This window comes from Megascapheus bottae, chromosome 23 (assembly GCF_031878675.1).
Source record: "Megascapheus bottae isolate mThoBot1 chromosome 23, mThoBot2.hap1, whole genome shotgun sequence".
NCBI lineage: Eukaryota > Metazoa > Chordata > Mammalia > Rodentia > Geomyidae > Megascapheus > Megascapheus bottae.
In genome coordinates, this window is record NC_143531.1 from 1,835,896 (window position 1) to 1,907,984 (window position 72,089).

Genomic DNA, 72,089 nt, shown 5'->3' on the forward strand with positions numbered 1-72,089 from the left:
AGAATTTCATTAAAGAATGTAGAGTGGGCATAATACAGTTGTAAAAGTTCACCTTGATGGATGACATTTAGCATTAGTTTCAAATTAGTATAATTATATGGGATTATTGCTTTATTACATATGATCATACAGCACAGGAGTCAGGAATGTAACATTATTGAGTCAGTTCCAGCTGTTCTCAGGTATTTAAAATGTGGTACAGAGATCTCTCAGGACTGACATTCATCAAGAGAGAGCTGGTAAAAGGCTGAGAAGGATTTTGAGGCTAATCATAGGTCTTTTGAACTTTAGAAAACTACAGAAGAAAAGGGAAGTACCAACTGCTGGCAGCTAAGGCCTGTAATCCCAGATGCTTCAGAAAACTGAGATTTGATTATTGAGGTTCAAAGCCAGTCTGGCCAAGAAAGTCTACAGGATTTTTAACCACCAAAATGTCAGCAGTAGAGCTGTGGCTCAAGACTTAAGCAACAAGTTAAGAGACAGCACCCAGGCCCTAAGCTCAATCCCTGGGACCAGTCATGTGCACATATATGGCATGTGTATGTATACACACCCACACACAACACACACACACACACACACACACACCCCCTAGGGGGTAGGGAGGGAGGGACTCAGAAAAAGCAGTTAGAAGAAGCCAATGTAATGAATGAGGCTACTAATATACTTTTTGTGTTTGCTGGACCTGGTGCTTGAACTCTGGGCCTGGGTGCTGGCCCTGAGCTTCTTTTGCTCAAACCTAGCATATTACCACTTTCTTGAGTTACACGGCTCCACTGTAGGTTTTTGCTGAGATAAAAATCTTGTAGATTTTCCAGCAAGGGCTGGCATGGAACTGTCATCTTCAGATCTTAGCCTCCTGAGTAGCTAGGATTACAGGTGTGAACACTATGTAGACTGGGTGACAGTCTACTAATGCAAAAAGTAGTAGGAATATTTTGGCACAATCAAGAGTTCTTGTAATTTCTTGCATGATTTCGAGTTCCAGTGGCCATTCCCTGAAGCTTGACTTCATTTTTGTTTTATGCTGCATGGAGTTTGGAACTCGGGGCCCTGTACTTCAAGAGCTCCCCCTTCAGATCCCGGAGACCCAATTTACTGCAAAGACTTGGATGGCTCCTCTAAAACACCCTAAAATCAAAGCTCTCCAATTTGCAGCTTATAGGCATTGCAATGATTGAAAACAGAGCTTAAATTAGAAATGAAACCTCATCCCTGCCAAATAAGGAAAGGAATGTTGTTTTAAAATGTAATCATTACAAAAGACCTAATTTTGAAATTTATATTTGCACTTTTAAATATCGTAGTGAGGAGAATCTTTTGATGGGGCTGTTGTTTCTAATTGGGTTAAAGTGTATTTTATACTCGAACATATAACTGTAATATACTTATGAGAAAATGTGTAATTGTAATATACAATTTTGAAAAATTGAATTTGAAACCATTGATTCGATTGTTGTTTGGAACCATTATAATGAACAAAATCAGAAACTAGTCTAAGCTTTGTCTTCTAATCTTTGTTGAAGGATGTTAACTTGGAGGTTTACATTAAAAAAACAAAAAAAGCAATAAGTTAGCCAGGTGCCTGCTTTTAAAATCCAAAGGCAGCCCTGGAAGGAAAGGCTCTAAGACTTATCTCCAATTAACCAGTAAAAAAGCAGTGGTAGCGCTCCAGCCTTGAGTACAAAAGCTTAAGGACAGAGTCCAGGCCCTGGGTTCAAGCTCTATGACCAGCATGTGTGTAAGTACACACACACACACACTCCTAATGATAAAGATGCTCCATCGCTGTCAGAACACGCCATGGGATAACCCCGGCCTGGCCAGATCGCCCCGCTGAGCCCCAGGGATGGGGTCAGCCCGGCCTTCACCCCGCCTGGCCCCGCCGCCCCCACAGGCGGGGTCACGGCTCCCGGATGAAGTGACCGCAGTCTGTGATGGGGGACGGGCCTGGTGCCCCACTCCACCTTCTCAGCATTCACCTCGGGGAAAGAAACCCAGGGATCGCGGGAGGGCGGGGGTCGAGTGGCCGCCCAAGAACCCGCCAGGGTGCCAGGAACGCCCGGCTCGGTCTCTCCCCGCCCGCCGGGAAGACAAAGACCTGTACACCGCAGGGGGCGGCTGGCCCGGAGGACGTAGCCCCGCCCCGCCGGGAAGGGCGGAGCCCGACGCCGGGTCGAGGTCCTCCAACTCCGCGGGCCGGTGGGCGCACTCGTGCGGAGTCCCGGGCAAACACCGCGAGTGGAGGCGGAATCCGCCGCTGGGCGTGGTCAGGCGTGCGAGTCTGGGCGGGGCGGAGCAGCTGGCGGGGCGGAGTCTGCGGCAGGGCGGGGTCAGGGTGAAGAAAGGTTGAGTGGGGCGGAGCCAGACGGTGGGGCGGAGCCAGGGGTGGGCGGAGTCCGGAGGAATAAAGGCCGGGCGGGGGCGGAGTCTTCGGGAAGGCGAGTCTCCGGGTAAAGAAATACCGGCGGGAGTGGGAGCCTTCGGTTGGCAGGGGCGGCGACTGAGGATGGGCAGTATCACGGGTGAAGAAAGGCCGAGGTAGGGGTCGGGGTGCGGTGGAACCGGCTGGCTGGATTGGAGGAAAGGCGGGGCCCAGCTTGAAGAAAGGCTGGATGGGGGCGGAGCCTGACACTGGGCGGGGCCACAGTGAAGAGAGGCCGGGAGAGGGCGGAGCCTAAGGCTGGGCGGAACCACGGGGGGTAAAAGGGCTGTTCAGGGCGAGCCGCATGTTGGGAGCTGAGCTTGAAGAAAGACAGACCCGAGGGTGAAGGGAGGCGGCGGCAGGGCGGGGCTGGTGACCGGGGCCGGGTGGAGGGACGGCGCCTGCTGAGGGGAGGGGGCGGGGCTGGCGATGCGACTCGAGGGCGGGGCCTACTTGGGGGCGGGACCGCGCGGGTGGGCGTGGCCTGTGCGCGGGTGCGGGAGGCGGAGCTGCCCGGGCGGTGGCGGCGCGGCGGCGGTTGGCCGGTGGGGGTGGGGCCGCGCAGGGCCGAGGCTGCCGGGCCGCGGTGAGCGGCAGTCCTCGGGATCCTGGAGGCGGGTCTGGCGCGGCTGCGAGCGTGTCCCTGCCGGCGGGCGGGCGGAGGCGGCGGCTGAGGCGGCGGCCGCGGTGGGAGCCTAGACTCGAGCTCGTCCGGCGGCGGCTCCGTAGCGAAGCAAGTGCCTGAGGCGGAGCCGGCGGCGCGGGCGACCGGTCGCGGGGCCGAGGTACCCCGGGGTCGGCAGCGGTGGGAGCCGGGCCTCCCTTGCTGGGTCCGGACGGAAGCTCCGGAGCTGCAGCGGGGCTCGAACCCCACCCACCTTCGGGCCGCTGCTCCGCGCCCTCCCCTCGCTGGCGGCCAGCCGGACCGGCCGGGTGCTTCACGGGGGCGGGCGCGTCGGGCCGACCCGGCGGGCGACCCCCGCCCGGGGCTGGGCGAGCCTCGGGCTCCCCTCCCCCGACAAAAGACACGCCCGGCCGGGGCGGCGGAGGGCGGCTGCCGGCCGCTGCCCGGCGCGCCGGCCTCCCGGAGGCGGCCCCCCGCGGCTCCGCGGGGCTCCGGTCGCCGGGGACCCCGGGGTTCCTTTTGTCTGTCAGCTGGAACTGCAGGCCGGAACTGTGGGCGAACCCCGCCGGCGTGAAGCGAGGCTCCTAACCCTTTCCTGCCGCCCAGGAATCCCCCTTCCCGGCCATCTGTGTCTTCCACCGGCCCCACTGACCCCATCCTTGAGCTCCGGTTCTTGGTGGGAGATGGGGTCAGGGCTCCATCCAGAGACCCGTCGTCGCTGGTGGGAGATGGAGCCCTTGCCTCGTCCTTAGCCCTGGTTCTCGGTGGAAGACTGAGACCCCCGGCCTCTGTCCTGAGTCCCCGGTCTTTGGTAGGAGATTTGTACCCCCCGATCTCCACCCCGAGTCCCTGTCCTTGGTGGGAGATTGTACCCCTGACCCCATCCTGAGCCTCTGTCCTTGGTGCAGGGGGACATTGTGCTGCTGACCCCTGTCCGGAACCCCCGTCCTTGGTGCGGAGCACTGCAGAATTCTGGATGGGCTTGGGTGTCATTTGTTGTTCATGTACGGACAGTCCTTCCCCCCCCCCCCCCTCCCGCGCTTGTCTTTGTTTTTCCTTTTTCTTCTTTCTTTCTTTTGCACCCACTTTCCATACAGCTAAAACCCTGGGATTCTTTTCCCTAGATATTGCAAACTATCAACAAAGAAGTGTGGCCAGTCAAGTAGTCCCAGCCCGACTTAACTACTGTGCAAGTTGATAGAGCGGCTTAGTTAGTGCGGTTCTACCCAAGTAGCCAGAAAGAGCTATTTGGCCAGAATCGAGGGTGTTAATGGAGATGCAGAGAATGTCTTTTATTGTTTTTTGCCTTTCATGTTTTTTAATAGTGTCGTTTTAAGATTTTTAGGAGAGTTAGATTAAAAGAGGATTATAAAAGGGCAAGTTGTCTTAGAGAAAGAAAAATATAAGGAAAATGAATTTATTTAGGAGTAAATTGTCCAGTATTTTGAAAGTGCTACAGAGGAAGCACTTAATTTGTAAATGGTATCCTTTGATATATTCACGTTTAACATGATATTGTCCTGACTGAGCTGTTTTTGTTTTAGTTACAGAAACTGCTAGTTACCTGGACATAACATTGAGGAACCTCAATGACTCGGTTTATGAGCCATCTGCTTGCTATCTGGAAAAGTGTATTTGAAGAATGATTTCAACTAAGAAGGTGTGCACAGAGCTTTGCCTTTTTTACCCTGTGACTAACTTGAGACAATGCCTATCTGTTGCCTAGAGTCCTGAAACTGGCAAGAGCAGATACCTTAAGTGGCCATCCTTTATGAACAGGTTCTGTACTACCAATCCACTGTGTCCAGGTTCTCTCTTTGGTGACCTTTAAGACAACGGACAGCTTTTCTGTGTTTGATGTTCAGATACAAGTTTCAAGGTTGGAGCTTGGAGCAGCATTTTGTTTAGTTTGAAAGCTTAGGCTTTCGGGTAGTCTTCCAGATGCATTGTCTCATCTGTAGACTTGAAACATCCACAGTCACATGACCTCTAGCTAGAACCATGGAGCTCTATGACCCAAAGAGATACAGGAAGAGTGTTGCTGAACTTTGGCAGCAGGCTTTTTCTCATCAGTTCAGCAATTAAACTAATGTATACATTTCTCTGCTCATCCAGAAGATGGAACCAAATAGTGCCCTGCACATCCTGTTGCCAAAAAGATTCTGTGGCTGTTGAATTTTACTTTGGCATTCAAAATCAACTTATGCATGTCAGGAGCAAATGGCTGTAAAGACCAACGTTGATGTATCCGGATTCTAGTGAAGGTTGAAGATAAAAAAAAAAAAAACCAAAAAACCCTATTATGACTAATCCTTGGGAAGAGAAAGGCTGCAAAATGGCCCAGACAAGTTTACTGCAAGGAAAGCAATTTTACTGTAGAGAGTGGGTTTTCCACAAGCTTCAGCACTGCCTGCAGGAGAAGTCCAACTGTTGTAATAGCACTGCCAATACACCATCCCTTGTCATGAATTCTGGGAACAATGCTGGTGCTGTCTCTGGCAAAGGAACTGCCTGGGGTGTGTTGCTGGTTGGAGGGCCAGGTAGTGGCAAGACAGCCCTCTGCACTGAGCTCTTATGGCCAAGTTCACCGACAAGCTTGCAGAGAGGTTTACATCGTCAAGCCTTGGCGTTTCACTTCTGCAAAGCCCAGGACTCTGACACTTTGTGTGTTGGAGGGTTTGTCAGAGGTCTGGTAGCCCAAATCTGCCGCAGTGGACTGCTCCAAGGCTATGAGGACAAGCTGAGAGACCCTGCAGTGCAAAGCCTCCTCCAGCCTGGGGAGTGTGAGAGGAACCCTGCTGAGGCCTTCAAAAGGTAATGCTGGATGCCAGATGTGGGATTGCAGTTTCTAGGCAACAAAGTGGTTTTTAGTTTTATTTATTTATTCATTCATTGATTCACTTATTTTATAACCATTACAAGTTACCTTTATGCATGCTATACAGTTGGGCATTGTCACTGATTGATAATACACCTGTTTGGTTTTCATATTGAAGGAAGCAAAACTTGGGTTTTCTATTGTTGCATAGTTTATAAATTATGAATTTATGAATTATGTCCATCTTGATTTTGCTTATTGGATAACAGAAAGCTAACTTTCTCAAACAGCACCTGTACTTGGTAAGGGAAGTTATCCTGTGTTACAGGGAACATAGCTGCCTTTTGAAAGGACAGGATACTGAATTTGCAGGGGAGGTTTAGAATAGCATTTTTTTAAGTTTTACATAAGAAAAATGGTAAGTATATTGGTCTAAAGGAGCAAGTGTCATTTAACAGTGGTTTCAGACTCTTAAATGTATTCAAGAAAACATTCCTTGAAAAGAATCTGAGTGTATCTGCTCTTCTATTCACTTTAAAAAGTAGCAGAAGGTTGTTATTTTGTCCTTTCAAGTCCTCACTTGAGTAGCTATGTTGCCTTTTTCTTCCCAGCATTAGCAGGGTGTTAGGGAAGAGTTTGTGTCCATGACATATAGTAAATACATTCTGCACTGGAGGTCTGTGTGCCTTTGGAAGTGTTTACAGGAGGGATATGAATAGTTTTAAGAAGGGTAATGTTTGTTTCTGCTTGTCCTCAAATCTGTATGAAATCTGTAAATTTTAAAAGTGATAATGAAATGATATGGTAGCACAGTCTGTCACTGTTGTGCTTAACAGATCTTCGATCTTCTCAACTGTCCTGCAAAGTGGGCACTCTTATTCCCATTTTATTGATGACTTGAAACAGAGAGAGAGGGAGGGAGGGAGAGAGGGAGCGAAGGAGGAAGAGAGAGAAGAGAGAGAGAGAGAGAGAGAGAGAGAGAGAGAGAGAGAGAGAGAGAGAGAGAGAGAGAGAGAGAGGCACTAGTGTGAACATAAACTGCCCATGGTTTTAGTTTAGGTTAGTGAGAACTGAGATTTGAAGTATGCCTAATATGTAATTGTAGGAATTCCCTGGAGAACACTGAGGAATGGCTTAGAAGTTTGTGTGGAGAGGCTAAGAACAGGGGTGTGTCAATGTGATTTAAGGGCGTATCTCAGATTAAGGTTATAAGTGGGTTAGGAAGGACAGGGTAGAATTCAGCTGAAGCTGGACTTTGTTAAAAGTCAGCTGAAGGACTTGATTTGAGTAGTGTGACAATCTTGCAGGATTTTAATAAATACAGCCAAAAAAGGCAAAACTTTGCATCTTTCCCTTAGCCATCATATTAAGGGTTAAATCATCATCTGTGGATTAATGAAGAAATGTTAAGGAAGGCCTGTGGCACAAATGTCTGATGGCAGGATCAAGGGAGAGTTGATTGTTTTTTCTTACATTTTAGTGTGTGTGTGTGTGTGTGTGTGTACGTGTATGTGTGTGTGCGTGTGTGAGTGTGCGTGCGCGCACGTGCATCTTGTTCATGGCTAGTACCATATCTCCAATCCTGAATTTTGCTGGTTATTTTGCTGGATATTTGGTGGGCCTTTCCTGCCCATGCTGGCTTAGAACTGCAGTCCTCTGTGGTAGCTAGGATTACAGGCCTGAGCCACAGAGGCCCATCTACCATTCTTTTCTGTTAGTGAAATGAACAGATTCTAAGAACTAAAGGTTGATTTATTTTTTTATTTTGCCCTTCCCTCTAGGCTCTTATAACAAAATTGTATGTTGTATTTTAAATGCATCTTTTCTAGTCTCAGCATTAGAAGTAGAGTTGCTTATTAGCTTTATAAATGTAAAGTGAATTCTAGGTATTTTAGTGAACCAGATAAAGTATCTAAGAAGTAGGTGTTGCAGATCTGAAGATGGATGCTTCCTTCAAATAGGCAACTCCTATGGAACTCTTACTATCTCTCACGGACCTTGAAACCAGTGATCCCTTCAGAAGTACAGTGGATTTGGTGCTGGGAAGTACAAGTATTTGTGCCTGGTTATGTCTTTCCCTGCTTTTATTTCTGGCGAAGAATGTGCCAGAACCAGGTATGAGTCTTCTCTGTGGCAGCACATTTTCCATGTAGAATAACCAGTTTTTTCTGTGTTAATACTAAAAATAAAACACCTTTATGAGTGCTATGCATTATATCTAAGTGGAATAAAATGTGATGAAAAATTAAACAGTGAATGAATTTTAGGCTTTGAGAGTGCAACAGAAAAGTGTTAATGGGTTTAAAAGGCAAGGTGACTTACATTAAAAAAAAAAAAATTGAGCTGGCACCAGTGGCTCAGGCCTATAATCCTAGCTACTCAGGAAGCTGAGATCTAAGGATCTTGGTTCAGATCCAGCACACAAGAAAGTCCCCAAGATGCTTTATCTTCAGTTAAGACACCATCAAAAAGCCGAAAATGGAGCTGTAGAAAATTAGCTTTGAGCACAAAAATTCAGGGTCAGCACCTAGGCTTGATTTCAAGCACAAGGATCAGAATGTGTTATCCCCTCAGCCTCCGCCCCCACACAAGAAAACGATTGAAAACTGGAAGTCCAAACTGACATCTGTTGTTTATGTCAAATAGGAATCCTTGGAAATTTGAATATTCTTGCTAATCTTTTCATTCCTCTTAGGATATTTATGATTGTTCACTTATGTATCTGTTTTTATCTTCCTTTGCAGCTACTTATGTATATATCTTATCTCCTATAGTAAGCATCTGTTTCTTAATGAACTTTTTTAATTTTTTAATATTTTAAATTTTTATTATCAAGGTAATGTATATATTCTCAAGGACATTGCTTCTCACACATTGATACCTCTTTTCAAGTTTTTGTCCCCCTTTACCTCCTCTCACCCTCTCTCAATTACCTTGTCCCCGCCCCCGACTCCCTTCCCTATTTCAAATAAACAAAGGTATATACAATATACCAGGTAACAAAGTCAGATTCAGTAACCACATGAGATTAACCATAAGGAGAAAAGAAATCACACAGTACATTAAGAACAACAATCACAGAGATAAAACTCTTGTTTCCAGGGGCTGGGAGTTCGGCCTAGTGGTTGAGTGATTGCCTAGCATGCACGAAGACCTGGGTTCGATTCCTTGGTACCACATACGTCGAAAAAAGCCAGAAGTGGTGCTGAGGCTCAAGTGGTAGATCTCTAGCCTTGAGAAAGTCAAGGACACAAAAAAAAAGACAAAAAAAGAAACAAATAACCTTAAAAAAAAAAAAGAAAGTCAAGGACAGTGCTCAGGCCCTGAGCTCCAGCCCAGGACTGGCAAAAAAAAAAAACCCTCTTGTTTCCATATCTTATCCCAGAGTTCATTTTGTTTAGTTTCATCCTATACGACCATATGTTAATGAATTTTTTATATGTGTACCACAGCACTTTTGTGTAGCATGTTCCATAGAATGATGGCTAATTATCATTTGAATGAGCACTTAATACTGTTTGCTTATCTACAACATGACTGAAAGCTCTTAAATAAGAAAGAAAATTAAAATGTTTTGCTATTTAGGTCCCTTAATAAAGACCATCTTAGTATATAATTTACTCATAAACAGCTGTCTGCTTTTTTTTTTGGCCAGTCCTGGGGTTTGAACCCAGGGCCTGAGCATTGTCCTTGGGCTTTCCTTAAGGCTAGCACTCTACCACTGGAGCCACAGCACCATTTCCGGCTGTGTGTGTGTGTGTGTGTGTATGTGAGTGTGTGTGTGTATATATATGAATATGATACGAGGATTCAAACCCAGGACTTTGTGCATGCAAGGCAAGCACTCTACCACTAGGCCAAACTCCCAGCCCCAGCTGTCTGCTTTTTAACATGTACTATGGAATCAGATCAGATAGTTCAGTGAAGCTGGGTACCTGTCCTCTATCACAGTTATTTCCAACACATACAACAAAGGTTCAGAACAGAAGGGTTTCTTCCAGTCTTCCTGGTGGTCTTAAGTCTGTCTCACTTGGCAGAATATTCCACTTTCATTGCATGGCTCACACAACTAAGACTCATCCATTCTTCAGTGTCTTTATTGTTCAAATATTGAATGATATATGTTTGTATAAAATTTTATATATTTGTCTTTTAGTCTTAGTTTATGTGATTCTTTTTCACTAAATTGTCTCATTGGCTTTTAAATTTAGGCATTTTTACACTAAAGTGAATTTTCATTCAATCTTAGAGACAGAGTCAAAGACAGAGGAAAGGGGTGGGGGGGGAGGGAGAGAGGGAGAGTGTCAGTCCTAGAGTTGAAGCTCAGGACTTGGTCACTGTGCTTTGTCTTCAAGGTTGATGTTCTGCCACTTGAGCCACAGCTCCACTTCTGGCTTTTTGGTGTTTGATTTGGAGGTGTATGTCTCACAGACTTCCTGCCTGGGCCAGTTTTTCAGCCTTAATGCTCAGATATCCCCTCCTGAGTAGCTAGGTTACAGGTTTGAGCCACTGGCCCCCTGCTGTGTTTATAGTTGTGCATTGAGTGTTCATTCTTCTGTGTCTCCAGCACCTGCTTTGTTTTCAGAGTTGTTTCTGTTTTGAAAAGTGAATATACAGTTGTAGCTTAGTTTCAAAGGACTTGTTTTATAAATTTTTGTTTTGACTTTTTTTTTTGCCAGTCTGGGAATACTGTTCCTGAGCTCTTCAGCTCAAGGCTAGCACTCCACCACTTGAGCCACAGTGCCACTTCCAGTTTCCTGGTGGTTAATTGGAGATGAATCTCACAGACTTTCAAGCCTGGGTTGGCTTTGAACTGCAATCCTCAGATCTTAGCCTCCCAAGTAGCTAGGATTATAGGCCTGAGCCACCATCGCCTGACACATTTTCAATTTTAAAATGTCAAAACAAGCCAGGGACCTGTGGCTCATACCTACAATGGTAGCTACTCAAGGGGTTGAGATCTGAGAATCATGGTGTGAAACCAGCTGGGTAGGAAAATGCTTGAGTCTCTTATCTCCAATAAACTACTCAGAAAAAGCTAGGAGTGGTAATGTGGCTCAAGTGGTAGAATACTAACCTTGAGCACAGAGATGCTCAGTGGCAGAGCCCAGGCCCGGAGTTCAAGCCCCAGGACCAGCAATAAAATAAAATAAACATATCTATCTTCTTTCTGTGGTAGATTATTGTTTGGGAGTCTTAAAGCTTTTCTCTTCCACTCATGCCAGATTGTTTTAAACATCATTTGTTGCATATCACATCTTTCATGATTTATTTGTAATAATGCTACCCCTGTGAGATGTGTGCACGTGTGCACGCATGCACACACACACCCGTACCTACTTGACACAGATATATTTGTATTTCTGTGTTCTCTAATCTACTTTGATTTATTCATTAATTTATTAAATGTATACTAGAGCTGGGTACCAGTAGTTCACATCTGGAATCCTAGCTATTTAGGAGGCTGAGATCTGAGAATCATGATTCAAGACAACCAGTGCAAGAAAGTCTATGAGATTCTTATCTCCTATTAGCCAGTACAAAGCTACAGTGGAGCTGTGGCTCAAGTTATCACCAGTGTTGTTAAAAGCCCCAGGACAGCACCCAAGCCCTGAGTCCAAGCCCCAGGACTGGAGTACACACAAAAATATAAAGCATAAGAATATTACCAGATTGACATTATGTATATATTCTAGGTACTAGGATATAATAGTAAATAAAATGACAAATATCCTCTGCATTTAATGAGTTCATATATTTTGAGAATTAGAACAGATACAAAGATAAAATGTTAAGAAGTCAAGGTATAATACAATAATTGGAAATAAGAATTATGTGGAAAATCAAAGCCAGGTAAGGAGAGGGAATGATATACTGGGGCTGCAGAGGGGCTTCTGTTTTGTGTAGGTGAGTGTTACGTGTTCTGAAGGAAGTCTGAGGAGCCCTTCACATGGAATTATATGCAATGCAGTGTCCTGACATGTTTGGAAGTTAGTTTCGTATTTTCCAAGAAAACAAATGAACTTCTGTGACTGAAATAGATTAGTAAGGACCAAATAGTAACAGATAGGGTTGACCTCAAAGGCTGGTGCTCTGCCACTTAAACAGCTCTGCTTTTGGCTTTTGTGGAGGTTAATTGGAGATAAAGTCTTACAGACTTTCCCGCTCAGGCTGGCTTCAAACTGTGATCCTCACATCTCAGCCTCCTGAGTTGTTAGGATTATAGGTGTGAGCCACCAGCACCCATCTTGATTTGTGTGTGTGTGTGTGTGTGTGTGTGTGTGTGTGTGTGAATATGTATATACTAACCTATCTGATGGAATTATTAGTCACCGAAAAGCAGAAACCAGGGAGGAATAAAGATGATGAGAGTGGGCTAGAGGTCAGGATTTAAAATTTGTGCTGCTGTTCAGCAGTGGATGTCTAAGCAGATTTATAAGGGCTGAGAAGATGCAGACAAGAGGGGTTGCGAGTAAATATATACTTGTACCTGTGGAATATAGCCAGTAGTTAATGAGCTTGTATACGGAAAAAAGAAAGGAGATGTAAGACCTGAACCTTCGTATGCTTTAGTGTTGAACGGTTCATAAAAGGTGAAGAAACCACTGCTGGTATGCTAGGATGCAACTAAGTAAAAAGGTGAAGTGAGTGTGTAAAAGGAGAGAAGGGTAAACTGGAGTATTTCTGCTGATTTGAGGATGGAGCATTGAAGTTCATTCACATCTAGAGATAAAGCTAGTTTTAAAAGTTGAAGCATGCTACTTGGGTAATAAGTGAATGGGAAGAGTAAATAATAAATGTAGACAGAATTTTGGAAGCATTTAGTGGAATGGGAAATGGTGAAATTAAGTCGTAGCTAAAGAAGGTTGTTTTTAAAAAGGTATTACTGTGTAATGTATTTGAATAAAAGTGACTAATAATGAACAGTAATGATCTTTTTAAAACAAAGGATGTAGGGGCCGGGAGTTTGGCCTAGTGGTTAAAGTGCTTGCCTAGCATGCATGAAGACCCGGGTTCGATTCCTCGGTACCACATACATAGAAAAAAGCCGGAAGTGGTGCTGAGGCTCAAGTGGTAGAGCTGTAGCCTTGAGAAAGTCCAAGGACAGTGCTCAGGCCCTGAGCTCAAGCCCAGGACTGGCAAAAAAAAAAAAAAAAGATGACATGACCACTTATGTGTCCCGTGCTTCGTGATCAACATTCATGCGGACATTGAATATTAGGACTGTATTCACCGAGCATCCCTTTTCAGAGGTTATCTTGTTCATTTTTGTTTTGTTTTGTTTTTATTCAGAGAAGGCCTCCCTTGTCCTCTCCTGGCCAACTTTAGTGATGAGACTGACAAAGTTAGGACTCAAGCAGGCTTGGGGCTCTATCCTCCTTTGCTCATAAGGCCTCTGGTTTGCATCTGTTTTTGGCTCTGGTCCATCTAAGGGTTTGACTAGAGCCTGTAGGTGTCTTGTCAGCTCTTTTGACTCAACAGTACTCTTTTCTCCCAAGTAATGTTTAGGTTTAGCTGTGTAGCTTCCTGCCCCATATCACTTCAAACTCTTACAGATCTCTTTGAGTTCTCTGTTTAAAACAAGCACCCTCTCTTTGGCAGAATTTTGTTTCCAGTACAGACTAGGAGAGATTTCATGTTGGCCTTTAGACATACTTGACCCAGTTTCCCACTCTTTAAGCACCACCCAGAAGTTAGCAAACATACCTTGGGGAAAATTAGTCTTGTGGTCAGGACAGTTCACATTTGTACTTGAAAAGACACCCAGTTGACCTCTAAAAGGCTTGCTGGTTTTGTTCCCTTGGTGTACAGCCCCTCTGAGGGACATCTGATTCTTAGTCTCTCTCTACAGTAATCAATTCATGCTTTCAAGTGAGGAAATGACCCTGAAGAAGAAATCAGCAATCTATATTTCACTTCTTTGCAAAAAACCTGTTCATCTCCAAAATCTTAATTCCTCTTGTATTCTTTCTTCAACAATCCTCTCCATCTAGAATGATACAGACCAGACTGTATAACTCATTTTCTTCTCTTTTTTTTTTTCTGCCACCTCCCACAATTTGTTTATTTACTTACTTATTTGTGCTAGTCCTGGAGTTTGAACTCAGGGCCTGATAGCTGTCCCTGAGTGCTTTTGTGCTCAAGGCTAGGACTCTTTTTTTTTTTTTCCTCTCCCCAGTCCTGGGGCTTGTACTCAGGGCCTGAGCATTGCCCTTGGGCTTTCTCAAAGTCAGAGCTCTACCACTTGAGCACCACTTCTGACTTTTTCTGTGTATGTGATGTGAAGGAATTGAACCCCAATCTTTGAGCATGCTAGGCAAGCATACTACCACTAGCCAAACTTCCAGCCCTAAGGCTAGGACTCTTATCACTTGAGTCCCAGCTCCCTTTCCAACTTTTCTGGTGTTCAATCAGCGGTAAGTCTCTTGAGCTTGCCAGGTGGGGCCTGGCTTCTAACTGATCCTCAGATCTCAGCCTCCAGGGTAGCTGGGATTATAGGCCACTGGTACCTGATGCCTCCTACAATTTTATCTGGTTCCTATGAACAAGAGTTCTTTGGCTCTTTACCTTTCTGGATTTATACTTATCTTCTTAAGTAATTGGGGATTTTTTGGTCATTATTTTGTTTTGACATTCCTAGGGATTGAACCCAGGGCTTGGCACCATCTCTTGAACCTGTGCTCCCAACTATTTTGGTTTAAAAATGGGATCTTGCTTCCTTTCTGCTTGGGCTAGCTTTGAAATCCTGGTCCTCCTGCCTGTTCCTCCCTAGTAAGGAATATAAGGGTGGAAAGGAAACTCCCATGTGGTTCAGGCAGAAGAGGGAGGGGGATGAGGAAGGGGAAAGGAGAGACAGGGATCAAACTGCAGTCCACACAAGATGGAGGTGTGCAGGGCAAGAGCACTTATGGTGTCTGGAGAGAGATTATGTAGGGGAGATTATATAGGGGATGGGAGAGAGGGGTGCCTGCGGCTGCAGGCAACACAGAAGTGACCTCAGAGCCTGGGAGACTGTCCACTGCCCCCAGGTGTGCCACTTTCCTGGGTTACAGCTACTGCCAAGAACTCTTAGAGAGTGCCATGAGTGCATGGAGTGAAAACAAAGGAGAAGAGGCCATTTTTCCTGGGTGGACCTAATCGTGGGCATGTATCTATACATACTCTGGTTTGGGAGCTTGCCGTTTTCTGTCGGAGCATGAGGAGTTTTATTTCCCCTCTGCTCTTGTGATGCCCTCAGCCACTGCTGCTTTACTCTTCCTGCTGTAATTATGATGGATTGCCTCCTCGTTCCCCAGTTCCCAGTGAGATTCCAGTGAGGGCTGAATTTTCAGATGTAAAGTTCCAACTCCAAGCTGCCATTGGCAATTTTGTAGGTGGCATGTGGACTAGAGATCTTGTGGATTCAGGCCCTGTCTCCCTTGAGGCCAGCTTTGTGCCTCCATGCCACAGATGCTACCGATTGTAGGGAGCCTGGGCTGTGTTCCCTTCACTCGCTGCCCGTAGCACACCTCCAGGCTGCCTCTGCCTATTCTAGATAGGCCTTGCATTAGTTTCACCCGCAGAGCTATGCTTGTTGACTTCCAGTGTTTGAGAATATGTGTGTCTTTCCTCTGGCTGCTGTTTTTCATTTTTCTTTCGTTTCCATATTTTATTTTTTCCTGTGTTGTTTTAGCAAAAGGGAAGGGCAGTGCATGAAAATATGAAATGGCATTATACTGATAAATTGATGTGTTGAATTGAAACACCTCTGTACAACTATTTAAACATAATAAAAAATGCAATTACTGTAACTCCTTCATCAGACGTTCAGAGATAAATTTTACCTTCCATTTTGACCAAACTCTTGCCCTGATTTTAATTCTCAATGATATTTACTAGGTTGGTTTAATGTTTTTGTAATGAAGAAGTGCTATTTTTAGTTATCTAATTGTATTTTTTCTCTTTTTTCTGCTTCATGTATTGGGCAGATGATTTTGTTCCAAAGAAAATAGGAATTCTAAATGTGTCCTTCCAAAAGAAGACAAGATACGTGGATTCAATATTTAGGGTAGGACACTGGTGGTTCACACCTATAACCCTAGCCATTTAGAAAGCTGAGATCTGAGGATCACAGTTTGGGAAATGCAGAGAAACGTTTATTACATTCTACCTTTAGTTAACCAGCAAAAACCCAGAAGTAGAGTTGTGGCCCTAGTAATGGAAAGCCAGCCTTGAGGGCAAAAGGTGAGGGACAGGGCCACAGACCTGAGTTCAGGCCCCAGTATGGGCACCAAAACCCAACAAAAACAACCGCAAATTCATCTTCTCTATAAACACTGTTTAAAGTCTGAATTTTTGAAGAATTTAACCATTTGTTAATAAAATGATAGGCAGGTATTTCTTCTGTGCTCCTATATGATTTCAAAAGTACTAGATATTTGGGATTCATCTTACAGTAATTTGGCCTCACACACTCAGGCAAATTCTCTACCATGGCGTCCCATCCCCTAATTGTCTACCATCTCAGTGCTAAATATTGCAGGTAATTGTGACATTTCAGGCTCTAAAATTCAAGATGGGTCCTTACATTGTCTTAGTCATATTGCTTTCACTATAACAAATACTTGAGAAAATTGACTGTGAAGAGACAAGATGTTTTGGCTCAAGATTTTACATGCTTTCATCTGGAAAAACTAATCCATTGTCCTTAGGTCCTGGTAATGATGGGAGCCAGTGACAAACCAGCCATTACCATCAAGTTCCCGGGGTCTGCTTCACTAGTGAGCCCTCCAGCAACCTAAGACCTCCCCCTACTTGTCTGCCACCTTCCAGAAGTGCCAAAGTCAGGACACTTACCTAACCCTAGCATACATGGTGCTTCATTGGGAACATCCTTTAAATGCCAAGGTAACAAATGCAGAAAAAGTATTTGGATAGTTATAATTGAAAAGCATTGAGCTACTGGCGATAGCTCAATCATAATTCTAGGATGTCTAGTATGGTTCAGTGAAGTCACAAGAGAAAGAAACACAATTCAGGATGTTTTCCATCTGAGGAAGGGAGACTGTGTTTGTTGGTTCATGCTCTGTCCTCATAAGGGAAAGGATCACTGTACAGGATCTTTTCTCACTAAATTCCCATTAATGAAGCTCCGCTCTGCTGATTCCGACCTCTTGGTTCCTAACCTTGACAGTAGGATTTCCTTCTGGTCCATGAGTTTGAGGTTAGAATGTGTGTGTGTGTGTGTGTGTGTGTGTGTGTGTGTGTGTGTGTGTGTGTGTAAACTTTTGTGCTCAAGGGTAGCACTTTACCTCTTAATCTACAACTCCACTTCTGGCTTTTTAATTGGCTAGTTGTACATAAATAAGCATGTTAGGATTTTCCTGTCTAGACTGGCTTCGAATTATAATCCTCTGATCTCAGCCTCCTGAGTAGCTAGGATTACAGGCATGAACCACCAGTGTCCCACTTAAAGCTTGGATTTTAATGTTTGAATTTTGGAAAAGACAGACATTTCAGTTGTGGGTGAATGGTTGTGGGTTTTTTTTTTTGGATGTTTAGTTGTGTTTAAGAAGACAAGGAAATGAGTACACATCAATCTATATTTGATCTCGAAGACACATTTATGACCTCTCCCAGAAGCACCCCATGCCATGACAAACCAAACCGTTTTTAACACAACTCACCATGAATCTTTTTACATTGCAGCTAGCTACTTGAGGCCAGAAAATGGTTATCAGTATAACTGTAAGCCAGTCCAGGTGATAATTTTGCTAGACCTCACCTCAGTCAGGTGCAGTGGTGAGAGAACCTGCCATCTCAGCATCTGGGGAAAGCATAATAAGTCCAGAATAGCTTGGGTTTAAAAAACAAACAAAAAAGGCAAAACAAGACCATACCTCAAAAACAACCAAAGTAAAAAGGCTGGAGGTGTGACTTGAGCACTAAAGTGCTTACCTAATAAGTGCAAAGCCCTGAGTTCAAACCCCAGTACCACTCAAAAACAAAACAAAAATAACAACCAGAAATTGGAAAATCTTCCTAAAAACCTTTTGTTTCAGTAATGTTGCACAGGTCATTGCAACAGTTATTTCACTGACCATAGCTCAGAAAAAAAGTGGTTGAAATGCTTGTGTTAAGAGACTTAAAGGTAGGTTTGTCTCACATTTAAGCTAATGGGTAACAATAATATTGTGAAGTGAACAACGATCATAAGGGAAGATCTAGTGCCATCCTCTTTGTAATCCAAACTATAGGATCTCATTCTGTTTCTTCCTCGGTTATCTCTTCCTTCCTGGAGCTCGTAGACACTGCTCAGTGGTCTTCTACCTTAGACTCCTTAGCCCAGTTATGCCCATTTATGCTGTTGAATAGCAAACAGAGGGTATAACAGTTTATCTTAAAAAATGACTTCTGGGCGGGGAGTTTGGCCTAGTGGTAGAGTGCTTGCCTAGCATGCATGAAGACCCAGGTTTGATTCCTCAGTACCATATACATAGAAAAAAAAAGCCAGAAATGGTGCTATGGCCCAAGTGGTAGAACTCTAGCCTTGAGAAAGCCCAAGGACAGTGCCCAGGCCGTGAGTTCAAAGCCTAGGACTGGCAAAAGAAAAATGACTGAAACTCACATATTTTGGGTATGTGAGCTGCAATAGTGCCATCCTCTCTCTCTTCCTCTCCTTCTTTCCCTTGTTTCTTTTCTCTCTCCCTCCTTTCTCCCTCCTTTTTTCCCTTTCCTTTCCTTCTTTCTCTCCCTCCTCTTGTTCTACATTTGTTTCTTACTTTCTCTCACTATCTCTCTCAAATTAATCAGTGACCCTAAAAAGGTAACTGCCCACCCCGGATTTAGAACAGTGTTCTGCTCCTACTCATTGAAAAAAAAAAATAATAGGCATCGTTTCACAGCATGCCGCGATAAAGAATGTAGAAGCCTGTGGCGCTTACATGTAATAAACCTTGGCTATTCAGATATGTTTGACAGATAATGCATTTTTCTTGGAATGAGTGGTTGTTGTATTAGTTTCAATTAACCATATCTGTTGTTTAATTTATGTTAATACACGCTTTCAGAACTGTTCTTATTGCTATAAAAATGGAACTTCCTTTTCGCATTAGAGTAGATCACAGCCATTTAATGCTTACTTAATTTAATGATTGAGGTAGATTATGTAGTACTGCTGAGTTATAACATCATATATAAATACTTATTTAATTACAAAATGGTACAGTTAGAGACATACTCTGACATCTAAGAAAAATGTTGAATCTCCATTATTCCCTTCAAGTGATTGAAAGTATTTATTTTATTTCAATTTTGTTTTTATTTCTGTGCAAGTTTAGCATGTCCTTTATCAGCACTTTAGCTTATTTATTCCTAGAGCCTTAATCTACCACTTTGAATGTGGTTAAAAAAAATAGGGATCTTGACCTGGAGTTTGGCCTAGTTAATAGAGTGCTTGCCTAGCATGCATGAAGACCTGGGTTCCATTTCTCAGTACCACATTCATAAAAAAAGCTGGAAGTGGTACTCTGGCTCAAGTGGTAGAGCTCTAGCCTTGAGAAAGCCCACGGACAGTGTTCAGTCTTGAGTTCAAGCCCTAGGACTGGCAAAAAATAGGGTTCTTATCCACATTGGGGGACAGTCCACATTTCTACCATCCCAAACATTGACATCACCCGGAAACACCCTCACAGACACACCCAGTATGATGTGTGGTTAAGTGTGGGGGCACCCCTCGCCCAGTCAAGTTAGCACATAAACTAACACAAGCCCACAGGAACTGAATAAGTCAGCAGGGAAGTGTTTAAAAATGTAACATTGCAATGGATAGGCACTGTTCTGAAGGGCAACAATGAAATAAACCCACCTGCTCATCTACTCATCCAGTCAATATTTATAAGCAATCCGTTTTTTACAAGGTCCCTGAACTAGCTGTTAGAAGTGTGGCTGTGAATGGTAAATGATTCCTGTCCTGTCCCCCACAGTTTTTGAAGTGGATACCAAACTGCTTATTCCCTGCTTACTTGATTAATTAACATTGTTGTCAAGGACATTGGTGGCTGTGGTAGCAACATTTATTCCAGATGACTTCTCTCTCATAATTAGTGATGCTTGAGTGGAACCCCAGGCCATGAAGTAAAAAGGGACAAGAATTGTCTCAGGAGGCTCTGCAGCTGGGAGGAAGGTCCTGAAGGTGACAGGGGACCGATTAAAAAACCAAGAGTACGTGACATGGTTGAGAAATAGCAGAGGTGCCCATTACTGCTTGGGTTCTGAGAATTGTCCCAGCCCCATGATCTTCACCTGGGCTGATGGGCTTCAGTGATCTAAGAGCCCGGGCTCCATTGGCTTCAGAGGTATGATCTGATTTGATTAGCTGTTCACATGAACCAAAGAGAACCAGATGGAGAGCAGAGAACCCAGGCACAAAGAATTTACAGTTGAACCACTTGATTGCTCAGGGTTGCACCTCAGGGAGAGAGGCTGTTCCTTGAGTTTTAAATACTGCAACTCCCTGACATACACGAAAGTACATGTTTGAGTTTTCTGAAATACACTAGTAGGAATAATTGTGTTCTATAAGTTTTTTGTCTGCATTCAGTAAAGTGGACGTCCATCACACATTTGTGCGATTTTTGACAAATGCATAGATTTGTGAATCTACCATAGTTATGGTGCAGAGCAATCTTGTCATCCCAAAATTCCCCCACTCTTGTTTTATAGTGAACTCTCTCCTACCCCAGAGTTTGTCAGACCGTGCTATAAATGCTGTCCCTGTAGTTTTGGTGTCTCCATGTGTTACACAGACTTTGAATGTGGATCCTTTTAGAATCGATTGGTACTGTGTGGTTCCTGTGATATTGTCTGCAGGACTGTTCTCCTGTGTGGACTCTTCACCTTGTGCCCTTTAAAGATCATCTGTGTTGTTTCAGGTTTGGGAGGATAATAACCAAGCTGATAGATGTCCATATAGGTTCTAGTAGTGACTGTAAGTTTCAGCATGCTTAGGTAAATACCAGGAAGTAAGGTTGCTGCATCAGGAGCTAAGTGTATGTTTAGGGAACAACCAAACTTTTCATCAAAAGTCTCTATGCTGCCAAGCACTGGTGGCTCATGACTGTAATTCTAGATATTCAGAAGGCTAAAATCAGAGGATCAGACTTAGAAGCCAGCCTGGGCAGGAAAATTAACCACCAAAAAGGCAGAAGCAGAGCTATGGTTCAATTGGTAGAGTACTAGCCTTGAGTGCCAGAGCTTCAAGATAGTGTCAAGGCCTTGAATGCAAACCCTAGTAAGAGCACACGCAAGCGTACCAAGTAGCTACGCCCAATGAGGGTGGCTGGTCATTGCTCTGTACCAGCATCTGAACTTTGTGTTCAGGAATTTTCATTTATTTCGGAGATCCTAATCGGTGGTAGTTCACTCTTGTCTTAACTGGAGTTTCCCTACTAGCAAATGATATTGAATATTACTCATTTCACTCTTGTGTATTTTTTTTAGTGTCTTTACCTCAGTATCTATACCTCTCTTCCATTAGAAATTTCCTCTTATTCTTGCTTGAGAGTTTTTAATGTCCTGGCTATGCCTTTAATCAGAAATTTGCTTTATACTTATAATCTGCCAATCTTTAACTTGTGTTTTTATTCTCAAAGAAGTTCTTAAGTTAATTTTGATGAAATCATAATTGACAAGTTTTTCTTTTGTACATTTCTTTTTTCCATATATTTTTTATTGTCATTAATAGAAGGGTTACATTATATTTGCCAGATAGAAGGTGTATGACTTCACATACATTGATACCCTTTTTCATGTCTTGGTCCCCATTTCCCTCCCCCCCACTCCCACCCCTCATTTTGTTTTCCCCCCTTCCCTATCGAATTTCAAATAATCAAATACAAATATATCCAATATATCAGATAACAAAGTGAGATACTGTAACAATATGAGATAACCAGGTCTTTGTGCATGCTAGACAAGCCCTCTACCACTAGGCCAAACTCCCAGACCATATGTATTTTTACATATAAAAGATGGGATATATATATATATATATATATAGTGGTTCTATTTTGCATTAGGATATCCTACATCTTTTTGGGGGCATCATTTGTTGAAAACACTTTATTGGAATATATTCACAACTTCATGGAAAGTCAGTTTCCTATATGTAAGCTGGCCTGTACATGTCTGTCTTCAGCAAATACCATGTTACCTTGATTGTACTAACTTCACAGTAAATCTCAAAATGGTAGTGTGGCCTTCCACTGTGTGTGTGTGTGTAGCGTAGCTTGAACTCAGGGCCTCACGCTTGTTCTGCTTGCTTGTTTGGCTAATGCTTTCTAAACTTTAACCATACCTCCAGCTCAGCTTTCGGTTGATTAATTTGAAGATGGAGTCTCTGGGACTTTTCTACCTGAATTGGCCTTGACCTACAGCCCTTCATATCTCAGCTTCCTGAGATGCTACAGTTAGAAGCATGAGCCACTTGTACCTTGCATTCTTTTTTGTTTTGGTTGGTCATGGGGCTTGAATTCTGTGCCCTGAGCTCTTTTGCTCAAGGCTAGTGTTCTACCACTTAGAGCCACAGCGTCACTTCCAGTTTCCTGGTGGTTAATTGGATATAAGAGTCTCATATACTTTCTCACATACTTTGGTGCTCAGGCTGGCTTTGAACCGCAATCCTCAGATCTCAGCCTCCTGAGTAGCTAGGATTACAGGTGTGAGCCATCAATGCCTGGCTCTAGCATTCTTCATCAAAATAACTTTTAAGTTTATTTGGTGAAAGCCATATATCTTGTGTAAAACAAATGAGACAGAAGCAAGCAGCTTTGTACTTGAAAGTGAGTTGACATGATTTTTTTCTGCTGGGACCTTGAGCATGTAGAGAAGGAGGTGCCATGTGCAAGTCTAGTGAGGAGATAGGTTTGCTGCTACCTTGGTTCCTGCTGCTACCTGGAGGCTCTGGGTCCCTCTACAACTGCCTTGTGTTCAGTGGGGTCATTTCCTAGGTGGGCTTTCTTAATTACTACTTGCAGCTCTTGAGACCCTCTGCAGCTGCCTCAGCATCTGGGGTAGGGGAGACAGGGTAGGGACAAGTTCTGTTTCTCTGATTTTGCCTGTGCACTGTGCCTCTTGGTCTTGAGTGAGGTCCTCTCAGGTGCCCTAGCCATCCCTTACTGCAGCAATAGTGTTCATCCTCTGCCCCCTATTCCTAGGTCACACAGGAAGAGCTGCTGGGTGGAGGCATTTACAACTTGCCTGCCAGGATTGTTCATAGGTACATACATAAGTATATAGCAGATAGATAGATAGATAGATAGATAGATAGATAGATAGATAGATAGATAGCAGCCATGCCAAGTCTTCTTATGTAGGATCCACTCTGACCCTTTTAAAGGGAGGACGGCTGCAGAGAAACTTCCTGAAGGAAGCTTCTGGAAGCATGAAGGACATCGCTAGGTGAAATTTCCTGCAGAGGTCCAAATGACTGAAACAAGTAATAAATGATACTACCAAGAGACATATGGCATGCAGAAAATTATAGAAAGTAGCCTAAATGGGCCCCAGAGAGACGTTGGATGTTGGATTTAGAGGAGAAGAAGACTGCCATAGGAAATACAATGTGAATATCCTCACTCCTGCCTGGCTGTGCTGTGTCCTCTTCTCTGTGTGGGTGCTTGGCATGGCCCAGCCATCTAGAGCACATGGTGGCTGGAAATGAATGAGCATCTTGTCATTCATGAAAAAATTACATTCAACTGTAGTAGAAATTACATGCATAGGAAATGTATTATTCAGTGGAATAACAGGAACATTTTCTTTACTAAGCAATAAATAATAAATGCCTAGAAACTTTTTTGAAAGTATCCTTTGTGTTTTCAAACCTTATCTTTACAAATCTCATGAGAAAAACAATAATATAGTACTTTTAAATTCTGTTAATTTTCCCCATTTATGATGATGATGATGATAGTATCCTCAAAGCTGGTGTTTTCTTCCTCCGCAACCTATTTTTCAGCCTTGCCATAGACAATTTTAGCACTGACTGAAAACATCAGAAAGGAAATATTGAAGCCCGAGCTACATCCATACATACGCATAATGTCACAGAAACAGTGCTGTTGGAAATGCGAACTAGTTAGAACCAGTATTCTCCCTGAAGTCATTGAAATGGCTAAGGTTTTTGATGACCAAATTGTTTCAGAGGTTGCTGATTCTCAGTGCTGATGTTTGAATGAGGGGTGCCAATCTCCTGGGCGGTAGCATTGACCACACTGCTGTGGATATGTCTTACAGGTGTGTGCTGCTCCCTCTCTTGGGAATGAAGCCTCCCCAACAGAGCCTCTACCTGCTTGTTGACTCGGTTGATGAAGGGTGGAACATCGCTGAAGGCGAGCAGACTTCTAGTAGCTTCTCTGGAACAGTGGCTGAGCTCTTAGCTGGACACCATGACTTCTTTCCACCATGGCTGTTACTGCTCTGTTCTGCCCGAAAGCAGAGTAAGGCTGTGACTAAGATGTTCACTGGTAAGCACAATTCCTGACTACCATCCATAATGAGCTGCACAAAGCATGGGACAGGGTTCTTTCCCAGAGCCCAGGCATGGGAGAAAGCCACAGGGGCTTTAATTGCTTGTTCCATCTTCTGTTGTCCGTAGCATACTTTACAGTCATCAGCACACTCCTTTTTTTTAGAATTCTTTTCTGGCTGCCTTAGTATAGGCAAGGGTGTTTCATGTTGTGTTTGTTCTGTCTTTGGAGCTGCCTTTAGTGTGCTGCTCTGTCAAAGTCAGATCTATTTCTTCTTACTAAGCCAGCATCTTAAGAGCAGTGGGTGGATACCTGTCTTAAAAAGAAAAAATCAATGGCAATGGCTCTAAGTGCCTTTCTTGCTATAGGAGGGGAGGCCGAGCTAATCGCCTCTTAGGATACTTTCTGAGGCTACTTCCTCTTTCTTAGTGTGAGCCAACAGTCTGATGTACAAAGATATACCACTCTTTCCTTCTTTTTTTCTTTCTTTACTTTTCTTTTTAACCAGTCTTCCTAAAGTTGTGGCTGCTACCATTTGATTATACATAGCACTGTTTATACTGTGGGAATAACCAGAGTCTAAAACAAGCATTCTCAGCATTTGTGGTGTAACCGGAGAGATATGGATTGAGTTAATCACCAGTTAGCCCCATCACTTTTAAGTAGTTCAGCACATCTTCCAGTATGGCAGTGTCTTCTGCTACTTTATTTTTGTTTATTTGTTTTGGTTGTGGGGCTTGGACTCTAGGCCTGGGCATTGTCCCTGAGCTCTTCAGCCCAAGGCTACTGCCCTACCCCTTGAGCCACAGTGCCACTTTGAGTTTTCTGGTGGTTAATTGGAGATGAGTTTCAGGGTCTATAATGCCTAGGCTTTAAACCAAGATCCTCAGAGCTCAGCCTCCTGAGTAGCTAGGATTATAGGCATGAGCTACTGCACCCAGCTCTCTTCTTACTTTGTAAAAAGGATTTTCTGTGACCAACCTGATGTTCTGTCAGGATGTCAGTCTGCCTCAGTTTCCCTTGCTAATGTGGCAAAACCTTACTTCCCATGTTTGGCTTCCTGCTTGCTACTGATAAAATCAAGTGAGAGTTGCTAACTCTGATACCACACTTACTATGCCAGTCATGGCAGAGTTGAAGCTCCTTGTGCACCATTCCCATGTTTCCTCTCCCTCCTTAGAGCAACCTGTGCTGATAATTTTTATTCCGTGTTCTCTCTGTTAGTGTGTATATTATGTATGTTTTAGAGTTTACACAGCAGCACCACAGGTACGGTCTGAGCTCTTACTACTCCCTAGCTTGTGTTCACAACCTTACCAAAATCCTCTTAAGATGTTGCTATTATTACTATCATTTTATTCTCATCTTTAAACAAAAGCTATTTTTTACTCCTAATTTTATTATTGCTTCTAAATCCATATCACTGTTTTTCATTGCTGGAGAGTAGTCTTTCTGGGAATAACTTACTTATTTTTCTCTTGTCCTCTACATAGACATTCTCATCAGTTGAGAAACCTTAATCTAATGGTCCAAATTCTGAAATGATCCAAAATCCACAAGCATGATTCCACAAGTAGAAATTTCCTCACCAAGAAACTTGTTTCATATACAGAATTATTAAGAGTCTTATGTAAAATTGCCTAATAGATTTCTTTAAGCATGGGACTCTGTCACTAATAAATCTTATCGTGGATATGCAAATATTCCAAAATCTGGATTTTAAAATAATTCCAAGCATTTTAGATGAGGGTTGTTAATCAACCTATATTATAAGATAGTCTGTTCTTAGGCCTGTCCATGTCTCTTAGACATGATTTATACTAGACTTGAGATGGTTGAATTAGAGTGTGTACCTTTTGTACTTTCATCTTCCCAAGTTACTAGAATGAAGTATTTTACACTCCTATCAACCACATGAGCTTTCCCTTTCCCTGCCTGTCACCATACCATTCAGCGTGGATTTTTTACAGATCTGCTTTATCTGCTTATAGGGTGTGGCACTTGATTTCCCCTGACGTCTTACTGCTGTGTCTCCAGTTAGTTCTGTGTTCAGGTACCAATCACACACACAGACACACACACACATACACACACACACACACACACACACACTGAATTTTTGTTAGAACTCTACTTTCACCTCCTCAGCTTCTTAATTATATACTCGCTCTCTTCTTTATATGGGTCACTGCTAATTAAAACGTTAGTCTGTCCTCTACTAGGATGACAGAGTTCTGCCATACCCACTCACTGCTTTACCTCTCTAACATCTAGAACTCAGCTGGAACAAAAATGGCTTTCAGTGATTTAAAGAGGAATGAATTTGTGTATTTTTTAACCATGATTTACTGGGAAAAACAAACCAAGGAACTAGAAATTCAACCTTATAATGGATGTTGGATTTTCTTGCCATGCTCCTTCCACTGAGATATTAACTGTAAAAAATTCTAGGCTTTGGCCAGGAGTTTGGCCTAGTGATAGAGTGCTTGTCTAGTATGCACAAAGGCCGAAGTTCCTTGGTACCACATACACAGAAGAAACTGGAAGTGGTGCTGTGGCTCGAGTGGTAGAGCGCTGGCCTTGAGAAAGCCCAAGGACAGTGCTCAGGCCCTGAGTTCAAGCCCCAGGACTGACAAAAAAAAAAAAAAGATTCTAAGCTTCAAATAAGTATTTCTCCTACCTCTCTGTTGATGGTAAAACTTTAATTTGGGGTACAATTTTAAGAATATTACTAAGCTTATCAAAACCTATTACCAATGTTTTCCAAAAATAGATACAGATTATATTATAGTCTTAAAAATGTTCTTTATAGGGGCCGGGAATTTAGCCTAGTGGTAGAGTGCTTGCCTACCACATACATAGAAAAAAGCCAGAAATAGTGCTGTGGCTTAAGTGGTAGAGCTCTAGCCTTGAGAAATCCCAAAGACAGTGCTCAGGCCCTGAGTTGAAGGTACAGGACTGGTAAAAAGAAATCTTCTTTCTAGCCTGGTACTGGTGGTTCACACCTGTAATCCTAGCTACTCAGGAGGCTGAGATCTGATGATTATGAAGCAAGCCCAGGTAGAAAAATCTATAAGATGCTTATTCCAATAAACTACTCAAAAATCCCCCAAAGCAGGGCTGTCTTTCAAGTGCTAGCTTTGAGCACAAAGAGGCTCAGGGACAGTGCCTAGATCCTGAGTGCAAGCCCCAGGATCAGCAAAAAAAAAAAAAAAAAAAAGTGTTCTTTCTTTGTATTTTGTATTTATACCAGTATTGAATTATATTGTAAAATATTTGATAAAAATGCTATCTCTGTCAGGTTGTTTGGGTTTGTCTTACTGATTGTTAAGAGTTTCTATTTCTTATCGTTCATGCTTGCAACTTTCCTCACGTTTTGAAAATTGTAATAGGTACTTTGAAGTCTATTAAAGATGTTCTAATATTTTGCTGTTCACTATTCTGTGTTCATACTTTTACACTTACTTTATTCCTATAGCACATTGCCTCTTGAATGATGTCAAATAAGGCCATAAATTTTCTTAATTGGTTCTTGGGATACTAAGTAATTACTATGTGCTTCACTTCGTAAGCTTGGCACAGGTCGGGTCATCTCCCATTCTCCTTTGTCCAGCTGTGAATAGTGCCACCCTGAGAACTAAATTTATAAGAATAGAAAGTATATCAGTAGTGAAATGGTCCAACATTTCAGAGTTATGTTTTCATCACTTAGGAATTTTTGTTATTTTTGGCATCATCTTGCACTTTTTAACTACTATATTTTTATAGTTAAAAGTACAGTAAATTAGCTGGCTCATGCCTATAATCCTTGCTACTCAAAAGGCTGAGATCTGAGGATCACTGTTCAAATCCAGCCGGACCCTAAAGAAGATGAGACTTTTTATCTCCAGTTAACCACTAGAAAAGTGGGAAGTGGGGCTGTGGCTCCAGGAGTAGGGTTGTAGCCTTGAGTTGAAGAGCTCATGGACAGCGCCCAGTCCCAGAGTTCAAGCCCCATGACGCCTCCCTACAAATATATACACACACACACACACACACACACACACATACACACGTTGTTCATGTTCATAAGAAAGAGATGACATGATATCATAGGTATTAGTAAAAGGAGTTAAAGTTGAAAAAGTAACTAGATTGAGTGACAAGTACAAAGGGCCTGGATTAGATCTCCAGAACCTCATACACATTCAAAATAATAATTAAATAAAAATAGTTATGTGAAATATTCCAGATAATTTATTCAAATTGTTGAATAACTGCTGTTCTGATTTCGGCAAGAAAGTGTGTTTGGGGTTTTTGTGGCATCGAAACTTATCCTCAAGCTGTGGTATAAGAAATAATTTTATCTGTTGATAGGAAAAGGAAATTATTTTTCTGCCATCTAGATGTTTATACACCACAATTTATATACTAGGTATAATCAGTAATATTGATTTACTAGTATTAACTTTCCATTAATTCATTTATATTGGTTACTTTTACTTGAGAGACATTCTCTTTGAAGCTAGGGAAGCTGCTAATAGCATTTGTTCCTGCTAACCTCTGCTTTGTGGGTCCGTTTTTCCCCAGGCTTTCGGAAAATAAGTTTAGATGACCTTCGAAAGGCATACATTGTAAAGGACGTCCAGCAGTACATTCTTCATCGTTTAGATCAAGAAGAAGCTTTGCGCCAGCACCTGACAAAAGAGACTGCTGAGATGTTAAACCAGCTCCACATCAAGAGCAGCGGCTGCTTCCTTTATCTAGAGCGAGTTTTAGATGGAGTCGTGGAAAACTTCATTATGCTAAGAGAGATTCGTGACATCCCGGGAACGCTGAATGGTCTGTATCTCTGGCTCTGCCAAAGGCTTTTTGTAAGAAAACAGTTTGCAAAGGTCCAGCCTATCTTGAACGTGATTCTGGCAGCCTGCCGACCTTTGACTGTGACAGAATTGTATCACGCAGTGTGGACCAAAAATATGGCTTTAACCCTGGAAGACTTCCAGCGCAAGTTAGATGTCCTTTCCAAACTTCTTGTGGATGGCCTAGGGAATACAAAAATCCTCTTCCACTACAGCTTTGCCGAGTGGCTTCTGGACGTGAAACACTGCACTCAGAAGTACTTGTGCAACGCGGCGGAGGGCCACAGGATGCTGGCCATGAGTTACACCTGTCGAGCCAAGACGTTAACCCCGCTGGAGGCCCAGGAGTTCGCCTTGCACTTAATCCATTCGAACCTGCAGCTGGAGCCGGCCGAGCTGGCCCTCTGGATGATCTGGAACGGCACGCCCGTCCGCGATTCTCTGTCCACTCTCATCCCCAAGGAGCAAGAGGTGCTGCAGCTGCTGGTGAAAGCCGGCGCGCACGTGGACAGCGAGGACGAGCGCACGTCCTGCATCGTGCGGCAGGCCTTGGAAAGGGAGGAGTCCATCCGGACCTTACTCGACAACGGCGCCTCGGTGAACCAGTGCGATGCCAACGGCCGGACCCTGCTCGCCAATGCCGCGTACAGCGGCAACCTGGACGTGGTAAACTTGCTGGTGTCGAGAGGCGCGGACTTAGAGATCGAAGACACCCACGGACACACCCCGCTCACCCTGGCGGCCAGGCAGGGACACACCAAGGTGGTGAACTGCCTGATCGGCTGCGGCGCGAACATCAACCACACGGATCAGGACGGCTGGACGGCGCTGAGGTCGGCAGCCTGGGGCGGCCACACGGAAGTGGTTTCCGCGCTGCTCTACGCCGGCGTGAAGGTGGACTGCGCGGACGCCGACAGCCGGACCGCCCTGCGGGCCGCAGCCTGGGGAGGCCACGAGGACATCGTCCTGAACCTGCTCCAGCATGGCGCCGAAGTGAACAAGGCCGACAACGAAGGGAGGACCGCGCTGATCGCCGCGGCCTACATGGGGCACCGGGAGATCGTGGAGCACCTGCTGGACCACGGCGCCGAGGTGGACCACGAGGACGTGGACGGCAGGACGGCTCTCTCCGTGGCCGCGCTCTGTGTCCCCGCCAGCAAAGGCCACGCGTCCGTCGTGAGCCTCTTGATCGACCGAGGGGCGGAAGTGGACCATTGCGACAAAGACGGCATGACGCCCCTGCTGGTGGCCGCCTACGAGGGGCACGTGGACGTGGTGGACCTGCTCCTGGAGGGAGGGGCGGACGTGGATCACACTGACAACAACGGGCGGACGCCCCTGCTGGCTGCCGCGTCCATGGGCCACGCGTCCGTGGTCAACACCCTTTTGTTCTGGGGCGCGGCCGTGGACAGCATCGACGGCGAAGGCAGGACCGTCCTGAGCATCGCCTCGGCCCAGGGCAACGTGGAGGTGGTCCGCACGCTGCTGGACCGGGGCCTGGACGAGAACCACCGGGACGACGCCGGCTGGACCCCGCTGCACATGGCGGCCTTCGAGGGCCACAGGCTCATCTGCGAAGCGCTCATCGAGCAGGGGGCCCGGACCAACGAGACGGACAACGACGGGCGCATCCCCTTCATCCTGGCCTCGCAGGAGGGCCACTACGACTGCGTGCAGATCCTCCTGGAGAACAAGTCCAACGTGGACCAGCGCGGGTACGACGGCAGGAACGCGCTGCGCGTGGCCGCCCTGGAAGGGCACCGCGACATCGTGGAGCTGCTGCTCAGCCACGGCGCCGACGTGAACTTCAAGGACGCCGACGGCAGGCCCACCCTGTACATCCTGGCCCTGGAAAACCAGCTCACCATGGCTGAGTACTTCCTAGAGAACGGGGCCAACGTGGAGGCCAGCGATGCCGAGGGCCGCACGGCGCTGCACGTGTCCTGTTGGCAGGGCCACGCGGACATGGTGCAGATGCTGCTGGCCTGCCACGCCGACGTCAATGCGGCCGACAACGAGAAGCGCTCGGCCCTGCAGTCGGCCGCCTGGCAGGGCCACGTGCGCGTGTGCCAGCTGCTCATCGAGCACGGCGCCCGCGTGGACCACACCTGCAACCAGGGGGCCACGGCCCTGTGCATCGCCGCCCAGGAGGGACACACGGACGTCGTGCAGGTGCTGCTGGAGCACGCCGCCGACCCCAACCACGCCGACCAGTTCGGACGCACGGCCATGCGCGTGGCAGCCAAGAATGGCCACTCGCAAATCATTAAATTGCTGGAAAAATACGGCGCCTCCACCCTCAATGGCTGCTCCCCCTCGCCCGTCCACACGATGGAGCAGAAACCTCTCCAGTCCACCTCCTCCAGAATGCAGTCGCTGACCATGAAGTCCAGTAGCTCCGGCAGTACTGGTGGGGGCGATGCTCAGTCCTCCTTGCGAGGAGGACTCCCCAACGGGCCCGCGCATGCGTTCAGCTCTCCCTCCGAGTCCCCAGACTCCACGGTCGATCGGCAGAAGTCCTCCCTGTCCAACAACTCCCTGAAAAGCTCCAAGAACTCGTCCCTGAGAACCACGTCGTCCACAGCCACGGCCCAGACGGTGCCCATAGACAGCTTCCACAGCCTGTCCTTCACCGAGCAGATCCAGCAACACTCGCTGCCCCGCAGCCGGAGCCGGCAGTCCATCATCTCCCCGTCCTCCACCACACAGTCCCTGGCGCACAGCCACACCTCGCCCTGCAGTGACTTGGAGTGGAGCCAGGTGCAGCCCAGTGTGAAGTCCTCCAAACCGCCAAAAGGAGGCACATCGGAAAATGCAAGCAAGTCGGGGTCAGCCGGGAAGAAGGCGAATAAGCCTAGTAACTGCTCCCAGCCAAAGGTTTTAGAGTATGAAATGACTCAGTTTGACAAAAGAGGACCCGTAGGCAAATGTGGGAGCAGCGTACCCCTTAAACAAGGACCTGTAGACGCTCAGGGCAAAATCATGCTGCCTGCCAGCCCTCAGGACACAGGCCGGGCTCCACAGCAGCTCCTGAGTGGAGAGCAGAAGAGGAGGAATGGGATCATGACAAACCCCAACTACCACCTGCAGAGCAACCAGGTGTTTGTGGGTCGGGTCTCGGTCCCTCGAACCATCCAGGACAGAGGCCATCAGGAAGTGTTAGAGGGGTACCCTTCCTCAGAGACAGAATTAAGCCTTAAACAAGCCCTGAAGCTTCAGATCGAGGGATCTGATCCCGGCTTCAACTATAAAAAGGAAACGCCATTATGAAAGGTAAGCTCTGGTGAATCCTAAAGACCAAGTCAGGCCAGAGGCAGGGGCTCATACCTGTCATCCCAGCTGTTTGGGCGATGGGTATGGAGAAGATTAGGGTTTGCATCCAGGCCAAAAGTTAGCAGTTACTCTACAGGCATGGAGGTGTGGGTCTATGATGCAGAGCCTGGGGAAGCATTAGGGGGGAAGATCAAGGTTCAGAACTGGCCTTGGGCAAAAGCAGGAGAAAATAAAGTAAAAACTGCCAATGGCTCACACCTGTAACCCTAGCAGCTCGAGAGGCTGAGACCTGTGGATCTCTGTACCAAGCCAGCCAGGCAGGAAAAATCCACAAAACTCTTTATTTCCAATTAACCACCAGAAAACGAAGTGCACCTGTGACCAAGAGTGCCCAGGCCCTAATTAAAGACTGATTAAAAGAAGTCTCAACAGAAAATCAAAAGTTCCCTTAGTTAGAATGCCTTTTTTCTCATTTATTCTTCTAACCTCCCTATCTGTTTGAATGTCATCTTCCCTCCTTTGAAATTTGAATTCTCCTAGCTCTTACCTTCCATTTTCCCATGTCTTCTTTATCCAAAGCACTGGTCACTTAATATGCTTGAGAGATTCTGCTGATTTATTATTTTTGGTGCTTGTCTCCTCTGACTGAAAAGTAAATTTGTGAGGGTAGGTGGGTTTGATCTGTTTGCTAAATGCTGTGTTACATGGCTTGGATTCATGTTTAAACTGTTGATAATTCCTCAGTAAAATAAATTGAGTGAATAAATGAATGACTTTATGGATCACAGATGAATTGGTTCCTCTAGTCCTTCTCCCTGTCATCATCTTAGATGATGACAGAAGTTAAAGCTAGCCTTGTGATATTCATTGTTTTGCTTTGAAAACATTGTATATGTAATACTTAGTTGATTGTATTTCACGTGGGAAAAAGTCTAGTCATTAGCAGGTAGTCTTGTTATGATACATATCAAGGAAGATGTCCTTTTTATATATTCTTTTTTGACACTTAGGTAGTCGTATTAAGGGGTTCTACTTCAGCATGTCCATTTGCGAGTACAATGCATCTTGATCAGTGTCACCTCATCCATCCTTCTCCCCATTTCCTCCAGTCCCACCCTCCCCTCAAATTACCTGGTTCTGTTTTCACACATGAACACTGACTATTGTGACTGCCTGGGTCCACTCTCTACATTCATCTTTCTCCTTCCCCTGACCTCACCTCTGATCTTCACAACACATGCTCCAGCTTGCTGGTGTTTATATGGTTAGACTGTAAATAAGTAATTCTAAGGAATTACACCATTGGGATCCTCTCCTGCATGTACCATACTTTAGTTAATGTGCTTGTATATGTATGCATATGACCCAATATACATTTACATATATATTTATAATTTAGGTATAAAAAATCATGCTAAGTAAAGTCAGGCTCAGAGAGATAAAGGATGCTTTCTCTCATTATATGTGAGTTAAATCAAGCAAGGTTTTCAATACTAAGAATAGTGGGGAAGAGAATCATAGATATTTTGACCAGATGGGTATTTAGAGCCCATTATATTCCTATAAAATAGTTGTTTTCATTAAATTTTTCTTTCACCACAAAGGAACTCACCATCACGGTAGGGCAAGTTATTGAGGAAATAGGTCCATACCTCTTACATGTGGGTGCTTTTTCACAGGCACATTTCCTGCATATTTCTTGTTTCTGTCACCACTGTATCCATCCCACTTATTTTCCTTTAGCATAAATCATCCTCTCAGGCAGACATCTCTCTTGTTTCTTTTGTTTGTAGAGATGCATTTTAGACCTCATAAGTGAAACTTTACTGTAATTAACACCTTCATATCTTCCCTCCATTGTAAAGTGACAACTAGTCACATATTTTCATTCAAATATACTAATATGTCTTGTTTTCAATAGCACAGCCTTCTAACTTTGATGTCTTTTGTTAAAGCAAAGTATCAGTATATATTAAACAGTAAAACCCAGGTATTAAGGTAAATTTGGAATCATTAAAAGGGATTTATAACCACAAGAATGGCTCAGCATAGCAAGCATGAGATTCTGAGTTCAAAATCCAATAGTTCCTAAAAAGAAAAGCTGTGTGTGTGTGTGTGTGTGTGTGTGTGTGTGTGTGTGTGTGTTGTAATAAAGAATGTAGAGATTAATTCTCTCTTAAATTTTTGCATTAGTGTGCTATTCTGGGAAATAGAAGACATTGCAGTGGAATGAATGGTTCTTCAGCTACCAGATGAAAACATAAAATGCCTGTTGATTTGCTGGAAGAAATCTGAAGAATGTGATACCACAATATGGTTACCTTAATTACTGTAATGTGCCTGACTGGTAAGGCTGCCTTCTCAGTGTGACCCTATGTGCTTAAAAATCTCATTGTGTGTGCTTTGTATTTGCAACTCAGAAAAAGCACTGTGTGAAGAAAGAATCCAGACATATACTTATACTGCAGCTCCCTGGTAAAGCTGAAAAAAAAAAAAACCTTTGAGTAAAGTATTTTAAGTTAAGATTTGATAAATGTGCATGTGTGCCATGGTCAGATATGTACGGAAGGCAGTGTTCCTTGTATTTATTTTCTTCTTTTTGTGGCAAAGAAAACGTAAGCGTAGTATTTCAGTCACATTTGCATTGTAGTGTGTGCCTGATTCTTGTACCTTTAAAAGTGTTTCTCAATAAAATAAATATCGCAGCTGTCTTCTGTTCTCTCCACTTACACCTGCAGCAGCAGAGAAAATGAGGTTCTACATAAATTCCACATTGACATGAAAACACGGCTTCTTGAAAGATTTTCAAAAAAACAATGTTTCTAATAGTTTAGGGAGCTGTTCTAAGTAGTTAAATAAAAAATCTGGAATTTTCCAGTAAAATACTCCTCATCTCTGGCTAAAGTGTGAAAACAAGCACGTGATCATCCTGTAGACTGCAGAAGATTCCATCACATTCACAGGGTGCAGAGTCACCTTCCATGCGCTGTCAACCCACCTCCAAGAAGCAGACTCATTCCTGAGGCAGGATCTTTCTCAGGGACAAAGCCATGCCTCAGTCACACATGTGTCCCTAAGCAAGCCCCTTTGGTCTATCCGAGGGAAGAGTTCTGATCCCTGCATAACTCGTTCCTACCCTTCTCTTCCTCCTAAAGGAAGTTAGTCACCTAAATGGGAATGCTGGCCTCTCAGCTCAGCTCTTCTGTTCTTGATAATTACAGCATTACCAAAATGGCACCACTCAGAATCAGTCGAGTTGCTTTGAAATGCAAGTGAATTGCTTAGTGGGCTAAATATTCTTGGTACCTTATACTGTCCTTTGAAGGTGACATAGCTGGCCCACGGCTGACTGAGACTATAGCATGTGTATTATTATTTGATAAAAGCGATGGATTTTCTGTCCACATGCTCTTTCCTGTTTCCTTCTTGGGACAGTGGCTGATTGCCAAGGTTGAGGGAGACAGAGGTCTGTGGGCACTAGGAGATCTTCTTTTAAATGCCTTTGGGCCCACACCTCCAGCCTCGTGGATATATTCTACCCCACAGAGCCTACTGTCATGGGCCACACGTGCTTGAAAAGGCTGACATAGTGATGAGGGTGTAGATTTGATCTTGAATATACCTGCCAGTCAGACACATCCCAGAAATAATGTTCTTTCCATGTGCTGTTGGAAAGGAGGAACGAGGAAAGAGAATTTGGAGATTGAGCACAAAAACACCGCTAGTACTGAGAAGGAATCTTTTAGTATCAGAACAGTAATATCCTCTATAAAGAGACTCATAGGAGAGGCATCATTCATGTGTAATTGGTTGGGATAAGTATATCTCACCAGTCTTTGTGTAAGGCTTTTCATTTTTGGAGTCAGCAGAACTCTCATCTGTAAGTTGTCATCAATCCATCATAATCTGGATAAGGAGATAAATTGATGAGTTCAATCAAAGTTAAGGTGACATGACAATATGGCTAACTCGAATGTGAATGTTTCAAGTATTGAATTCTTGTCCCTATGGGACATTTATTGACGACACTTAATGGGACTCTTCCAAAGTAGCCTTAAAAGTGTTAATGATTCTGTTAATAAAGATGAACACATACTCTATAATTAGTACCACCTTCACTTACCTCCAGTGCAGTACTTTTGCATGGCTGTTGAGGATGGAGCACTCTAATTTCTTACTAGACAAATTTTTCTTTAGGAAGTCAACCCTGAGAGCTGCCAATTTTTCTATTACCCTTGAATTATGGAAATTGTATTTATTTAATTTTATTATTTTTACAGAATTGCACCTTGTGGCCAAAGGGCAAAGATAGGACTCATTGCATTAGGGATTTATTTTTTTTCACAGAGCTGTTTTGGTAGCCATATTCTTGGAGCAGTTGGTAGAAAGAGAGCTTATTGAGAAAGTAGGATTTTCATAAGTATTCTGTGGGATGTTTTTTATATAATGTTTTAGAAGAGAAAGTGACTTTCACTTAGGATACAGGTGAAAGATGTTAGAGATGCTTTTGGTTTGCTCTGGGGAATTTAATACCAGAGATGGGGGGAAATAGCTCTTCTCCATTAAAAAAATAAAAATAGCCCCTCTTCCAATATTAAACTCCTAAATAACTATTTTTGGATTGAAATGTTTAAATTTTGTAAATCAGCTGTTTCCACAACACAACTTAAGTGATACGCTGTGCTTGTAACATTTTTATAATATTGCATCCTACTCATTCCCCTCAAACTTTTGAGTTGATCATAAAAGAAGTAATTATTTTAAAAATCGTGTGTGAAAATAAGCAGGTTTTTAGGCAAGGTTTGGGTTAGAGAAAGGACCAGGAATCAGTGTGTTGCAATGGAAATCCAGTACCTTCTGTCTACCTTCCTCACCCACCCTTCCAGAATCCTCACCCAAAAAATAATTCACTGTTGAAAAATCAAGAGTACGTACTTTTTCCTTGAGTGGTAGAGCACTAGTCTTGAGTGAAAAGTATGCCCGGACGGGACGACCTGAGTTCAAGCCTCACTGCCCCCCTCCATACACACATACACACACACATAAAGGAAAAAGAAATACATGCTTTTCTCCATATTGCTTTTGGCTATTGCAAATGTTTGTTCTCCATTTTACATTGTAGCCAATGTAGCTGCAGACAAATGATTTTGGTTTTTGTTTGTTTTCTTACCCCCTTTGGTTTTAGGGTATGTAAATAACCTAACATGTACATTGAATTTCACAATGTAAAAGTTTTATTTTATTCCTTGTATTATATTATGCCAAAAAAATCCTTATGTATATGAAAGTGCATAATAAATATATTTGCTTTACAAAAAAGATCTTGTTTTTAATTTCGTCTTGAGTCAGTACATGCAATGAACGGTAATATTTCAATAAATTTGAAAGCATTTTCAAAGACAAAAACTGAGCTGTTAGCATTTTCCAAAGGAAGGTCAAAAGAGATATATAGCCTATGTACCTTCCTGAAATTTCTTTAAAGACCATTTCACCAGGTACTCTCTTTGAGATCTTTCTAGAATCTGAGGACCTAGAAATTGTGTTCATATGATTCTGTGATTGTTACACTACTAAAGCAGGCTCACCCTGAATATTTTTTAATTTCCAAAGCAATCATTTTCTCAATAAAATGGAAATACTCCTCACTCAGTAACCTTGATCATTTCTAGCACACAATACCTATACCACACACACACCAATGTTCGTACTGCAACTCTCAAGGAAAGTTTGTTTAAAAAACCAACATCAGATTTTTGTTCTTGTTGAGTAATTCTATCATCCTTATGTTCTGCAATCATTTCCTTACTCATAGCTTATAAAGAGTTCATCAAATCTTGTACCATAGGCAAGGATAAGATATGTGAACAGAAATGAGGCTACATAGAAGGACCTTCACAGACCTCTGGATACAGAGCAAAGCTCTCCATCTGTGGTCCAAAGCCTGCCCTGGAGGTGGGCAGTGCCCGGTGTTCGCATGACCTGCTGCCCTGGGGAGGAGGGTGTAACTGACCAGAGACTTTTCCATGTACCGTGGGAATACACACATGGCCTTGTTTTCAAGATTCAGTCTCTGCTTGCCAATCTTGGTATTATGGTATAATTAACTTCTTTTATGTGGAATCATGTCATAGCACCTTTAAATTTACTTATTACCAGCATGATATTCTTGGTTAAGTTCTGAGAGGTATGTTCTTAGGGCTGAATAAATACGTGTAACATTCAGAAAAACCACTATGCACTTAGAACATTTATTTATTCTTGGTCTATATGTGTATGAATGTTGGTATAATGGTATAATTCTTGGGACTGGCAGAGTAAATGCAATTTTTTGGCTTTTTATTTTGTTTTTATGTCTTTGTTATCTATTTCATTTAAATTTTGGTTTTTTTCTTGTGTTTGTGTGTGTGTGTGTGTGGGTGTGTGGGTGTGTACACGCGCATGCATGTGGGCGCACATGCAGAAGCCCTGAGACTTTAACTTTGCCTGAGCTTTTGTGTCCAGGCTAGAATTCTACCACTGGAATCACAGCTCTACTTCCAGCTTTTCTTTTTTGATAGTAAATTGTCAGTAAGAGTCTCCCAGACTTTACTGACCCAGGCAGGCTTTGAACTACAATCCCCCTGAGTAGCTAGGATTACTGGCATGAGCCACCAGCACCTGATTTTTTATTCCTATCTATGTGGTTTCGAGGAATCAAACCTAGGTCTTCATGCATACTAGGCAAGCACTCTACCACTAGGCCAAACTTCTGGCCCCCAGCATCTGATTCTTAATGCTACATCTTGTTTTCAGTACTGAGAATTGAACTCAGGATTGCTGAGCAGATAGCCTATCATCAAACCTAGCATTCATCTCTCACACTACATTTTTGATGTTTGTGCCTGTTACTCCTGTATTGTGTATAATCTTAAACTCAGTACCTTCAGGAAATTAGTCTGTCACTGTCCTAGAAGTATGCACAAATTGAATACATCTGCTGATCAGCTGATCCAGTCTTGGACCACAGCCATCAGCTCAACTTCCTTATCTTCAGCAAAGAAAAGCCTGATTCTGACTTCCATTATCATAGGTTAGTATTTTTCCAAATAAACTTACATAAATGGAATCAAATTGTATGACTTCTTTTTTGGGATTTCTTTCCCTATAATATGATTTCTTTCTTTGTATCAATGGCTTGCCTTTTCACTACTGTGCTTCTTTTCTCTTTAGGGTACTATAATATTCTATTATGGTAATAAATATGCCATACTTTAAACAAACCTCTTACTTCTAATGAACATAAGGATTATTTACAGTTTGGGTTTCTTAGGAAGGATATTTCAGGCATTAGAGTCTTCTTCATGGATTTGGTATGCATACATATACATTTCTTTTTAACAAACTAGAAATAGCTAGATCTTACAGCATATGGATAATCATCTTTTCAGTGAATAAAACCAATTTTACAAAGTAACTTTTATCTATTTCCACCTAAGAGAAGTAGAGGTTGGGCACTGGTTGGCTCACACCTGTAATCCTAGCTACTCAGGAGGCTGAGATGTGAAGATCATGGTTCAAATTCAGCCAAGATAAGAAAGATCCAGGAGACTCATTTCCAATAAACTGTCCAGAAAAAGCCAGAAGTGGCACTATAGCTCAAATGGTATAGTGCTAGCCTTAAACAAAAGAATCTCAGGGATAGTGCCCCACGCCCTAAGTTCAACTTCTAGGACCAGCAGTGACAGAGCAGCTTGGTCGAAAGTTGCTATTTAATATATTTTCCATTCTGTGTATAAGTCTGGCACTACAGTTTGAATTTGTTTCTATCAGATAGCTAACAAGATTAGATGTTGTACATATGATTGTATATTTGGATGTTCTATTGTAAGGAGGAATTTGGAAAATTTTCCCCTTTGTGTCACTGTGTGTGTGTGTGTGTGTGTGTGTGTGTGTGTGTGTGTGTGCACCCACACATGCATGTACTGATCCTGAGGCTTGAACTCAGGGCCTGGTTACTGTTCCTGAGCTTTTGCATTCAAATCTAGTGTTCTATCATTTTTGAGCCACAGCTGCTTTTTCAGGTACTTGATGGTTAATGGGAGATAAGAGCATAAGAGTCTCCAGGACTTTTCCTACTCAGGAAAACTGCGATCCTCAGATCTCAGCCTCCTGAGTAGCTAGGATTATATATGTGAGCCACTGTGCCCGGGTGTGAGGATATTCTTATTTAATAATATCTAATCATTTTTAGATGAACATTTTTCAAGTAAGATAAAATAAATTGTTGCCCAATATCATCCTGTTTTTCCTCAATAGCTTAACTGTTACTTTAATTATTGAAGTCATCACACTTTGTTCACTGGAAACATATATTTTCTCTGTATTGTTATAGCAGTAGCCTTATGAGTTTTAGTAAGATACTATGAGTCCCAATTTTGTTTTTCTTAGCTTAATTTATCTTTTATTAGTTTAGCTTTCCATATAATATTTCCATATGGTTTTCAAATAGGCTTTTTATTCTTTAAAACTCTCATATCTTGATGTTTGGATGAGTTGATTTATCATACTTTTCAGCCTTCCAATTAATTTTGTATGTGTTTTATTTATACTTATGCTGGATTAATACTCACTTTGAGTAATGTGTTTAGTTGTCTGTGTAAAAGTATAAGCATCAGGCTGTATTCCTGAGTGATTTGTTGTTCATTGAGACTGGGTAAATGGCAACTTTAATTTTATTTTCCCTTATTGCTGATACACAGATATATAGTTTATTTCAGCATATTAATCATTAGTCAAAATCTTGCTGTTAATTTTTAAATTGAGACAGAGTTTATGTTCACTAAAATTCATCCTTTTTAAATATAGGCATCTACCATCAAGAGGCAAGATACCATAAAGACACTTGCACATTCATATTCGGGGAAGATTTCACCTTTTTCTTTTCTTTTCTTTTTCTCCCTAAACTAGGCTTCCACCTGTGGTCTTCCATCATCACCTCCTGCTTAGCTGGAATTATAGAAACACACAGCCACTACACCCACTGACTTTTATTTCTGAACATCTTTTTAGGACCATACGTAAAATCATAAATAGATGAGTGAACCTGTATTTTTGTTTGTTTTGTTTTGAAACCTGGTCTTTGCCATGTGTCTCAGGCTGGCCTCAAACTTGAGACCTTTCTGCCTCCAGAATGCTGGAATTACAAGTATGTGCCACCTCGTCCAGCCATTGAATCTGGTTATGGTAGTTGGTGGAATGCTTTTGAGGGGCATGGCTTTTTCGTACAGAATACCCCATGGTAAGGTCATAACAATTTACCATTTGCTAGTTAGTATTATATGAGTGTTTTCAATTCTCTGTTACAACTAGCATTATGTCTAGCACAAATGTAGACATGTGTGTGTAGACAAAGGAGTTTATTTGTCTTCGGCAAATATCTAGCATTTGGATTCCTGGGTTAAAGGGTTTATTTATGTTTAAATTCCTAAGAACCCAATACAACATTTCCCCAAGTAGAAATAATGTCTTGCATGCTTGCTCACACTGGCCATGCTATTCTAGTTTCCCCACAAATTCTCACACTTGATCAAGTGTGACTTTTGTAGTTGTTGAAATTTCCAGATGATTGTTAATTCTCACACAGAGTTGTGAGCCAGGCCCTGAGATTTGCAGTGGTCGCACATATTTGTGTGCAGAGCAAAATAGCACAACAACTGACTGCTAGCCTTCATGTGATCTATGAATCTTTCTTCAGACACCTGTGCCTGTGTCTGTAGGTATATATATATGTGCCTGCACAGAAGCATATACTTGGTTCACATGTTCACATGTGTGCATGTATGTGTGTGTGAACACACACACACACACACACACACACAGACACCAACCTTCTGACATCCACATTAGTATGCCATTGAATTCATACATGATTTGGAGAAATAACTTGCCTAGACATACTTTCTCCAGTACACTCTCAGGAGAGGTTTGCATCTCCTATTTCCTAATTTTTGGAATATAGTTCTCATACATACTTGTTCAATTCATGCCTAAGGTCTTTACATCTTTTCTATATGTTTGTAAAGAATGTTTTTCTTCTTTGGTTGCTGGTATCTGACATGTAGTTATTGCTTCTCAAGAGATTTTCTGTGACATGGAACTTTTCTGGTCTCTGGAAGCTTGGCCTCAGAGGCCTCACTTGAAGATGTGTATCTGTAATATCTGTTCTGCTACCAAAGCACACATAGTTCTCACATTAAATTCATGCTGTGAAATTCCCAAATGCCAGCTCAAAAGACTCCACAGACCTGAGATATTACCATCTTTGCCAGTCCTTGGGGATGCATGCTAAATACCATTTTAGCAAATGGAATATTATGTTTTAGGCTTTTGCCACATATAGAAATAAGCTTTCTAATGATTTTCTTTCAGAAATCTCTTTGTCATAACATTTTGTTTCCTAAAAGAAAAAAAAAATATGATCCATTTATCTTCATGGAATGCTGGGAACCTAAGTGGAAAGTGTATGTAAGTAGCATATTTACATATGCTTTCTAATAATATATAATATTCCAGGAGAATTTGTGGAATTACTCAATGATCGCAGTGTGACATACAAATAACATGCTTCAAGTCCTAAACCATCGAGGAGGCTGCTCTCGTTTTATTTGTTCATTTTTAGTGCCAGTATTATGCCTTAAACTACGAGCATTGGACTCTTACCCTTTTCACTGAAAGCTCGGTGTTCTACCACTTGAGCCACCCCTTCACTTCTGGCTTTTTGTGGTAATTGGACATAAGAGACTCAGAGACTTTTCTGCCCTGGCTGGCTTTGAACCAGGATCCTAAGCGCTCAGCCTCCTGAGCAGATAAGATTTGAGGGTTGAGCCACTAGTTCCTGGCCATAGCAATCCTTAAAAGATTGGTACAGATAAAAACTCATTTTATCCTTCCCCTCCACTTAATTTCTTACCAACGGGGGAAAAGCCTACTAAACTCAAGGCTGTGAGTAGTAATGGCTGCTTGCTGCCTCCTATCTGGCTTGGGTGGTCTGTGGAGCCCACAAGGAACAGGACACAAGTTGTCTTCCAGGAGATCAGGCCACAGGCTTGCTCCACATGGGGTGGGAGAGAGCCTCTCCACACGAGCTTCTACCCTGTAATCAGAAATGGCTTCTGTCCTCACTATGTTGTCATTCTTACTATGCCTGACCATGGCCTACTTTCACATGTTAAAATCTAGCTCAAGATGGCTCGAGGGGGTAGCTAGAGCAGTCTTCCCTGGCACTGAAGTAATAAATAAGAGAGCAAGGATAGGGTTCATAGTGAAGAATCTGTTACTAATACATAAACATCACCTGACCCACCATAGCTCTGGTTTTCAGCAGGGAATATGTTTTCTCAGTAGTATGCAATCTATTGACACTTCTTTAGTTCTTAACAGAATCACAAATGCATCTACCAGGCTCGGTGGCTCACGCCTATAATCCTAGCTACTCAGGAGGCTGAGATCTGAGGATTGTGGTTCCAAAGCAGCTAGGCAGGAAAGCCAGAAGTAAAGCTGTGGCTGGTGTGATAGAGTAAAAGCCTTGAGTGAAAAGAATAAAAAAACAACTAAGGGACAGCATCCACGTCCTGAGTTCAAGCCCAGTTACTGGTACACGTGCACGTGTGTGAGCATTCACACACACCCACACACAGCTCACTGGCTCTGTTGCTTAAGTGGGATAACACATGCAAAGAACTATGAGCAGCCTGAGACTTACCCTGCCCGCAGCCCCTCACGCGTGCCAGCTGAGAACAGGACACTTCTAGGTTAGGGACAAAGGACACATTGCTAAACACATCAGACATCATGAACTTCAGCTTCATGTTAGTCTTTCTTGACTCCCCCCGCCAAGCTCCACACCCATGGTATGGAGATGGGCCAGGTGTGGTATATGCAGAGGGGTTCTGTGTCATACCCCAGAAACCCAGTACCCAGGAGTTTTCAGAACATTGGGATTGTGGGTTTTTTTCTTTAATAGTATATGTCAGTACTGGCCTTGAACTCAGGGCTTTGAACCCGTGCTTCTCTTTTTCACTCTAGGCTGGGGCTCCACCATTTTGCCCACCTTCACTTTCACCGTTTACTGGTTAACTGGATATATTGTTTATATCCAGTCAGCCACCTAGACTGACTTCCAACCTCAGTCACCATCTCTCAGCTTTCAGAGTAGCCACAATTACAGACTTGTGCCATCAGTGCCACAGTGCCAGGTAAGACAGCTGTCTGTCTGACATCAGGCAGCTGAATTGTCCTCTCCTACTGTGGAAGGGCACACTCAGTCTCCAGTGCCATTTAACTGCACAACCAGCTTTGCAAGTCCAGAAAAAAAAATGGCACAAGACGAGCAGGAAGACCCCTGGGAGACCCCTAGCATGCATGAAGCCCTGGGTTCAATTCCTCAGTACCACATACACAGAAAAAGCTAGAAGTAGTGCTGTGGCTCAAGTGGTTGAATGCTAGCCTTGAGCAAAAGAAGCTCAGGTACAGTGCCCAGGCCCTGAGTTCAATCCCCAGGATTGGCCAAAAAAAAAGGAGAGAAAGCCAACATCCAAGTCATTAGAACTAAAAGCACTCAAGGGTATTAGAGGGCGAGGACGGGACAGATTTATGGAGCCAAGAGATGAGGATGTGCTATTCCACGGTGTGCCCAGCCTTGGCACTGCTCCGGCACGGGAGTGATCTTGAAATCCATTTGGTACATGTAGGTCAGGCTGGCTTCCAGAAGCGCGAAGAAGGCAGACTCCTCACCTCCCAGTTATGAACAGACCTTGAATATTTATATGAAGCAATAATGAGGAAGGTGAAAGATCCTGACACTTGACGTGATTTCTTTCCAAGTTCTTATATTTACCTGTAAATGACATCATATCATTCTTCTTCATGGATGAACAAAATTCCATTGTGCGTGTGTGTGACATTTTCTTTTCTTTTTTCGTCAGTCACATATGGCTTCAACTCTAGGCCTGGGAGCTGTGTCTGAGCTCTTCACCTCAAGGCTATCCCTCTTCTACTTAAGCCACAGTGCCACTTCCAGTTTTCTGGTGGTTAATTGGAGATAACAGTCTCACAGACTTTTGCACCCAGACTGGCTTTGAAACTCAGTCCTCACATCTCAGCCTCCTGAATAGCTAAAATCATAGACATGAGCCACCAGCACCCAGCTTGTCACATTTTCTTGACCCATTCATTTACTTAAGGGCATCCAGACTCTTTCCATACTTTGGCTGTGGTGAATAGTGCTGCATTTGTGAGCATACAAGTGAGTACTTGACTTCTAATCTTTTGGCTCAATGCGCAAGAGTGGAATTGTTGGATAATAGAGTAACTTCTATGTTTAGAGCTCAGGGAGAGGGTCCACGCCCAAAGTTCAAGCCCCATGAGCGACAAAAGAAAAAACAAAAAAAAAAGGATGGATAGGTAGACAGACAGACAGGCAGGCAAGCAGGCAGGTAGACAGGCAGACAGATAGGCAAGCAGACAGACAGACAGACAGACAGAAGATATATGAGAGAACGTGGAGATCAGGGAAAGCTCAGTTTGAGCTTCATCCAAGAGGACAGCTTTACTTAGACACTTAGTGAGGGACCGTTCACCATTACCATTGCCTTAAAGCACTTAATACGGATCCTGATCTCAGTCGTTGCTGGTTTCTGGCCTAGCTGCCCACATAGTACTCTAAAGAAGATAAACTAGGACGATTGTGATTTGAATTATTTTTCCTGTGTGCATGTATTGATGTCTTCTCTGCCTAAGCTCCTAGGTACTTCTAGGGAAAATAAATGCCACTTTGCCTCTTTCTAAATAAATATTTTTAAAAGTTGCTTTCATATCAATACTGGAGCTTGAACTCAAGGCCTTGTGCTCTTGCTTGGCTGTTTGATTTTTCATGGCTGGTGCTCTAGTTCTTCCACATCTGGATTTCTGCTAGTTGATTGGAGATAAAGGTGTTTGGGATTTGTCTGGGATGGCTTGGAAACATCGATCCTCAGTTCTCAGTTCCTGGGTAGATACGATTACCTATGCTTGGCCAGAAGGGCTGCAGATACCAGCCCTTCTGAAGGGCAGGAATGAGTACAAATCTGGGCCAGGAACCAAGAGTGACACCACAGATTCATAATGGAGGTGTGAGGCAAGTGTGGGCAGGCCCTCTAGAGCCTATCTGCTACTGTTCTTCACCAGCAGAGCTTTCCAGAAACCACTCTCAGTTTCTGCTTTAAATATACCTCAGTCATTCAAGGGAAAACATTATGGTTCAAGGAAAACAAATACAATGTAAATTTTTTAGAAATACAAATGCAAAGGAATACAGAAAGATTCGAAGCTGCAGGCCCCATGTTGGTGAATGGCTCTATTTAAACTTTAAAAAAAAAATTTTTTTTAAGAGGAAGTGGCTCAGTGGCTCATGTGGTAAAGTGATAGCTTTGAGCTGAAGAGCTCAGGAACAGTGTCCAGGTCCAGAGTTCAAGCCCCACAACTAACCAAAATAAAAAATTTAAAGAAGGGGCCAGGAGTATGGTCTACTGGTAGAGAGTGCTTGCCTAGTATGCATGAAGCCTTGGGTTTAATTCCTTGGTATCACATACACAGAAAAAGCCAGAAGTGGTGATATGGCTCAAGTGGTAGAGCGCTACCCTTGAGAAAGCTCAAGGAAGGACAGTGCCCAGGCCCCAAGTTGAAGGGCCAGGAATGACAATGAAGAACTAGGAAGGAGGGGATGGCATCAAAATATAGCTATATGCTATAGTTATAAGCTTGTATCTGAGATGTTTCTTTTTCTTTTCATGACTATTCAAATCTTGATTAACAAATTATTCACACTTATAATCCTAGCTACTCAGGAGGCTGAAATCTGAGAATCATGGTATAAGCTGGCCCTGTCAGGAAAATCCGGGAGACTCTTATCTACAATTAACCATTAAAAAAGATCAGAAGTGGAGGTGTGACTCAAGTGGTAGAAACCAGCGGTGAGCAAAAAAAGAAAAAAAATTTAGGATAGTGCTCAGGCCCTAAGTTCAAGCCCTAGGACCAGCACAAAATAAATAAATACAACATTATTCAAGACCTTCACAGGATCAGACAGAAATATTTGATCTGGTTGTACTTCAAATTGTCAAAACATTTCAAAAATACTTCTAAAAGTGCAAATCATCCCAATTCCCAAGGGATACAAGTCAATTTTTAAACAAAGTTTATTCATGTAAGGGCTGCAGTGCATATATTGATTGCTTAACCAAAAACACTGCTTCTTAAGCCAGGCACTAGTAGCGCTTGCCTATAATCAAGCTAGCTATCAGAACGCTGAGATCTCAGGATCTTCATTCATAGCCAGCCCGGACACTAAAGTCCGTGAGACTCCTATCTCCAGTTAACCACCAGAAAACCGGAAGTGGCTGTAGCCTTGAGCTGAAGAGCTCAGGGACAGTGCCCAGGACCAGAGTTCAAGTCCCATGATCTACATAAATAAAAATAAAAAAGGCTTGGGGATAGCACCTAGATCCTGAGTTCAAGCCCCAAGATTTGCACCAATAAACAAAACAAACAACATCTGCAAAGCATCCTTTGTCTTTTACCTTCTACTAATTGGTTATAAACAGGGGCATAGCATTCATCTTTGCCTTAGGTGGTGTTGTAGTCAGGCCTAAGAGACCAACATCCATCTGGAATTAGTGATTTTCAAACCCAGCTGCCATCACAATTGTTTGGGAACCTTCCCCAGGGCTCTCTGCTCCGCCTGTGGGGTGTGGTCCTCACAGCCCTGTTCAACTTCCTCCTTAAGCAGAGTCCCTGGCAAACTGCCTTCATCACCCAGACCTTGGATTCTTAAGTGCAGACCTCATGATTTCCCATCCGGGTCTCAGCTCCTAACCATGTTATGTGGCGACTTTTCCCATTGGGTTTTTTTTTTTTTTTTCCTGACATGCTTCCTAGCCCAGGGAGGGATGAATACTGAAGTTTCATTTGTTTAGAGCAGAGAAGCTCACATTTCCTTCTTCAGCCTGTCCCAGGAACAGAAGCATGCCTGTTCCCAGAAGTACAGGAAGTCACATCCAGTGGTGAGTGATTTGTTCTTTAATGCAAACTTCCATGGTACAGAAAGATAAACCCTGCTGGACGAGCTCCATGGAAGACATGTGAGATATATTATAGGCCTTAAGTGTGTGTAGACTAAACATAGTTGAGTTTCCTGTTATCAAAGACTTATCTGAATATCTGAATGTCTGTTTCTAGGTAAAGAAACCAGACTAATATGTAGATCAAGAGTCTATTCAGTTGCAAGCAGAGAGAAGTTTTTCTTTTACCTGCAAAATTGGTTCAGAGATATGGAATATTCCGTACCCACATTCTCCCAATGTGAGTATCTTGTGTGGTCATGAAACATTCACTGAAACTCTGAAACTAAGACACTGTAAAAAAAAAAAAATTGTAGACTTTGTATTTCACAAAGATTTCTATTCTACTCTATTCTATTCCATTCTTTTGCTCTGTTCATTATATTCTATTCGGTATTTTTTAAATTACTTTATTTTTGTTATTTATTGTTGTGTCAAAGCTTCTTTTGTTCTATACTTCATTGTCTTCATTATTTCATTTTTTAAATCTTGATTTTATTCTATTCTACTATTTTATGTCTTTTCTATCCTATTATTATTATTGTTGTTGTTATCTGCTTGTGCTGGGCCTTGACTTGGGCATTGTCCTTGAGCTTTCTTGCTCAAGTGTACCACTCTACTACTTGAGTCACTGCTCCAGTTCCAGATTTTTGGTGGTTATTTAGAGATAACTAACTCATAGACTTTCCTGTCTGGCCTGGCTTTGAACCACAGTCTTCTTGAGTAGCTAGAATTATAGGTATGAGCCACTCGCACTAGACATAGTACCCTATCCCATTTTATTCTGGATTTTTACCCATTTTCTGATACAAGGAATTGAACTCAGAACCTGGTGCTTGCAAGGCAATGACTTTACCACTGAACTACACATATGTACTTTTTTTTTTAAATTTAGGTTTTATTATCATTTGTATAGATTCACATAGCTACCAGTTACCAGTCAGTTGGTGAATCCTTCCCTGAGTACCAAGCTGCTTCTCTCCCATTAGCTTTCTTACTCAAGGCTGACACTCTTTCACTTGAGCCATGCTGCCATCCCTGGCTTTTTGTTGGTTAATTGGAAATAAGAGGCTCACAGACTTTTCTGCCCAGGCTGGCTTCAAACAGTGATCCTCAAATCTCAACTTCTTGAATAACTAGAATTATAGGCATGAGCCACCAGTAGCTGGTATGCTCGATTGGTTTGATCATCTCTGAATACTGCATCAGTCACATCATCAGAACAACTATCAGAACCATTTTTCTGACCAGGCTTTTGAGAGCTATTCTTTTACACGCCCACTTGTTCCACAACTAGTCCTTGGTGAACAAGAACAAGAACAATTCCCAAATTGCTAGGTGCCAGTGGCTCATGCCTAAAATCCTCGTTACTCATGAGGCTGAGATTTGAGGATCACCCTTCAAAGCTATTCCTGGCATGAAAGTTTGTGAGACTCTTTTTTTTTTTTTGCCAGTCCTGGGGCTTGAATTCAAGGCCTGAGCACTGTCCTTGAGCTTTTTCCTCAAGGCTACCACTTTGCCACTTGAGCCACAGCACCACTTCCGACTTTTCTATGTATGTGGTACGAAGGAATTGAACCTGGGTCTTGGTGCATGCTAAGCAAGCACTCTACCACTAGGCCAAAATCCCTGCTCTTACATTTAATTAAATGCCAGAACCCAGAAGTGGAACTGTGGATCAAGTGGTAGTGTGTTAGCTTCAAGCAAAAAAGCTAGACCTTGAGTTTAAGCCCCAGGACCACACAAAAAGCAAGCAAGCAAGCAAGGAAGCAAGCAAGGAAGGAAGGAAGGAAGGAAGGAAGGAAGGAAGGAAGGAAGGAAGGAAGGAAGGAAGTTAGTTAGTTCCTAAATTATTTAGTGTAAAACGAAGGGAAGTTGGAGGGATAAAACGGACAGGATGAAGAAGATTGGTAGAAGAGGTGAAGAGAAGGTACTGGACAATTAGATGAAGTTCAGAAAAGTAAATAATTTGTGTGTGTGTGACATACACATTTGTCCTAGGGTTTGAACTTGGGGCCTAGGTGCTATCCCTGAGTTTCTTTTACTCAAGACTGGTACTGAGCAGCTCTACTTCCAGCTTGTTTATATGTTTTTGGAGATAAGAGTCTCATAAACGTTCCTGTCCGGGCTGGGTTTGAACCATAATCCACAGATCCCAGCCTCCAAAGTAGCGAGGATTATAAGTTGGAGGCACACAATAAATAATAATGATGATGGTGATAATAATAATAAAACTTACTTTTATCAGGTTAAATCATAAGGTTCATAGTATATCACAAGATAAATTTTGTGTTGCAATATAGTAAGATGACTGTGACACTGAAGTGGCCGCACAGGCACAGGCCCCATAGGCATCCAGTTACGTGATGAGGCAGAACCTGGTGAGACAGTGTAAGTGATAGGAAGATGGATGGCCTGCTATGCAGAGAACCAACAGGCCTGTATGGTTTCTCCCTGGAAGGGGAAGGAAGACCAAAGAAGAGCTTCCATGTGGGCAAGTAGCCTGCTAGCCACTTTACATCCTCTGATTTCATGTCAAAGCCCACTTGACATTGTTCCTATTAAAGACCAACTCTGCTCAGGATTCCTAGCCCATAAAGGAATATATTTTCAGTTTGTTGTGAGCAGGCTAAGTAATCCAGGCAGGTAATATGATGCAACATGGTTGATTGATTTAACATAGCCTAACAGAGTTAACTCCGTTAACATATTCTAGTCCTGACTTGCCTAATCCTAGCCTGCCCATCCAGCACACCCTCTGGGCTCACCTCTCCGACATCTCTTAGTCCTGGGGTTGATCAGAGCCTGCCACACTGGGGACCAGCCAGTGTGTGCCTGGGTCCTGGCTGTTTCCATGGTAACTATCATGTGCCCTCTTCTATGTGTTTTATCTCTTATCCATTTGCTCTTAGATATACATTGGTATCAACAGTATACTTCTTTCAGTATTTTAGCTGTATTTCATTCCATTGCTTTTCATTCTAATCATATTCATTATGTTAGTATTTTCACATTCTATTCATTTAGTATTTTCACATCCTATTCATTATGTTAGTATTTTTGCCTTATTACCCTCTGTTCTACTTTCACATCTTTATGCTCATAACACAGTTTTAGTTTCTAGGATGCTGGAATAGAACCCAGAGTTTCATGCAAGCCTAGGTCAGTCACCTGGTCCTGAGTGGCACCTTCAGAAAAAAGATGGGGTCCTCAGGCATCATATGCATAGCAGTAATCCAAAAAAGCCAGAAATGGAGCTGTGGTTCAAGTGACAGAGCACTCATCTTGAGAAAATAAGAAGAGTTCAAGTCCCAGGAGACTTCTTTACATAGGCATACTAAGGATTACAATGACACCCCAAAATCTCCCAGGCCTGCTGCAAGTTAACCACAGAATGGCCAGAGAATCGGCTTTCTCAGTCCCTTTGCTCTCTCCTCCAGAGGACACTGGAAGGAGTTGTTCTTTACTTGCTGCGTGGTTTAGAGTGGAAATTGAGAAAGGGATTGATTGCATCCTACTTGCCAGCAAGGTTCCAAGGGGCAGAGGCAGGTCCATTTCAAGCAAGGGGAAGTGAAAAGCAGCAAGTAGAACTTGGGACTTCAAGCAATCCTAGGAAGTATTTGCAAAGAGGTTTGGACTGAGGCTTGGGGCAAAGCTCATGGCTTGGCCCTGTGGCCCAGGCTCAGGAATAGCTCTGTATACCCAGCACCCAGGATCTCTCAGAATGCCTGTCCCTGGAGAACCCAGGAGCTTCAGTATAGGTGAATTTTGTGACCTTGTTTATATATATATATAAATTTTTAATGTTTTACCAATTCTGAGGCTTGACCTTTGGGCCTGAGCACGGTCCCGGAGCTTTTGTGCTCAAGGATAGCACTTTACCATTTGACCTACAGCACCACTTTCAGCTTTTTCTGTGATTAATTGAAGATAAGAGTCTCACAGACATTCTTGCCTGGTCTGGCTTCGAACCAGGATCCTCAGAGCTCAGCTTCTGAGTAGCTAGGATGGCAAGTGTGAGCTGCAGGCACCCAGTGACCTTGTTTTTTTATTCTTGTTTCTTTTTTTCTCTTTCTCTAATTTTTCTTTTCTATTTTTAATCTTTTTCTCTATTTTACTTTTTATTGCATTTTATGTGTGTTTGGTTTGTTTCTTGTGATTTTATTTAGTGGAGTGCTTGGGAATTTCAGATGTTTCTCTGAGCCTGGAGGGTGCGAGGCAGTACACAAGCTGGGCGTCCTGACCCTCAGCTAAGTGCATTATGGGCAATTGTTTTGCATTTGACTCTTATAAAAAGCAATGAAGTTTTTACTACCTACATTTGGCAAATTAAGAACACAGTTGTGGGGAGCTTGAGTAACTTGTTCATTGTCAAAGGACAAAGCCAAGATTCTGCATTGACATGAAATATTAGGCTGTAAGGAAATGGGAAGAAACTGGTGACAATTTAAGGTCTTTGGAAAAGAGGCAAGTAAGCTGAGACAGTAAAATGGGAGAAAGAAAATATGTTATTTTTGTGCTAGTACTGGAGCTTGACCTCAGGGCCTCGCTATCTTTTCTTAATTCTAAAAACTGTTATTGTAAAAATAATGAGTACATTTCTTTTTGGACAATGTCCTCTCTTCCCTCGCTCTCTCCTAGTTTTCCCCTTGGGTCCTCACCTACAAGTTGTACAGCTCATTTTCCACATAGTGTCCGGGGAATATCACTACTTCATTTGTCTACTCTTTGTAGCCTCCCTATCTTGGCAGTTTTGCTCAAGGCTCGAACTCTGCCACTCAACCACACCTCTCTTAATGCTTTTTTGCTGGATCACTGGAGATACGAGCCTCTCACATTTGTCTACCTGGGTTGATTTTGAACCCTGGTCCTTAAATCTCAGCCTTCTGAGTAGCTAGGATTACCACATGAGTGGTTCCTTGTCATATAAGCTTTTCAGACAGACACCGAACAGTCAGAGAGGCCCCAGGAGAGTTGGGTTCCTGGGACATTCAGACACTGAGAGCCTGGCTTGAGGTTGACTGGGTTTTCAACAAAAAGTAGATCCGGGAAGACTTGCCCACGGTGGACATTTTACATTTGGACTGTGGAACAAAACCTTGGTACAAACTCAGGGATATTACCAAAAGATAACCAGGCAAAACAGGTGAAAGTATTTTCAGTCATTAAAGCTAGAGCAGTGATGGGCTGGGAATGTGGTATAGGGATAAGAGTGAATGCATGAAACCCTGGGTTGGATTCCTCGGTACCATATGCACAAGAAAACCAGAAGTGACACTGTGGCTCAAGTGATACAGCATTAGCCTTGAGCACAAAGAAACTCATGGACAGAGCCCAGGCCTTGAGTTCAAGCCCTAGGATTGTCCCCCCCCCCCCAAAAAAATTGAGCAATGAACTTGGGTTCCTGCCTTTTCTTGAGGACTCATCAGTAAATACTAGAAAAATAAAATCGTACTGATTCTATAGGTTACTAAAGAGCTTTGGAGAAAACAATTGTCTTCAAAACATCAGGTAAAGCTGGGATCCAGTAAGCCTAACTGAGAGGCTGGGATCTAAAGATCTTGGCTCAAAGCCAGCCTGGGCAGGAAAATCTGTAAGACTCTGATCTGTAATTAACCATCAAAAGCAGGAAGTGGAGCTGTGATTCAAGGGGTAGACTGTCAGCCTTGAGCTAAAAAGCTAAGGGCCTGGGCCTGGACCCTAAGTTCAAGCCCCACTTCAAATCTACCAGCAAAAATAGGACATAAACCAAACACAAAACAGCAGGTAATGGAAAGAGCTCTAAATTGGCATCTAGGGGGGACTAGAAAGAAATCTATGTTTTAATGTTCTTTATTCTAATCTTCTGGAAGGCTTGTTCTTATTAAGTAAAACCCTTCACATTTGTCCAGACATTTATTTATATGAAGATATGAAAATGTTTTTCAAGAATAAGATGAGACATACTTTATCTAAATTTTAAATACTGCTAATTGTGTCTTTTCTTTGTTAGTAGCTTTTGAGCTCAGGGTTTTATACTTGCCAGGCAGGTACTCTACCATTTGAGCCAAACCTTCAGGATTGTCTTTAATTCTTTTCAGTTAGTCTCAGACTTTGGGAGGAGGCTAGCCTCCAACTCTGATCCTCCTACCTTGGCCAGCTGATTACCTGGAATTACAGGATAGGTTCTGACTAACTTGTTTTGCCTATCTGGCCATGAACCACAATCCTCCTGTCTCACCAGCCACGTAATTGGGATTACTGGTGTAAGCAGATAAAATCCTCTCCAAATGCTGGTACTTATTAATACTGAAGACTTGTTCAAATTTTCATAAAGTAAAGATGATCAGGACTAAATTATAGTACTCATAACTGTTAGCATCTTGCCAACAACTAGTTAATATCATTTCAGTCCTTTACAAAGAAGAAACCAAGATGGCTACAATGCAGAGTAAAACTTTTAAATCATATTCTAATAGGGAAAGCTAAATTATGTTAAGATTAAGATTGGGTTACCTGTTTACCTTATGTTCAGATCAGCCACTTTACAACCCAGTAGAATGACCACAGCATTTTTGGCTTTTAGACCTCTATTTACTTTCTTTTCTAGCTGGGAATGTGGCTTAGTGGTAGAATGCTTGCTTAATATGCATAAAGCCCTGGGTTCAATTCCTCAGTACCACATAAACAGAAAAGGCCAGAAGTGGTGCTGTGGCTCAACTGGTAGAGCACTAGCCTTGAGCAAAAGAAGTTCAGGGACAGTGCCCAGGCCTCTGAAGTTCAAGCCCCAGGACTAACAACAACAACAACAACAAAATGTCCCTCATCCCTTCCCTTAACTCCTCCTCCCCTTTCATGTCCTTCCCTTCCCTTCCCTCTCTTCCTCTCCTCTCCTCTTCCCTCCTTTCCTTTTCTCTTTTCTTCCCTTTCCCTTTCCATTTCCTCCTACTGCGCTCTTTCTTTTGTGTTCATACTCAGGGCTTGAACTCTTGCTCTTAGCCTCTTAGCATGCTTTGTCAAGGCAGGCACTCTACCCTATGAGCCACAGTTCCACTTTTGACTTTTTCTGATTAATTTTCTGCCACATCTCAACCTCCTGAGTAGCTGTGGTTACAGGTGTGAGCGCCAGTATCTGGCAGGTATTGTGTTTGATTCATTCTGTCAATGGATTCTCCCCCAAATGACTAATGATATTTCTCCTGCATGAATAAAAGGGTGAGAGGAAGTTTGGATTTCTAGAAACTTGAGCCTATTTTTCTTTTAATCTTCTACAAAGCCCTTTTATTCTCTGGAAATTTTTCTTTTGGGTTCACCCATCACACCTCTCTGAGGGAAAAGTACTTTAAAGGGAGGAGACCTGTCCATTAGCCAGGGGCACGTTGATTGATGTTAAAAGGCCCAGTTCCAAGCAAGAATCTTTGCAGATCAGAAGATTGCGGCTGCAGCAGATAAGCAGGCTTGGGGAATTCATACCTGGGGAGGTGGGCCAGCTCCTGGCTTTGCTAGTGGTTGTTGAGCAATACAAATACATCAGCTTCTCAGGGAGATTTGCTTGATGTCTGCCTAGATACATCCAGGTGTCAAACAATAACAATGCTTGGCTGAGGAGCTTGAATTACAGGTGTGAGCCACCAGTGCCCAGATCAGTGCAGGATTTAAATAGCATATTTAAATATGTAAATACTAAATGTCTGTTTATAGCAGAACCAGAACTAGGCAGCTAGGTGAGCTGGTAAAGATTAGCTACAAGTTCACATTCACATTTTTGTATTGTTTTATTTATTTATTTTTTGTCACTCCTCCAGCTAATGATAGGGCCTGGGCACTGTCCCTGAGCTTCTTTTGCTCAAGGCTAGGACTCTACCACTTGAGCCACAGAGCTACTTCTGGCCTTTTCTGCTTTTGTGGTACTAAGGAATCAAACCCAGGGCTTCATTCATGCTAGGCAAGAACTCTACTAACAAACCACATTCCCATCCTCAATTCACATTGACCTTCATGATTCCTCTGTGTGTGTGTGTGTGTGTGTGTGTGTGTGTGTGTGTGTCTGTGTGTGTGTGTCTGTGTCTGTATCGGTGTCTGTGTCTGTGTAGGCAGGAACTGGGACCTGGACTCAGGTTCATATTTAGCTTCTTTCCAGGCAGATTATCATTTGAGCCACACCTCCACTTCTAGCCTTTGGCTGTTTAATTACAGATAAGAATTGGACTTATCTGGACTTACTTGTACCCTTCCAGACTTTTCTTCGGTGGCTGGCTTTCAAGCTCATTCCTCAGATCTCAGCCTGAGAAGCTGTGATTACAGGCATGTGCCACCAGCATCTGACTACCTTCATGCTTCTTGTGGTACAGGCTCTGTGGTACCTACCACAGGACTCCATTATCCTGTGTCAGTGCTGAACGCATGCATTACTACTGCTTCCTCCTTGTTCTCCTCAATTCCAGAGCTGATCTGATATAGGGTCTTTTTGATTCAGACCAGGTCCCCAGGGCCTGGACAATGACTGGAGACCTGTCACACTAAGCCTAAACCAAACTCTTCAGATGAATGAGTAGGAAAATCCTTCGGTGGACATATGAATTCGGACCTCTATGCTAACCTCAGCAGTGGATACTGTTGTTCCCAGTTTGGTAACAAATACCTCTTGAAAGGGAAAGTTAGAAAGTCTAATCTCTGTGAAAAATGACTCCTGAAAACAAACAAAAATGACCACTGCACAACACCTGTGATGGCTTTATTTCAGAGGCTTTAGCTAAAGCACTGTCCAAAGGGCAGGCTAAGCCACCATAATGCTGACCAGGCTAGAATTAAAATCTCACATAAGTCGTGATTAGCTCATGCCTGTAATCCTAGCTACTTAGAAAGCTGAGCTCTGAGGATCATGGTTTCAAGACAGCCCTGTCCCGCAGGAAAGTCCCTGAGACTCTTTGCTGCAATTAACTTCTGAAAGGCCAGACGTGCAGCTGTGGCTCAAGTGGTAGAGTGCTAGCCTTGAACAGCAAAAGCTCAGGGACAGCACCCAGGCCCTGCAGTCAAACCTTAGAACCAGTGCGCACACACACACACACACACACACACACACACACACACACACACACACAGTTGGTGGTGGTGGGGTTAATATTTTATAGTCTCAGGTAATGAATATATTAATTATGACTGTTGGTTTGTAACAGAATTCCATTCAAATTATTTCTGATAGATAACTTTATTGAAGGTCTCAATTGAATGATATGGGGGGGGGTCCCAGGACAGTCCTTAGTCTGAGTAGCAACTGATTTAAAGACTGAGCACCCCTGAATTTCTATCTTCTGGTCTCTCTGGAGGTTATTGTTATTATTTTGTGGCAGTCCTTAGGCTTGAATTCAGAGCCTAGGTGCTGTCTCTTAGCTTGTTCCCTAAAGGCTAGTAGTTGTAGCAGGAATGCAGGACGTCTCAGAACATCCGCCGGTTTTCACTTGCCTCAGGATGCCAAGATTTCTTCATTTCCCCCAAATGCAGGTTCAACTTTAGTCATTTATTTATTTCATCACATTTGATTAAATAGCCAATGCATAATTCCTTGGTGGGAAAGGGTACTGTGTTTTGAACTCAGGGCCTGGTTACTGTCCCTTAGCTTTTTTCACTTAAGTCTAGTGGTTTTACTACTTGAGTCATAGCTTCACTTCTGGCTTTTTGCTGGTTAGTTGAAGATAAGAGTCCCATGGACTTTCCTGCCCAGACTGGCTTTGAACCTTGATTTTTAGATTTGAGCTTCCTGAGTAGCTAGGAAAACAGGAGTGAACCACCACCATCTGATGTAGAAGCCTTCATTTGTTTTTTAACATATTAGAGCTGGACACCTAAAGCGTAAAAAATTACACTGAGAACTATTTCTGTTGAATCTTATAAACAAGGATCTTATTTATTTATTTGCCTATCCTAGGGCTTGAACTCATGGCGTGGGCGCTATTCTTGAGTTTGCTCAAAGTTATCCCTCTACCACCTGAGCCACAGCACCACTTTGGGCTTTTTCAGTGTATGTGGTACCAAGGAATGGAACCCAGGGCTTTGTGCATGCTAGGCAAGCACTCTACCACTAGGACACACTCTCGGCCCTCAAGAATTATTATTATTTTTTTATCAGTTGTAGGGTTTGAACTCTGGATCTGGGCACTACCACTTGAGCCACAGTACCACTTCCAGTTTTCTGGTGGCTAAATAGAGATAAAGAGTCTCACAGACTTTTGTGCTCGGGCTGGCTTTGAACCATATCTCAGCCTCCTGACTGGTGCCCGACCAGGAATGTTATTTTTAAAAGAAGTACTTTATTCTGCTTTTTGAATGTTTAACTCTAGGCAAAAGCCCAAGTCAATGATTCCCGCAGGATTACCAAGAAATAACCAATAAGTATGTAAGAGCTGCTCAGTACAAATAATAATCAAAGTAGTGGTATAACCTCACACCCTATAAAATGTCCACAATGACAAGGAAAACACCCAGACATAAACAAGCATCGACAAGGTCAAAGAGAAACTGGAAGCCCTTTGGCCTTGTAGGTAAGAATGTACAATTATTCTGCTACTATGGAAAATAGTATGGTGATTTCTCTAAAACAATAAAACCAGTAACCATATGGTTCATGAATTCCACTCATGGGTTTGTTAGCTCATCCAAGCTTACATTAGTATTCATGACAGCTAACCCTGTGTGCCTGGGCCTTGCTGGGGCTGTTGGATGAACAGGGTGGTGAGGGGCCAGTGGATTGTCTGATTCAACATACAACATGGATGATCTTTAAGGAAGCTATGCACACTGGAAGAAAACAGTCACAAAAGGATAAATACCTTATGATTTTCCTTCTCGTGAGATATAAAATTAGGCCAAGTACTGATGGCGCATGCCTGTAATTCTAGTTACTCAGGAGCCTCAGTCCTGAGGATAATGATTTGAAGCTAGCATAGGCAGGAAAATTTGTGAGCGTTTTAGCTCCAATTAACCAGTAAAAACAACACCAAAACAACAACAAAAACAAAGCTGGAAGTGGAGCTGTGGCACAAGTGGCAGAGTACCAGCCTTGAGCTAAAAGGGACAGTGCCAAGACTGGGACACGCAAAATGATAGAAACTGGGCATTGGTGGCTGAATTTAAGGATTACAGTTTGAAATCAGCCCATGCAGAAAGTCTGTGAGACTCTTTATCTCCATTAATTAACAAGAACAACAACAAAAGAATCAAGTGGCTCAAGTAGTAGAGCAACAGTGCTTAGTCCCTGAGTTCAAGCACCAGGACTGGAACCAGAAAAAAAGAAAAAAGCAGAGTAGTGGTTGTCATGGGGGAGGAGGAGGAGGAGGAGAGGAGGAGGAGGAGGAAGAGGAGGAAGAGGAGGAGGAGGAGGAGGAGGAGGAGGAGGAGGAGGAGGAGGAGGAGGACGAGGAGGAGAAATTAGGAGTTTGTGTTGTTTTATGCAAATATTGGAGCTTAAATTCAGGATCTCTCTCACTTGGCTTTAGTTTTGCTGGTACTCTACCACTTGAGCCATTCCTCCACTTTAAGCTTTATTTTTCTTTTTTTTTACTAGTTAATTGGAGATAAGAGTCTCATGAACTTTAATGCTTAGGCTGTCTTTGCACCACAGTCCTCAGAGATGAGCTTCCTAACTAAGACTACAGGAATAACCCACTCGTAGCTGGCAGGAGGTTGTGTTTGAGGGGTAGAGACTTTAGATTTGGGAAGAGAACAATTTTCTACAAAGATTATTTAACAATGTGAGAACACATAGCATTATACACTGCAAGTACTATTACTGCCTGGCCCCTTGGCCACCGGCGTGTAGAAAGAGCCATGGTGAAGATTTATTACCCGGCCAAGGCAGCCAAGGGCATTTATGTGCATATAGACAAGGAGACTGCAGGGAGGAGCAGCCTAAGGCCAAGGACACCCACAGAACATGGAGGTGTCTGAGCTCTCTAGTCTTTCTTCTGCTCTTGGTGTATTCATGGATCCCAGCAAGGAGTCAGTATTTCTCAGAAAAAAAAACAAAAAACAAAAAGAAAAACAACTGTGAAGTACTTTTTACAGTACTTAGCAGTGTCATATACTGAACTGTACTTATACGATAACGTAATGCGCTGAATTTAGAAATTTACATGGTAAATTTATATGTTTTTCTCACTTTAAAAATACTACAAAGGGAGCAGGGCGCTGATGACTCACACCTGGTATCTTAGCTACTCAGGAGGCTGAGATCTGAGGATCATAGTTTGAAGCCAGCCCTAGCAGAAAAGTCTGTGAGACTCTTATCTCCAATGAACCACCAGAAAACCAGAAGTGGGGCTGTGGCTCAAAGTCATACAGTGCTAGCCTTGAGTGAAAAAGCTCAGGGACAGCACCCAAACCCTGAGTTCAAGCCCTAAGGATGACAAAAAGCATTAAAAAGAACTTAAATCTACATTCATAGTTATGTATGACTGTAAATTATTAGAATTTTTTATTCTAAAGCTTAGCTTACTTAAGTAAATAGATTTCTATTATGAGTCAATTGAACATAAAAGGACATTTTAGTTCTTGTATTTTATATCTCTCTGTGCTGCATGGTATGTTCTTTGTATGATTATGTTAGGGTAATTGAAGTTAAGTTCATAATTACTGCATTAACTTTAAAAAAAAGATGGAATTTATAAACCCAACTGATTTCAAAATGAAAATTTTCCCTTTCAGGAAGTTAGGGTTGCTTTTTATTCCTCTAGAAAATGAGGAATCTACACTTTTAGGCAGTGTTGAAGTAAGTCATAATTCATTATGTTTTCAGGTACATCAAATAAGGAGCCTTACAATGAGAGAGCTAATTATGTTGAAAATGGCATTTCGCTCTCCCCTTGGGCTTGCTGGGCCGTTTCTGTGCTACTTTAAACATGTATGAGTTTATTTGCCGCTAGGCAGCACCTGATAAAAATATTTAAGCACATGCAGGGACAATTATATACCTCTGAAGACATGCAGAAAATAGTTTTATGGGAGAAAGATGGTTATCTGCCTGAAAATGGATTTTTGATTTTTTTAGGTAGTCCCATTATTGAGAGCCAGGTAATAAAGTTCTAACCACAAATATAGACTTTAAAACATTTTTTGTAAAGTTAAGGCCAGTGGTCAGATTTACCTGAGGTGCCTCTGTAGCTGGGCAGGCAGGGGCATTAGCCAGGTTGGTGTCATTGAATAATTGGATCATTTAAAAGATGCTATTGGAAAGCTAAAAGGCATGTCAAAACACTTGGTGTGTGCGTGTGTGTGTGTGTGTGTGTGTGTGTGTGTGTGTGTGTGCGCGCGCGCGCACCAGGCAATCCTAGAGTTCAAACTGAGGGCCTGAGCATTTTTCCTGAGATTTGGTGCTTAATTCCAGTGCTCTACCACATGAACCACAGCTCAAATTCTGTTTTGTTGTTGTTGTTTATTTGTTTGCTTGTTTGCTTTTTTGGGGAGTGGTAAGTTGGAGATAAGAGTCTCATGGGTTTTTCTGCCCAGGCTGGCTTCAAACTGTGATCTTGAGATCTCAGCTTTCTCAATAGCTAGAATTGAAGGTGTGAAGTACTGCTGCATGAATTAAAAAAATGTTGGTTTTTTTTTTTTTCATTTCTTAGACTACTCTTGGTGGTAGAGTGCTTGCTTAGTATGCACTAAGACCTGGGTTCAATTCCTTGGGAACACATACACAGAAAAAGCCAGAAGTGGTGCTGTGGCTCAAGTGGTAGAGCTCTAGCTTTGAGAAAGGCAAAGAACAGAGTTCAGGCCCTGAGTGCAAGTCCTAGGACTGGCAAAAACAGTGTGACCAATAAATAATAGTTATAAAAGTGAGTTTTTATTTTTGAGGTGATACAGAACAATTAATTAGCTTCCTAAGAGCTGGCCCCATGCTTCTGATATCTGTTCCATCATGATAGAATGGAGAAGTAATGTCACTTTTATATAGTTCAGTTTCCTCAAACCCTTCAAACACAGCCAAGACACTCTATGTTCTCCTTAAGATTTTAATAAGCAATTTCAACAATGCAAAATAAATAAGCATCAAAACAGACAAAATCTGTTATGTATCTCTGTAAAATGAAGGCGATTTTAGAATATTTTTAAGAAAGTTACTTAAGGTTTAATTTTTATTCATTTAACGAATGAATGAATTTTTGTTTATCCTGGGCTTGAACTCAGGATGTGGGCACTGTCTCTCAACTTTTTTGCTCAAGGCTAGCACTCTACCACTTGAGCCATATCTCTACAATCCCCTTTTTGGTATTTAAAGATGAGAGTCTCATGAACTTGTCCATGTAGACTATGTGATCCTCAGGTTTCTTTTCTTTTCTTTTCTTTCTTTCTTTCTTTCTTTCTTTCTTTCTTTCTTTCTTTCTTTCTTTCTTTCTTTTCCTTCCTTCCTTCCTTCCTTCCTTCCTTCCTTCCTTCCTTCCTTTCTTCCTTCCTTCCTTCCTTTCTCTTTTGGCAGTCATAGGACTTAAACTCTGGGCCTGGGCATTGTCCCTGAGCTCTTCAGCTCAAGGCTACCGCCCTACCCCTTGAGCCACTTTTCGTTTTCTAGTGGTTAATTGCAGATAAAGAGTCTCATGGACTTTAGTGCCTGGGCTGGGTTTGAACCACGATCGTCAGATCTCAGCCTCCTGAGTAGGTAGGATTACAGGTGTGAGTCACTAGGCCTGGCTTCAGATCTGTTTCTTGAATAGCTGGGATACAAGCCTGTGCCACCAATGCCTGGCTCGTTTCATTTATTATATTTGTGTGTGGACTCAGGGCCTCAGGCTGTCCCTTAGCTTTTTTTGATCAAGGTTGGCACTGTACCACTTGAAGCACTCCTCTACTTCTGGCTCTTTGCTGGTTAATTGGAGATAAAAGTGTTACAACCTTTCCTGCTCCAGCTGGGTTTGAACCTTCATCCTCAGATCTTGTCCTCTTGAGTAGCCAAGATACGGGCATGGGCCACCACTGCCTGGCTTCCTCAATGTTTATTTTTAGCATTAACTGTAAAGCAATGATCTCCCATACAGACTTGAAACACAATGAAAAAAATGCTGTTTTGTCAAGCTGTGGACAAAATTACATTAAAATAGAATTCCTTCTTCATTTTTCTATAAACGGAATTCTTGGACAATTTTTTCTACCTTAAGACCCTCTCATAATTTGGCTTTTATTAAATTAGTTTGGATTAGAAGGCATTAGAGATTCCCAGCACTTTCTCCTATTTCCACGAATCTAAAAAAAAAAAAAAAACACTGGGAAGCTGCTAGCTTGGAAAAGACAAGAAAGGACAAATGGCAACAGAGGACAGCGGTAAGTAAAATCCAGAAATATGGGTTTACAAAGGGGGCAGCCTGGCCTACCATAATAGACAATGGAAGGGGCGGGAAATCCCCCCCAGTCAGGCAAAGCAATGTCTCAGTGAGTCCCCTGGTACACAAGCTAATACTTTAAAAACGCAAGTTCAGCAGCTGTGCAGTGATGGCTCCTGCCTGCAATCCGAGCTACTCAGGAGGCTGAGATCTTAGGATTGACGTTTAAAGCCAGCGTGGGCAATAATGTTCATGAGACTCTTATTTCCAGTTCAAGTCTTAGAATCCCCTCCCACCCCCATCTCTCCCAGGACCTAGGCACTGCCCCTGAGCTCTTTTGCTCAAGGGTAGTGCCCTACCATTTTGAGCCACAGCTCCACTTCTGGTTTTCTGTTGATTCATTCAAGATAGGAGTCTTATTCCTGCCCAAGCTGGCTTGGAACTATGATCCTCATATTTCAGCCTCCTGAGTTGCTATGATTACAAGCATGAGTCACCAGCACCTGGCTAAGACAATGCATTTTTTAATATCTCCAAAACCCAGTCCTCATCCTTTCCCCTCCTCAAATAAGCACCACACATTGGTGGAGCAGGTAAGTGGAGAGTCACCAGCTAGCTGTGAGGGCATGGCTGGGTGCTGAGAGGCTGAGCTGTGAGGTTCCAGGCAGCAGCAGCAGCACACAGAGCCTGGGGCTCTGCCTAGCCAGCACAGCTAGTTTGGTCTAAATGTTTTCACACTGTTAGCCAACCACAGACAGTGTCAAAGTAACTTCCCACTGCACACCTGCACACCTGTCCCCTGAGATCTGGGGACACTTAGTGGGGAGGGAGGGTAGCTGGCTCCTCCGGCTACATCAGAATTTAACCCACAAGAGGTGGTAAGATGGCACTGAGCTGCAAACAGCTCTTTCTGGTCTAACTTGTTTTGGAGTTCAGAGGGGAAAATGTCCTCCTCCCTCCCCGCCCCCCAGCCAAAGTAAACTGTAAAGCACAAGACCAGGGTAGGAGGTTTCTGGTCATCAAAGAACAAACAGTGGCTGCTTTATTATTTTCGTTGCTTGTCATTTTCTGTGCTTACTGCGTCCTTCCTAATTATTATTTCTTATTACTTCGTGTTTTCTTCCCTTGACAGCGATCTTTTTGTCCTTCCTCATTTTCTTTTTATTAATACTGATTAATGCCTTCTACATTAACAATGTGAAAAGCTCCACTGGCAGATGGGACAAAGCAAGTACATTAGAAAGTCTATAGAGAAGTAGGACTCATTAGAAGAGAAGAATAGACAGAAATAAAATAGAAAGTGGATTGAAACTGTGTACATGCCAGGCAACACATACCCAGAAAAGCTTTCTGCCACAAATACATCTATATATTTTAAGCCCCAAGATTAAATCATTGCCAAACAAGATTATGGCATCTGGCAAAACAAAATGGGGGAGTGGGGTAGGAGTAGGTGGAGAGAGCAAAAAGCCAGCTGCTACATTTCAACCAATCGCAAGAGGTCCATATATTTGAATTACCCCATAGAGAATAAAGGAATTTAGGTGATGTTTGGGGACAGAATGCAGACCACATAATACTTAGCCAGCCAGGAATGGGACAGGAGCCTCTGGACGATATAAATTGTCATAACTGAATGCCGACTTTCTTTAGTGGAAAAAAGTCCCACATGTCTGTTTATTCCTAGCTATTTCTTCCCCCAACTTTTCCAGTGATTTTTATTTATTTTTTAATTTGGTGCTGGACCTGGTGCTCTACCACTTGGGCCATAGCTCCACTTCCAGTTTTTAGGTGGTGAATTGGAGAAAGGAGTCCCATGGACTTTCCTTGCCTGGGCTAGCTTTGAACTTTGATCCCAAGATCTCAGTCCCCTGAATAGCTGTGTTTTGATTGTATTCACCTCCCTATCTTCTCCCTCTTTCCCTCCTTTTCCCTCCCTCCCCCAGTTTCATTCCTCTTTCCTCCTCAGCACTTGCCTTTCACTATCATGTTTTCTTTATATCGTATATGCTACATATGAAATAAAACTTATACTACAGCCTTCAGTGCTATCTATCTTCCTGCAAATGATAGGGTTTCATTCTTCATGGCTAAGTAATTCTCCATTGTGTGTATGTGGGGGGGGGCACACTTTCTTTATTCATCTACCAATGAGCTCTTAGGCTGATTCTGTAACTTGTGAATAACAATTTGATACACATAGCCACACAGGTGGTCTATGTGTCTCCCCTAATTCCTTATATACTCAAGTCCTATTTTTAGTTTTGGAGAACTTTTCTACAGATCTCACTGTATAAAAGGTTCCATTCTCAAGACACATTTTTTTCCTTAAGTGGAATTCCTTAAGTGGAATCCCAATGACGAATTTTGTTTTGTTTTCTTGTTCTGGTCATGGAACTTGAATTCAGAGCCTTGGCACTGTCTTTGCTTCCCTCTCAGTTTTTTCTCTGATTAATTGGAGATCACAGACTCATAGACCTTTCTGCCTGGGCTGGCTTTGAACCACAACCCTCAGATCTCATCCTCCTGAGTAACATGATCCACCTTTTCCTGGCATTCAATGAGTTTTAATTTGCATTGCAAATCAAATTCTGATGGCTAATGAAGTTGAATTTTTCCCCTTGTATATGTTGGTCATTTAATTTTCAAAAACAATTCAGTTCATGAGCTGAGAATGTGGCTTAGTGGTAGAATGCTTGCCTAGCATGCATGAAGTCCTGGGATTGATTCCTTACTACTACATAAACAGAAAAGGCTGAAGTAGTGCTGTGGCTCAAGTGGTAGTGTGCTATCTTTGACCAAGAGAAGCTCAGGGATGGTGCCCAGGCCCTGAATTTAAGCCCCAAGATTGGTAAAATAAAATAAATCAGTTCAGTTCATTTGTCCATTCATCAATACCATTACTTATTCTTCAGTGTTCAAATGTTTCAGGTGTGTGTATTCTGATGTCAATTCCCTGTCAGAATAACTGGAGAGGCTTCTTTCCCATTCTATAGGCTGTCTCCTCATTCGGGAAGCATTTATTTGCCATTGTAGCAGCATTTAATTGGATATTTTCCCATTTATCTTTTCTCAGTAGTATTTCATGAGCTATTTGAATCTTATTCAGAAAGTTATGGCCTCTGTCTAGACCTAGAACATTTCTGCCTAGTAGTTTCAAAGTTTAGGTTAAGGTCTTAGATGCATATTGCGATGATATTTATGGGTGAGAGATTACAATTTCAATTCAATTGTCTTCCTGTACATAGGCAGTTTTTCCAGTAGTGTTTGTCAAGGACTACTCTATATTTTAAACTGGATAGGATCTACACATGCAAGTCTTTAAACACTTAAAATACACTAGTAATTTTCTGTGTATGTGCCATCCTGAGCCTTGCACTCAGGGTTTGGTGCTGTCTCTGAGATTATTTTGCTCAAGACTTGAGCTCTACCACTTGTGCACAGCGCCACTTCGTCTTTCTGGTGAGTAATTGGAGATAAGAATCTCACAGACTTTTCCTGTCCTGGCTGGCTTTGATCTGAGATCCTCAGATCTCAGCTAGGATTATACCCATGAATCACGGGAGCCCAACTATAAAAAAAAAATCACCTTAAACCAGGAAATTCTCTCTAATTTTCTCTTTCCAGTTACGTCTGAACTTTTGAATCCAAGGATTAAAAGTGTTTCAAACTGCCAGATCCATTTCTCATTCCTGTAGAGCTTCCTTGGAATACAAAGCTATCAATGGTATTTTGAGAAAAAGTATTCCAGTATTTGAAAATGGGGCCACTTTGGGTGATTTCAGCTTTTTTTCTAAAAATGTCTGGAAATATTCACTGCTGAATAATCTTTTCTAGAGTTTTCAGGCCTATTTCCATATGAAAGGGCTTGGTGCATTTGAATAACCAGTAAGTTCTGCTTGTATGTTCCTAGTGATTGTTTGAGGGCATTCCTACAATTTGCACCACTGTAATTACAAATCTAGATAAAAAGAAAAACTTGACTATAAATACACTAATTTCTCTGCAAGCCTTGGTTTGCAATTTTTCCATGAAATAATGTACAAAATTGAAGCCAGAGGGTGCATAAAAGCCACATTGCTTTTAAATTACTGTAAGCATTATCACTGGTTAGTGTAATTACAAGGTAAGTGCTGGCAATAAAAATATAAACATAAGACAATTTCTGTTTTTAAATTAGAATTTGAGTTATGCTATAATCTGATTTAAATCTACTGCCTGAAAAGATATTAACCACGGACTCTAAGGAAGCAGTCTTCTCTCTTTTTCACTTCATACATTAAACAAAGAAGCCAAACAAATCACAGCCTGTAATTCAGTGAGAAGTCGCATAGACACTTAATGGTCACAGCAAAATTGCAAGTAAAAAATGAAAAAATTCATAGCATAAAGGAGGAAAAACCTTTCACAAGGATTTGATTATGTGACAGATTCATGGAAATGGTTCACCTGAATTGAGATGATGCACTATAAACTTAGACTGGAGGAAAGGAATCAGACTTAAGCTCACCAGGGAAATGGGAGTGTAAAAATTCTTTTTTGTGCATATACATATTAAATGAAATAAACTGGTTTACAATCACATACCTTAAATCATTCACTTAACTTTATATTTAAAACTGGGCACTGGTGGTCCAAGACTGTCATCCTAGCTACTCAGAAAGCTGAGAGCTGAGAATCTTGGTTCCAGACTCACCCAGGTAGGACAGTCTGTGAGACGCTTATCTCGAATTAGACACCAACAGCCAGGTGTGATATCTGATATTCAATTACACTGCCCCAGCCTTGAGTGACCAAACCTTTCTCCAAGAACCATATCATCCCAGTTTCCTCACATGTGAAGTATACACATTATCGCAGAACTGTTAATAAGATGGTCTGTCACTGGAAGGAGAACGATCTAACCCATAAAATCATCTGGGTGGGGGCTTAGCTCTTTTTTCCTATGTGGGGAACAGGAAATGTTTTTGTCTTTTCCACGGTTCTCTCTATTTTCTCGAGTAACATGAAAATAAATCTTTGTTAAAACTTAAAAAGTCAGATGAGGTGGCTCACTCTGGCATGGAAACAGCGAGTGCCATCAAACCGAGTAGAAGGAAGATTTGCCTTGTCAGCATTCTACCACTACACATTCTTTCAGTCCCCACAAAGCCAAAGGGCTCCCTCCAGTGATCTGTGAAAGCCCAGAAATCTCAGAGTCTCCTGATGAGCTTTGGAATAACAACAAAAACTATCCATTCTAGTTGGGCACCAGTGGCTCATGCCAGTAATCCTAGCTACTCAGGCTGAGAGCTAAGGATGTCGGTTCAAAGGCAGCCTGGGCAGGAAATCCACAAGACTCTTATTTTCAATTAACCAGCAAGAAGCCAGAAATAGAGCTTTGGCTTAAGTGGCAGAGCACCAACCTTGAGCAAAAAAAGCCCAGGGATCTCACCTAGGCTCTGAGTTCAAGGGTGAGCAGGAGAAAAAAGAAAAAAAGAAGAAAAAAAAGAACCCATCCATTCTATTCAAGATTTTAATCTTGGTGAACTGGTTACATGCAATACCTGCAAATCACAGCCTTGTATACAATCTTTTTCCATAATTATTATTGTCTGATTTGTAAAGTAATACTGATTATACCGTACTGAGTCTTAATGTAAGGCTATAAAAAGGAAGTCTTTCCTTAAAGACCCTGATGTGTAACGGTAAAAAGAGTATTATCATTAACATTGTCATTATGATTATTATCGTGTGTGTGTGTGTGTGTGTGTGTGTGTGTGTGTGTGAACTGTGCATCATTCCAGGGCTGTATGAAATTGTCCTTGGCAGGATAGCATTTTATAATATACTACAAAAGTTTTGACATTCAAATATTCTGTTCCATACATGGTAAAATTAACTAATCTAATATCCAATGATATAAAAGCTCCCTTTTGACAAATTAATCTGCACAATCAATATTAGGCTTATATATTAAAATGAATCTGCACCTGCAGTTTTGACCTTGCATGAGGTGTTTATTTCTGGCATGAAAATACCCCAATAGCTAAGTAGCAGTGGGTCACAGCTGTAATCTTAGCTACTCAGGAGGGTGAGATCTGAGGATCATAGTTTGAAGCCAGTCTAGGCAAGAAAGACCAGAAGACTTTTATTTCCAATTAACCATTACAAAACTGGAAGTGACGTCGTGGGCACTAACTTTGAGCAAAAAAGCTCAAGGACAGCAACTAGACCCTGAGTTCACACCAGAATCAGAACAACTGTAACAATATAACTGATGTAACTTATCATCCAATTTTATAAATAAATGCATATTATGCATAACACAAAATATATAGTAGATTATAGATGAAATATAAGTTGTACATGTATAATAGATGCTACATAATATATATAATTTATATAACATGTAATATACTTTACATACAATGTATATAGTGACAGAATCTGATAACATTTAAACACTTTCTCTCAATCTTTTATTTCTCAAATGAGAGTGTGTTAAGTTTTATCCAATGAACTTATCTAAAACTCTGAAGGTTTGCCCTCATCCTCTTTACAATAATAATGAACACAAATCCATTTGTATGAATTTTTAGTCATCAACAAAGGTTGTAGTTTGTTTTCTGTCCTCCCTTTCACAAGTGCTTCCTCTTGTTAGAAGCCAGAACTTGCAGTTTGCAAAACACTCTTGAATAAAGCTTTATAACTTGCTTGGGTTTTCCACAGTTGGAGGTGAGTTGTCAGATCACTTCCTTAAAAAGTCCAGATTTTCAGCATAAATAAACCAGAGTTCAGTAGGGGAAAATATTATAAAATATGATTCTTTGCACCACATAATCCCTAAACAACAGAAAACTCTCACTGTCCTTTCTTAATTCATTTAATTAATTGCTCCAGTCAATTAGTCCAATAATAGAAGCATCTAGTTCCCAGAAGAAAATAGACTTACTGGTAATCTATCATGGTCTCTTTACTTCTGAACCACTTATCACTCCACTTTAGATAATAAAGCATCATGCCACATTTTTGGAAGAAAAGTATTTTCTAGTTGTCCTGACAATGTTAAAATTGGATAATTCCTCAGACTGTACCTATAACTCCATTCACTTTTGTTTTTGTTTTTGGTGGGTCATGGGGCTTGAACTCGGGGTCTGGGTGCTGTTTCTGAGTTCTTTTGCTCAAGGCTAGTGCTCTACCACTTTGAGCCACAGTTCCTCTTCTAGTTTTTTGGTAATTGATTGGAGATAAGAATATCATGGACTTTCCTGTCTAGGCTGGCTTTGAACTTCAATTCTCACATCTCAGCTTAAGTAGCTAGTATTACAGGCATGAGCCACCAATACCTGGATTTCATTTACTTTTAATTTTAGGATGACTATGCTTGGAAAAACACATAGTTTTAAAATCTCATTTTTACTACTTGTTAGTTGCATGATTTAAGAAATCCCTTTTTTTTCCTCTGAATTTCCTTTTGTCATTTGAGTGTTTCTTCTTTTAGGTTATTGTGAGAGACTGACTATTTGAAAAACAATCATAAAGGAGGCTTAAAGTTATCTACCTACAGTATAACTCATAATCAAAACTCTAGCAGAGTCAGTTGAGTGATATCTAAACAACAATCCTCTAGGTGACATGTCTGACACTGCCAGATTCTACAAGACACTTTGCTAAGTTGAAAGTACTCTCTCTGGTACATTAAATCTTGGTAGCTGAGAGGAGTCTCTGTTGCAGGTCTGAAGGAAACCAAAGAGAGCTGTGACTCATCCATAATAAACCATTTACTGAATGAAATACAGTGTTCTCTGATTTATTAAATTGTATTACACAATTCCGGCTGTACAATGAGAACAATCATAACTCTAAATTAGAACTAAACTCTTCCAGCTCACTAACCTACATATCACAATCATACTCTCTTTTTGGTAATAAATAACACAGATACTATTTTGAAGTGTTCTAAATCAATGTAGTTTTATCAAAGTAGATATTATCAAAGTAGAGTCTATATGATTGATACACTTATTTGCTTCTAGCAGACATTGATGTTTCCTTTTAGCTCACAATCCATGGTGGGTTTTTGTTGGTGGTGGTGCTTTGTTTTTTAAATGCCAGGCCTGGGGTTTGAGTGCAGGGGCTGTTTCTGACCTTTTGTGCTCAAGCCTAGTGCTCTACCACAGCCCCACTTCCAGCTTTTTT

General features: G+C 42.5%; 1 protein-coding gene across 1 annotated transcript; it reads left to right on the plus strand.

Annotated features, from left to right (window-relative positions):
- The first annotated feature begins 4,892 nt into the window (after positions 1-4,892).
- Ankrd50 (ankyrin repeat domain 50) lies at positions 4,893-36,932 on the plus strand. The gene is made up of 4 exons (XM_090356611.1): positions 4,893-5,864; positions 24,145-24,374; positions 28,947-32,491; positions 34,685-36,932. The coding sequence occupies exons 1-3, from the start codon at positions 5,353-5,355 to the stop codon at positions 32,486-32,488; spliced, it is 4,284 nt and encodes a 1,427-aa protein (XP_090212737.1). The 5' UTR covers positions 4,893-5,352; the 3' UTR covers positions 32,489-32,491; positions 34,685-36,932.
- Positions 36,933-72,089: the final 35,157 nt, after the last annotated feature.

Coding starts and splice junctions, on each gene's coding strand:
- Ankrd50 (XM_090356611.1), top strand. CDS start 5,353: ATGACTAATCCTTGGGAAGAGAAAGGCTGCAAAATGGCCCAGACAAGT. Junction 5,865..24,144: donor CCTGCTGAGGCCTTCAAAAG/GTAATGCTGGAT, acceptor TATGTCTTACAG/GTGTGTGCTGCTCCCTCTCT. Junction 24,375..28,946: donor TGTGACTAAGATGTTCACTG/GTAAGCACAATT, acceptor GTTTTTCCCCAG/GCTTTCGGAAAATAAGTTTA.